Source organism: Mus pahari, chromosome 1, assembly GCF_900095145.1.
Source record: "Mus pahari chromosome 1, PAHARI_EIJ_v1.1, whole genome shotgun sequence".
NCBI classification, from domain to species: Eukaryota; Metazoa; Chordata; class Mammalia; order Rodentia; family Muridae; genus Mus; species Mus pahari.
Window position 1 is genome coordinate 99,384,238 of NC_034590.1, and position 60,362 is coordinate 99,444,599.

General features: G+C 44.5%; 1 long non-coding RNA gene across 1 annotated transcript; it reads left to right on the forward strand.

Moving 5' to 3' along the window:
- Nucleotides 1-37,285: 37,285 nt before the first annotated feature.
- Nucleotides 37,286-53,113, forward strand: LOC110313575. The gene is made up of 4 exons (XR_002380120.1): nt 37,286-37,403; nt 41,780-42,160; nt 44,026-44,086; nt 53,009-53,113. It is a non-coding gene; the product is annotated as an uncharacterized LOC110313575 (long non-coding RNA).
- Nucleotides 53,114-60,362: the final 7,249 nt, after the last annotated feature.

Consider the following 60,362-nt stretch of genomic DNA (forward strand, 5'->3'; position numbering starts at 1 on the left):
AATTACCCAAGGAACTGAATGGGTCTGCAACCCTATGGGTGAAACAACAATATGAACTAATCAGTAACCCCAGAGCTTGTGTCTCTAGCTGCATATATAGCAGAAGATGGCCTAGTCAGCCATCGTTGAGAAGAGATGCCCCTTGGTCTTGCAAACTTTATATGCCCCATACAGGGGAACGCCAGGGCCAAGAAGTGGGAATGGGTGGGCAGGGGAGCAGGGTGGGGAGAGGGTATAGGGGACATTCAGGATAGCATTTGAAATGTAAATAAAGAAAATATCTAATAAAATAAGTTTTTTAAAAAAGGTAGGTTAAACAACAACAACAAAAGTATACTTGTTATTAGATCTTCCTGGGAATATTATTAGAAAAAAATGTAGGGAGGGAGGGGGAGCCAGAAAACTCATGGTAAGAATGGACAATGTCTACAGTAATAACTTTGTGCAGATCCTCTCTTGTAGACGCTAAAATTAGTAGAAGAGAAACAGAATTTGCTTAGTATCACGTTATCTCCCTAAACATCTACGGACTACAAGAGAAAGAATAGTACCTCCACAGCAGAGAAAACCGGCAGACATTTTAGCCATGAGGTCAAGGTCGAGTTCATGCATAACAGGCACCAGCAACCCAGAGAGGTACACAGTTTCTGTAGTATTCTTGGTAAACGTGTGTCACCCCACTGCACCATAAGAAGCTATCAGAAGAGCCTGAAGACTGTCTCGAAAACAGGCTGACGGGTGATTTTCAAAATTATCAAGATCGCCAGGTATGATGGTGCACACTTCTAACCCCAGCTCTCTGGAGGTAGAAGCAAGAGGAAGTCAACTCTGAAAGGAAGGGGAGGGGGAGGGGGGAAGAAGAGAGGGGGGAAGAGAGGAGAAAGGGGGGAAGAGGGGGGAGAAGAGGGGGAGGGAAGGAAAGGGGAAGGGAGAGGAGGGACTATTACAATTTGACAAACATTCAGGGAAAATAACTAAGGGCAATGTTTACTCCTTCTATGGAAAACTAGCAGAACTGGATATGAATTTACATTTTCCCAATGAACACTTACTGTCCTCTTCTGATCATTATACAGTATGTATATAATTTGCTAACTTTAGGAGACAGTAGATGAGGGATATGTCAAAATTCTGTACAATTTAGCAACATTTCAGAAAATCTAAAATCAGTTTTAAGAAATTAAAATACCCCTGGAGCCGTTGTGACACTTGTCTGGGCTCTTCAAAGCCCGAGTTAGCTTGCCTGAGAGACAGCAGGGTAATTCTCCATGCTGGCTCTTGTTCCAATGAGTGTCCCTTTAGGGAGTGGGATCCATGAGCCCCCCAGACCACATCCTGACCTTGCCAGTTTTCTGACAATCCAGCTATTAGGAACTGCTGTGCCTTCTGGCCAGCACATCTATTGCAAACAGTGTATGAGCTTAGTGCTTCCTTGGAGACAATGTCAGCACTGTCTCACACTGAATGCTGAAAGTGAGAGCCAAATAATTCCAGAGATCTTCAATAACAAACCACATCTCCTTCATTTCGATCACATTGATCCCAATTCATTTCACAGAGAGCTTCAAGGGAAAAGAAGGCAGAACTAGGCTACACAAGGTCTGTCTCCAGTCCTGCCTCCTACTGTGTCTACCCAGCAAGCCCAATGCCATCAACTCTCATCCTTTGAGGATGGAGAGCAAGTGTTATCACTTTGCATTCTCTTATCTCTTTGAGGGTTGATTTTTTTTTCCACAAAGCACACACACACCTGAGTCCACAGTGTACTTCCCAAGGGTATAAAGTGGTAACCACTCACATAGCCAATGATTTAATGACAATTGCACACAGCTGCATTAGAATTAGTGCCAAGTGTCACTGCCTAGAAACTAAGCAACCTCACAGTCTCTGACTTGTATTCTGGAAATAAGAGATGTATTTCTCTTCAAGAGATACATGACTTTGCTGTTACTGGGAACTGGATGGATGGAAGAGTGTCCTTCCTGAATTTGGGCCTATCTCCTATTGTGTGTGGGTGTGTGTGTGTGCATGAATGTGGGTGTGTGCGCATGGATGTGCTCTTATGAGGGCATCATGTGAAGGCCAGAGGACAACCCCAGCTGCTATTCACCTCGGGTGCCATCCACTTATTGTTTTTAAAGACAGGTTCTTTCTCTGGCCTGAAAGTTACCAAGCAGGCTAGCCTGGTCAGCCAGAAACACCCAGAGATTTGCCTGTCTCCAAGCACCCAGCACTGGGGTTACAAGAGTGTGTGCCACCATACTTGGCTTATTTTCCATGTATTCTGAAAGTTGAATTCCACCCCTTATGCTTGCAAACACTTTCCCATCTGTGCCATCTCCCTGGTCCCCTAACTCCTATCTCAACCAACCAGCTCCTTCATCCTAGCTTGAGAGGTTGGCTTCAAGAGGAGTTTGAGATGTGGTCCCTGGCTGGAAAGAGCTTAGAGTCTGGTATAAGCTGGGACTGCCATCTTTAAGTAGTTAACTCTGAAACAGAAATTTACTATGCAACATCCCAAGTAACTGAAATCCACAGGAAAGAGGGCAAGAGTCAGAAAAACTCCAGGTGCCAGTGGGTTCTTCCATCCATGTGTAAGCTCATTCACCATGCCACATACTGCTCAAAGCAACCCTGTATGAACCAGACCAAAAAATAAAATAAAATAAAATAAAAACCAGCACATAAGTGTACTTCAAATTGTTAGAGATAAATTCAGAAAAAATTAATTGAAAAATATCTAAAGTGGAAGGATGTGTTTAGCTGATCTACAAATTTAACCACATACCCACCTAGGCAAATTCAAGGCCACTACAACTTATGCTCAGGGTTACACAACTCTTAAGGTCCCAAATTTCAACCCATTTAAGATTCTATACCTGGGAAGAAGTATTATTTAACCCTATACGTGAATAAGACTTGTAGCTAAGAAGATCCAGTTAAGGGGTCTGAAAAGATGGTTTAGTGGTTAAGAGCACTGGCTGCTCTTCTAGAGGACCCAGGTTCAATTCCCAGAACCCACATGGTGATTAGCAACCATCTGTAAATCTAGTCCAAGAGGGTCTGATACCGTCTTCTGGTCTCTCTTAGTAACCAGGCGTGCATGCAGACAAAATACACACACACACACACACACACACACACGTAAATCAAAACATTTTGTAAAGATCCAATCAGGCTTCCATATTTTTGATTTGGTTAAAAATCTCAGGGCTCAAAGACTAACCTCATTTTCTTCCACTACTTTTAGAAAGAAGAAATTATGCTAAAAAGGAAAACCTGGCATTTTACATGGATCATGGTCCCCTTTGTCTCTTCCTTGACAAGTGTAGACTTATTGTCCCAGCTGTCAACTATTAACTGAACACCAGCTATGGTTCTCGTAATCTCAGCACCTAGGCCAGAGCTCAGTGAATCACAGATGTTTAATAATGTTAAACTAAGTGGTTGCATGGGGCTTTAGGCTTGCCCACATTTAACATGATATGAGATATGAAAATGTGGCGAGGGTGTCCTTTGTAGCTCCTCTATGTTTATGGAGCTATCTACTAATGAGACAAAGAGCTTTTAAAATAGAAAGTTTATCCTGGAGGCAAAAAACCCTGTGTCACTCTTCTTCATGGAAGTAACACAGTCATGCATCTAGCTGCCAAGAGACCTGCCGAGACTGTTCACTGCAAAACGGCACAAGGACACCCACTGACATCCTCACCACAGTTCATGCTATGGATCACCTTCCTTAACATAGAGCATTAAAGCAAGCCTGACGTAGAAGATGTCACACAGCCTTGGTGGCTGATAACATGTCTCCATCACTGAAAGTTCCTCTTGCTAGCCCCTGGGCACTACACCTTTTTCATCAGGGGACCCATCTGTGAAGTCCAGCTACTGTATCCTCAAGAGTATGATAATGTGATGATTAACATGGATTGTCAACTTGACAGTGTCTAGTCATTGAAGAGACATTTGGGCATTGCCTGTGAAGGATTAGCTAGAATAGGTTAACTGAGGCAAGAACGATGATATATGAAATATCACTCATGAAATGTGAGTGATACAATGCCTTGAGCGGAGGGCCTGAAATGAATAAAAAGGATGGCCAGCATTTTTTCACCTTATTTTCTGACAGTGGATGTCATGTGACCAGCTGTCTCAAGTCCCTGACACCATGATGGACTGTCCCTCCCAACTGGGAGCCTAGGTGAACCTCTCCTTACTAAAGTTGTTCTTGCAGGTGCTTTGGCACAGCAACAAAGTGAGTAGCTAATGCACATAATAATTAGTAAACTTAGCCAAATGTAATGAGCCCCGCCTACACAAAATAGCCAAGTCTTTACCGACCACATCGCCCACAGCTGCCTCCCCGGGGTGTCTCCTCTGAGAATACTGTGCTTGTAGAGCCATGTTGGCTCATGCCCCAATGCTAAGAGCCGCACGTGAGTCTTCTCCAGGTTTTTAGCACATCTAACGCCTCCCTTTCTTCCTGTCTCTGTCACCACCCTACTCCACACTGTCATGGCACCCAGCATGAACTACGCTTGAGAGCCCCTCCCCGCTCCCCACACTTGGGGAACACAGGGAACACAATTTGGGTTGGTAATGTATAAGAAAGCACTTGCTGAGAACTTCAGAGGAACAGTCGTGCTCCCAAGAAAAAGTAGGCATTACTTCAGCCAATTTTGTTACTTCTGGATGTCGCACCTGCAGTCATGACAGCCATCAGGTTTCCATGAAACAAGTTATCCTGAGAACTAAGTCAACACTGTAAGTCAAGCAAAGCAAGGACAAAGAGAGGTAGGGTCCTCAGGATATTAGCATGGAATTAATTGCACTTCGGGCCTTCTTATACCTAGACCTCTTGCAAGGTGAAATACTAAATGGACTTATTGTTCAGATAAGATTTGCTTAGGGAGTCCAGGTCTACATAGCCCAGTGCATCCCGGCTGCTTCTGTCTCAGAAGTGTCCCTCGCTTCAACTTCTGGCTCTCTTCAAATGGTTCTTCATGCACTTAGGCAGCAAAGTGAGCCCTTCGTGGGAAGAAAGCTCAGGATGCCATTGCCCTCATAAACTCAGCAGCTTCCCTTTCCACTTGAAAAGCTGATGCTCCTAAGCATGACATAATCCCAGTGCGGTGGTCAGAGAACACTGTGTAACAAATCGTTCCCAAATCTTAGCAGTTTAAAACACCAATCCTGTGTTATCTCACAGTTCCCGGGAGCCAGGCACTCTGCCTTTGACTTGGGCTCACCCTTGACGTTGAAATCAGAATGCTGTCTGGGATTTGACTGGAGATGCCAGGTCTGTTTCTAACATCAAATTCTGAAATGTTGCTGAGTGAGAGGTCTTAGCTGTGTAGACTTTTTCACAGGATTGCATAGTTTCTTTACCACATGGCCGCTGGCTCCTACCAGAGCAAATGATCCAAAGAAGAGAACATCAGTGTCCCTCCACTCCGAACTATCTAACCTCAAATACACGTACCATCGCTTCCAGCACACCCTACTTATTCAGTACAGGAAAGGGAAACAGGATTCACCTTTTGAGGGGTGATCATCAACGTAGAGTATCTATGCATAGCCATGCATAGCCATGCACATTTACAACCCCAGGGCCTTGGTGGGTGAAGACAGTGGGATTGATGGGGCTTGCTGGCTGCCAGCCTACCTCCAGGTTCAGCGAGAGACCCTGTCTCATGGGAATATGATGAAGACTCATAGGGCAGGACCCTTGGAATCTTCCTCTGGAGTCTGAGCATGGATGCATATGGATGGGTACACACACTTGTACACATGCACATATACACACATATGCTACATACATACTCATATGCATATACGCATAAAATGGACACATCCACACACATAAAAATAATTTTTAAAGAATTTAAAAATAATCAAGATTGAGCACAGCACAGGTTTTACACATCCTGTTCTGTGCCTACTTTCTGAGAGCCCTATCCTTTTGTTTTTCTTGGGTAAACGATGGCCAGCCCACTGGTCCCCTTGAGTCCAAGTCCTTGCACCTTTGAGACTCCTCTGTTCATGATGCTCTCTCTAATTCCTTGACTGTCTGGAATATTTTCAACTTCTAGCTCTCCAACCTTCATCTCCTTGGCGATGGCCACCAGAATCACCAGTCTCAGTCAGATTCCTTCTCTCCACTACTTTCTGTAGGTTTCACACCATTTACGCCTACTTGGGAGACGCTATAGAAGAAATGGTGGTTTTGCTTATCCCCAGATTTGTATCCCCAGAGTCTAGGGAGGAGTTTAACACAGGTTGACACTAACAAACTCTTGTAGAGTGAATGAATGAAAAATGAATGAGAATTGGCATTCTGAGCACACATGAAGAGGTGCCAATTATACAGAGCAATGAACCCACAACACAGCACCTCCAGGAAGGACTTCCTTGGCCCATGGTGAATGGAAGTGGGAGCAGGGGAGAGAAGAGAGGGCTGGAGACTCCTCAGCCTCTGCCTCTGCAGCAGATAAACTGAGTGGGGCTGACAGAAGCTCAGAAGCAGATTCACCTCCCAGTGGGTGTTGGTCCCCCAGATATGGGGGCAGATTCACTTCCCAGTGGGTGTTGGTTCCCAGATATGGGGGCAGTAAGCTACTTGGGGATGTGTTCTTGGCATGCAGAGCTCTCACTCACTCGCTCACATCACCCTTCTCAGCTCAGCCCCATCTCCATGCATACACATGGGGACTCATGCATGACGCTGCACAATAAAGCAGGGTTGGAATGGAAATGGACAATTGGTGGTATTTGGCCACAGGACTATGAGGTCAAAAGTCAAAGGGCAGTGTTAGGAGGGCATGATGGGGTGGTAGATTCCTTGAGGGGACTGCCTTTCACTGGGCAATGCTGGCAAGAGAGAATCTAAAGACTTCTTTGAATAGTCAAGGGCTCCATTATCCTCTCCAGTGTCAGAGGAGCTGTGATTTCTCCTGGTTCCACAGTACAGCACCATGGAACAGATGCGGAGATTGGAAAGGGGCACAATGGATCAATAACTCTACCTCCTTCTGGAGTGGGAATCTCTCATCCCAGGAATTGAAACAAACGATTGGGTGACCTCTTCTCCTGTCCCATCCCCAAACATGTAATGGCAGAGGTCACTTCTCATTCCTGAGTGGCAGTGCCACTGGCCAGTGTGGGGCTCAGCAAAGGACTCAAGGTTGTGATGCATGGACAGACATGGATTTCTGAAAAGGTTGATTTCTAACCACAGAGGAATAGTACACGTGCTAAATCAAACTGAAGACACTGGCTCCCCGTGAGGTCTTAGCACAAATATTAATCACCAGCGTGGTAAACAGTCTGAGCCCAGGCTACTGTGCTGACAGACAGACCAGACATAGGAGAGTCAGGCAACAGTGAGGCTCAGGGAACAAATGGCTCCTGGCCCAGCTGTGCGCAGCACTGTTTTCTTAAAATAACTACTTCATGATAACTTATTCTTCAAGTGAAATGGACTTTGTAGGTCTGTAACACAACTAGACATGGAATTTTTAAAGTTAAGTGAATTACATGCTTCAAATAGAAAATACATACAGAGAAAAAGTTGGATGATTTAGAGATTTTTAATTTTTCACTTATGTTGTATGTGTGTGAATGTGTACACATATGCCTTGATGCTCAATGGCGGTGGCGGTCAAAGGATAACTTGCAGGAGTCAGTTCTGGTTTTCATCTTTCTCCATTTGGGTTCTAGGGACAGAACTCAGACTGTCTGGCTTGCAGCAAGCATCTTTCCAATAAGCCATCTTGACCCATTTCAGTACATAAGTGCTTGCTACACCTACTCTCAAGATGGAGTGAATAACCAGAATCTTATATATAAGTGTTTTAAATAAATTGGTGTGCCAGTTAGTTTTTGTTAACATAAACTGGAATCTAACATGAGCTAAGAAGAGGGAACCTCACCTGAGGGATTGCCTCTTTCAATTTGGCCTGTGGGCATGTCTGCGGGGCATTTGGTTGATTGATGAATGTGTGAAGGCCCAGCCCACTGTGGGTGGGGCCACTCCTGGGCAGTTGCTTCTGGGTTGTATACGCAGGCTGAGCAAGCTATGAGGAGCAAGCCCGCAAGCAGCACTCCTCTATGGCCTCTGCTTCAATTCCTGCCTCCAGGTTTCTGTCCTTTTTAAGTTCCTGCCTTGACTTTCCCCATTGACAGACAATGACCTGTAAGCTAAATAAAACCATTTCCTCCCTGAATTGTTTTAGGACAACGTGTTTTATCACAGGAAAAAGAAAAAGGACAAAACCCAACTAAGACGACGAGGATATAAGATAAATAACTATTGGTACCTTTGTTTCATATCTAGTGTTTTAAACAAGCTGAGAGGGGTTGAGGAGGGAGAGAGAGTATAATCACTTCATTTTCATAGCTATAGATAAGCACTCCTGGGGATGTTGTTTGGGGAACTCAAAATGTGTAAACACTTTAACTGTGGATGACCTAAGTTTCTGCAATGGTAAACGATGGAGGAAGAATAAGACCATGTCCTGTCACAGTCCATCATTGTGCTCAGTTATCTGCTTTCCTTCAGAAGTCTACACATATTAAAAGCATACACAAAATGTTTTCCATCTATATGTAAAATAGAGTTCCTGTTACGATTTGAATATGAAATGTTCGCCCAGGTTCATATGCTGAATGTTTGCCCTTCCCCCACAGCTGGCTGTGCTATGTGGGAAGATTCTGGAAACTTTAAGAGCTGGGACACAAGCAGAAGAAGTGGGTCATCACTGAGAGTGTGCCTCATAAAGTTCTGCCTGGTGCCTGGTCCTTTCCACACTCTGCTTGCTGTCCTCCAGGAGAGCAGCCTCCTCATCTGCATTCTTTCATTACCATGATGCTCTCTGCCTGAGCCCATGGAGCTGAGCCAACGTGGGCTAAGGCCTCTGAAACCCTGAACCAAAGTGTTCCCCATTATTTGGTCACAGAGATAGCAGGTAAACTGGTGCCAGAAAAACAGAATTGTTACTCTGATTAAATATGATTATGTGGTTCTTTAGGCTCTAGATCTAGTTTGTGGGAGGAATTCGGGTAAATTGAGAGATTAAGATTAGAAAAGCCCTAAAAAGTTATGATCAGAGCTTAGTGGGAAGTTCTGGTCAGTGCCGAAGACCAGAAGTGTCTCAGAAATGCAGACGGGGAAGGCTAGTATATCAAAGTTCCTGGTGGAAACATGGTCTTTTATCCAAAATTGGACTAGAGACCACCTGTGTTACATGCAGGACAATCAATTGTCTGCATTTTGTCTGCACCCAGAGATGAAGATGGAGTTGCTTTTAAAAGAGATGAACTGTGGAGCTGAAGAGCCGGCTCACCAGTTAATTGCATATATTGCTCTTCCAGAGGACTAGAGTTCAGTTGCCAGCACCCATATCAAGTGGCTCACAACTGCCTATTAACTCCAGAGGATCCAAAGCCCCCTCTGATCTCTTCAGGTATTTGAACATATATTTACATAGCCACACACAGACATACAACAAGGACATATAATTAAAAATAAATCTTAAAGAGAAATATTTTTAAACTATTAAACCTTTATGTGTATGAGTATTTATCTGAATGTACATCTGTACACCATGTATGTGCCTGATGCCCACAGAGGCTGGAAGAGGATGTGGAATCCCCTAAATGGCATTGGTTAAAAACCATAGTGTAGATTCTGGAAATTGAACCTGGATCCTTTGGAAGAGCACCCAGTACACTTAACTACAGTCTTCTCTTCAGCCCCAGTTGTGAACCTTAAAAGGCAGGTCATGGCAGGTCCTGGGTATACAAAGATGGTTGAGGGCTTCAACTGTGTGATTTTTTTTTTCAAAGAGTAGGTTGGTGCAAAATAGCACCCAGCTCTTTTCAGTCACCCACTTCCTGTTTTGTCACGTGACTTGTCACGTCGTACATTCCTACCATGTGATATCACCTGCCATTAATCAATCCAGAAAGTTCTCACCCCAGGAATCTGCAGGATTGTGGACATTCAGCTCTTGAACTGTGAGCCATGGAAAGCCTTTCTTCATAAAGTATCCTGCCTTGTGGACTTAGTTACAGCAACGAGATATAGACTAGGGTTGTCCCTGGGGTCGCAGCCACCCTCCAGAGCACTCTTGAAGAGTGCTCACTGATTGCAGTGACAGCACTTTCTCCACAGATCCCCTGGCTCACTTATTTACATTGCCACACAGTGGGGAAGGTGTGAGCCCCCACAGTCGGAGCTGGCTCAGGCATTTCTCATACTCCACTCCACGGTCGGAAGAGGTCTTGCCTTCTTGGAACCTCAGCTTCAGCTACATGGACGGGCCAGACAACAGGCATATCCGTCTCTCTGGGCATCTATCCTCACCTAGCAGAGATTGTTTCTGGTTCCATAAAGATGCCTTTCATACATACCTCTGAAGTCACGTATGTACCTGCCTAGAATTTCTGAACCACTTCACAGATCAAGGGTGGGGGATCTAGGGAGATTTGGGAGATGGGGAGGAGAGGACCAGACAAACACAGGGCTGTGTCAGTGGACTGAAAATCACTCTGCCCAGTCGCTGTCACTAAGCACACAGGAAGAATACATGATTGGCCCCTCAGCCCTATGCCTCTGAAAGAACTTGAAGTCTTTAAATTCATCCAAATCATAAAATAGAAAGCAGTCAATCAAACTACTGCGGGGGGGGGGGGGGCTCCACCAAGAAAAGCTTTTTATCAGGCCAGGTGACAACCCCGAGGCAAATGTACAGAGCCTGGGGACCTCTATGGATGTGGGGACCACAGACCTCAGCCCTAGACATTCTGCCTGTTGCTTATCACTCCACAGAGAGCTGGCCCATAAAAGACTGGGGTAAGAGGTGACAGGCGGGCCTGTTTATGGCTGCCTTCTCTCTAGGCTCCACCTGTTGTCTCCTGACTCACCTCAATTCCTTGAAGCTAAGAGCACCCCTTTATAACACATGACCCCTGTGACTGGGAGGGGCCCTCTAGCCCTCTCCTAATTGACAGCTTACCTGAACCTTCCCCCTATCCACTAGATGGAGGCCACCTGTCCCACAAGGCAGCTGGGCCTACTATTGCTTTGATCCCTCCCCCTCTTATAGGTAGACTTGTTTACCTTTAAAACAGTTATTAGATAGGAGAAGTTCCACACACAGCCGGGCCTTCAGCGTCACACCTCTATTCCAGAAAGTTCCTTATTGCAGCTAAACCCCTCACCGTAATCCCATAACCCCTTCACCTTAATCCCCCCCCCCCCCGGACCCAGTGCCTCTTAGTACCTGCCACCTGCCAAGGGACAGGATTCAGAGTCCTTCTGTTTGTCTTTTCACCCTGATTTAGCATATGGCCGTTGCCTTGTTATTAAATAACCAGAGTATGAGTTTATTTTGCTCTGGCTGGAGTGTATTACACACATAACAAAACAATAAAAGCGCCAGAGAGCACCTGTTCCCTGTTCTGCCCAATTGCGCTTGACTAGATAGCCCTCGTATTCTGAGAAGCGATGACCTCACTCGCGCAGCGGCATCTGGCTCCTGCCCTGCGCCTCCCTCCTCGGAGCCTGCATCTTATCTCCCATGCTAGCTTCACTTACCACCATCATGAAGTGTTCTGCATCTTTCTAGGGGTCCCCGAAGATTGTTCGCCCTTCGGTGCTCCTGAAAAGGCAGACAGAAATTTAAATTTCCACTTCTCAGACAACACAAGCACAGCTCACTCTAAATGCTGAAGGTTGGGACCTGGGCCTCCAGAGGAAGTAGCTGTTAAGCTGTTGGCCGAGAAACGCGTAGTTATCACCATGTTGCCCGCCTGGGGGCGCTGTATGGGGGCTGCTGGGTGTATACCAGACTTGAAGGCTGCTGGGACAGAGGACGGCATGGTCCCCACAGGAGCATTGAGAAAGAAGAGTAAGATGCAAGTCCTCCAATCTGTGGCAACTTCCCCTGGTCTGGATTTAAGTGTGAGGACTATATCCAGGTAGAGGATAGTCATTCCCAAGGCATCCTGGAACCAAGGATCAAAGATGATCCAAAATATATGGCTGATGACTACCCCTTTCCCCACTACCAAAGACAATCTGTCAGGCAGAAAGCGAACACGTTGGAACTCTATAGATGGCCCAGAGGCTCCAAACCCACTGGCATTACTTCAGAGAATTGACTTACTTCTGTGGATAGATGCATGGTTTCTGTCTTAAAGGAAGGGCAAATACATGCCATACAGTTTGGAGAACAAGTCACTGGTAAAGTACTTTTAAGCATCTGCCCAGCTCTTACCACCTGCCCTGGCAGGTATGACCAGCTACGGTCTGGGAACTCCTCCACGTCATCCTGATGAGATGGAAAGTGAGCTCTGAGCTGCTTCACCTCAACGTGCTCTAAAGTGGAGGTAGAAAGACCTGAAAGAAGTCAGCAGGGCTTGCTCTGGGCCCCTACTGGTGCAAGAGAGACCAAGTCATTCAGTCTGGAAGGGGGAGCCTGTTGGAAAATTTCTTATTTGTCCCAGTGAGCACAGTTGTACCAAGAGGTTGCCATGGTGATTGTTCCTTCTCATGCAGTGTGGCTGGGGATCAGGAGTAGGCCTACTGACAAAGTGGTGAGCATCACTGGAGAGAACAATCCAGGACCCTACATGCAGGGGCTGTGCCTGGGAGAAGATCCTGTCTCGCATTATCCGGGGACACAGCAAACTCTCAAGGAGACCCCATCTCTAAACAGCTCGGATCAGGGGTGCCAAGCAGCATGCTCGCTCCTGCTATGCCATGGTGACTTCCTCCCAGGGGATTGCTGGGAAGCAGGTGAGCGTGTGCACGAAGCTGGTGCTCAGCCTTTCACATGGTGGCTGTAGAACATCCCTGCTCTGAGATGCTTTCCAGTCTGTTTGCATCAGAGAGGTCCAGTACCTCAAGCATCTCATGCAAGAATCCATCCCTGTCCATCACCATGCTCATTTCAAGCACAGGGTTCTGCACAAGTTTCACATGGGATTCCATGTTCACTTGACCCAGTGTGAAGGTCCATGGACAAGGGGTAAATTTGTGCCCAGTCTTCATGCCAACTGCCATGATCTTCTTACACCATGGTATGGGAAATCCACAGAAACTCAAATGGCAGAATTCAACAGTACAGAAAGCAATGGGCAAAATAAACACTGTTCTGCCCTCTCCCCTCCCAGCAAAGGGCATCTGAGGGTTTAAATGTGTGCATTTTTTCCTCTCAAGGGCCACTTGGAAATCCTCCTCTAAAAGGCCAAAGACTAAATACGATCAGCTTAAGTGTTATACCGCCTCTGTTTCATTAACCAACTCTGTCACCAAGCAGACATAGAAATATACAAACAAATGTAGCTACACTCCAATAAAACTTTCTTGGCATAAATTGACAGTGGACAATGGTCCAGACTCGCCAGTTGCATTTACCAGACAGTGCTATGGTACAATCCACTTACTCCACGCCCCACATTGCCTGCTCTTCTTTCTAAGTTCAGTGGGCACACGATGTCCTTCTTATATCCCTAGGTGGTGGGGCTTTGATGTGTTTTCCCTTCCTGATGGGACAGGGTCATTCACTGGGCCTCACAGTTGTGTGATCTGTCTAAGGAAGGCCTCCAGTACTGGTACTTCTAGGCAAGCCAGGCCCTGAGACCCTCAGGCACATTTGAACATTGCCCCTCTCTGTGGGATGTGGCCTGGATATCTTTAGATGGCCTCTCTCCGTCTTTCCTTCATCATCTTTTCTCCTTCGATAATGAAAATGTCATAGTTTTGTTCAATGCCCTTTGAAGGTAAAACTCCGTGGAATGCCTGGCCAGCAGCAGGGACGATGGCTTCACCCTCCCTTTCGTCAGAGGACAGCTTGTGGGAGTCAGTTCTCTCCTTCCACCATAAAGGATCCAGGGTTGGAACGCGGATCATCAGACTTGGCAGCAAGTGCCTTGACCTGTTGAGCCATCACACTAGCCTCAAGATTTAATATGGTTGAGGGTCACAGACCTAAATGTAGATCCCAGGACTTTAAAAATCAGAGCTCTAATAAGTAAAGATATGATCAGCAAATTTGGGATGGGAAGAAATCTAGAATACCTACTTTCCCTCCCATTCAAGAAGACCAAAGAGTTTCTTTCTCAAGAACTCAGTGACTCAGCTGGGCAGTGGTGGCGCACGCCTTTAACCCAGCATTTGGGAGGCAGAGGCAGGCGGATTTCTGAGTTCGAGGCCAGCCCGGTCTACAGAGTGAGTTCCAGGACAGCCAGAGCTACACAGAGAAACCCTGTCTCGAAAATCCAGGCTCAAAATGTGAAGGAAAATGGGGGGAAAGGGGGCTAGTTGAGGGCTGTCTAGAGCTATGGAGTGCCTGCCTGCCTGTGTTTTAGGTTGGAGAGAGGTTCCACGGATAGAGTATGCGAGCCTGAGGACCCATGATTAACACCCGTCGTGCACACATATACACTAACAAGCACGCACACATATAATTTTTTTTCTTTTAAAGAAAAAGAGATGGTATCTTCTCCACACAGGGAAAATGGTAGGAAATGTGCTGAGCCTTTCTTTCGCACAGCCTTTCTTTCGCACAGTGGCTGGCCCCGCGATTTGGATCTGAGGTTTGCTTCTTAATCGAAAGGCCCTGGGCCTACAGGAGTGGGTTGTATAAATCATAGGAAGTCTCAAGAAGTCAACCAAGGGATTCAGGGCGAGAGGCATCCCGAGAAGGAAATCTGATCTTCATCTGCTTTATTAAGTTAACATTTTTCTACCGGCACTCGCCGTCTCCCCTCTAAAACCCCTGCACACGTGCGAAGGGTAAGAAGTGAATCTATCCTTGGCAAACCTAGAGTGGGTGGGCCGGGAGTCTGCTCCTTGCTTGAATATCACTTTCAAGACAAAGTATAATAACCCCTGAGTTAAATCCTCCTCACGGGCAATAAATTATAAATAAGTTGAAGTTCGCAGCCAGAGAATTTGACACAGCCCTGATACAGGCTGGAAAAAGGGGGGTGGGGGGGAAGGAATCACATCTCCAGTTACATTCTGCAAGCTTAGCCAGACCAGGATGTTTTACTCAATACTTCAGTTGGTTGAATGGCAAAACAAGCTTAGAGATGCTCTGGGGCCAAAGGGAACAGTTCATGACAGCCTGGAGAGCATGTGGCCACTCAAGGCTGTCCTCCTGTCCCAAAGAAAGCTAACACATTGGGGGGTTTGTTTTTGCTGGAGTTTTGGTGTGTGGGGAAGGTGTTGTTAGATTTTTGAAACAGGGTTCCATGTGACTCAGGCTAGTCTTGAACTTGCTATATGGCTAAGATTGATCTTGAACTCCTAAACCTCCTGCTATTATAGGTGCACACCACCACGCCTTCCCTGTTTTTGCTTTTGTGTGTGTGTGTGTGTGTGTGTGTGAACTCTTTGCACCATTCTTGCTGAGCATCCTTTGTGTGTGTTTTTATGGGGGCAGGGAGAGGATATACACTTGTGTGGGGCTCACATGCACATCTGTGTGGATGCACACAGAGCAAAGGCCAGAGGCCAGCCTCAGCTCTTATACCTCAGGTATCATCCATATTTTTTTCCTTTGAGACAGATTCTCTCACGACGCTGGAACTTGCCAAGTAGATTTAACTGAGTTTTGGATGTGGCACCCAACCCCTAAGTAGTGGAGAAATTAGCTGAGAAGACACTTGGACAAATCCCCCTGCCTCCTTCCTTTGCTGGGCTCCTCTGTGCTACTTCGCTGGCTTGAGGTGAAAATTAGTGATTGTCTGGAAAAGGCCAGTGTGAGCACAAGTACCATGTGTGAACAGAGCTGATGTGTATGTGCACAAGTGCATCAGCAGCAGCATCCCTGGAGTACTCCAGGCTGCAGACTGTCTGACTGATGGAGATGCCAGGTCATTCCCTGACTCAGTCCTAGGTGGGCCTGTACAAGCAAGGCTAAGAGTTCCATGGAAGAATAGTAATCCATTTCTTTTCTGGTTTCAAGAAAGGTCTGGGAACACGGTGGCAAACAATGAAATAAGAATATACAAAGTTATCACTGGAGTCCTAACTTAGTTTTTTTTGTTGTTATTTTGTTTTTTTGTTTTTTTTTTTAATTGAATCCAGGGCATCCACATTCTAGACAGTAAATAAAGTTTATTGAAATCTGTCTGTGTCCCCTGGTTTCCACACTATCTATGGCCACTGAGGTTTTGCAAGGCAAGTGCTGGTTTAAGTACTCCCACAGGCAAATTAACCCCATGGTATGAAAGGCCTGAATACTATCTGTACATTTACTAAAACCTTTGCCAGTCTCTACCCCTGGGCAGTCACATAGTTCCCAAAGTAGCTTTTTTTATATATTGTCTTACAAACTAACATGGAAATTGGATTTACCCTTATAAGACACCTTAGTGGAATGTTGGAGGAAATGAAACCTGCATACAGTGGAGTAGTAGACAGCTACTAAAAGTTACACTTGTGAGTGGTTTTATTAGCATGTACAAAGACAATATTTTGTTAAGTAAACATGGCTTAATTTAAAACACATCACCAGTTAATTTCAACTAAGCATTTATTGGTAAAGTAAGAATACCAGATAGTGCAGGGTGTGGTGGCTCACACCTTTAATCTCAGAAAGCAGAGGCAGGTGGAACTCCGAGGCTGGCCTGGTCTACAAAGTAAGTTCGAGGACAGCCAGGGCTACACAGAGAAACCCTGTCTCCATCCCCCTCCCCCACCAAATATTAGATAGAAATAATTACAGCAAGACTAGCTTTGACAAGTAGGAATTTGGATATTGTTTTTATTATGCTTGGGAGGTGGTTAAACCATTTTTAAAACAAATATGACTTTTATGAATAAGTATTAAAGTTCATGAGTTCATCAACCATTTATTACAAGGATGTTGCGCACCCCCTCGACCAGCAAGGAAGACACAACCACCAGTTCTTCTCTCAGCAGTTTATTCAGGAACCTTGAACAATCTTCTCCCTCTTCATCTCACCCGAACTCTGGGCTCACCTCACCAGGTGCGCGGCCTCAGCCAACCAGAAGAGCGGGAACAAATCACCACCAAATATGGACCTGTTTACCACAAGCTTCATAGCTGACAGGTGCCATCGACAGGTGCCATCGTTAAGGTGTGGCTTCGGGTAGCCCAGGGGAGGGGCCGTGGCTCCCTACATATCCCCCTTTTTTCTTTTATTGTAAGCAAGCGACATGGGCGAAGGTAGAGGTCTAATTCCCCATATGCAAACATAGGGGCCTTACACAAAGCCTTCCTCCGGGCTCACCACCCAGGGAGGCCTTGGCCAGCTCCCAGTGTCATTTTTCTGGGTGAAGGACACTTGGACACTTAACTCTCAAGCAATTAGACATGCCTTCCAGAGGATACCAAACAGGTCACTAGCTGTCCCCTGTGCAGTGCTTAGCCTCGCATCCCATGGCAAGATGGAAAAATGGCAAGGTCATTTCTTTATGGCAGCAAGCCAAATCTGAGGTGATTGTCCCACCTCCACGGCAGCAAAGGCCTGCACCACCATGGCAGAAGTGTGGGCCTGCGCACACTGCAACCGACACATACACCATGCACACAACATGCATACAGTACACAGCAAAAATTCCCCAGAAGACNATCCCTCCCCAATCCTTGAGGAAGCTGAAGGTCCTCTGGATCATCTTCAACCACTGCTGAGCAATGGCAACCTCCACACAGATGTTCCTGTTGCACGGGACAAATTAGCTGCACAAGAAAAATTCTGAAACTGCACAGAGGTTACACTTAGCATTATGATTTGAATATATGGAAGGCAGTATTTTGGAAGCACCATTTACACCTGACACAAAGACTAATTGCTGCAGAATATCTACAGTAAGAATCCAGTTTCAGCTGAGAGTTAACAAGGGAGTTGAGTGTTAACAAGGGAGTTGAGCCAGCTGCTTTGATTTAAGTGGTAATGAGGGCAGCTAGCCCAAACATGGGTCAGGGGCTCCACTGTCAGATGACCCATCCGAACTTCCCTCCTCACTCTCCCATTCTCCAGCCTCTCCTCTCCTCCGCTGGCTTCTCGCCCACACCCTTCTGCCTCTGCTGCATGAGCCTTTACGACACCATGAACATAATTTTAGACGTCTCACGGGAGCTACAGTAGTTGGCCTTGGACGATTGGGAAAGCAATCTTTTTTAAAATACCCAGCCTGGCCACAGGAAAACTTTTCTAACTTGGCAGCATACCCTCCACTCCTGTCTGCCAGGNAAGATTTAATTAAATTCAAAATTACTAACAGCTGCACCAACATTCTTAAAGCAATCTCCTCCTGTTCTCTTCACTTTTAATTTTGTCCCTGTGCTGGGAACCTAACTTTGAACCTTAACCTCGCTTAACTTTGTCTCTGTTCCAAGAACCTTCTTTGTCCCTCTACAGGGCACAATATTTTTCCTTACCAAGAACCTTTTAAATTCGACCCTGCTCCAGGATCCTTAAAGGCCTTACTTTCACTTTTGCTTAGCGCCTGCTTCCTGGCGACCTTGCTTTAGCCTCTATGCTTCCCCGAGGTCTTTTCCCAACCTCCTGGGGTTGTAAGTCCCACTTACCGCAGACTTACCCTGCCGGCCTTTCCCTAAACTCCTGGGGTTGTAAGCCCTACTTACCACAGACTTACCCTGCCAGCAGACCCTGACTGCTGAAAGTTCTGAACTTTTCGGTGGGGGAGTAGGTTTCCCATACGGGCCACCATTTGTTGCGTCGTCTCTCGACCAGCAAGGAAGATGCAACCACCAGTTCTTCTCTCAGCAGTTTATTCAGGAACCTTGAACAATCTTCTCCCTCTTCATCTCCCCCGAACTCTGGGCTACAAGCCCTTTTATACTCTCTATCCACTCCAATTGCAGCAGGCCATGTCACCTCACCAGGTGTGCAGCCTCAGCCAACCAGAAGAGCGGGAACAAATCACCACCAAATATGGACCTGTTTACCACAAGCTTCATAGCCGACAGGTGCCATCGACAGGTGCCATCGTTAAGGTGCGGCTTCAGGTAGCCCAGGGGAGGGGCCGTGGCTCCCTACACAAGGAGATAAAGGGTTCCTGGAATGAAAGGATTTTTGCCAAAGGTGTGAAGTAATAAAGGAGGAAAGAAAGGAAGAAGGAGGAGGAGGGAGAGGAAGAGGAAGAGGGAGGGAGGGAGGAAGGAAGGGGGAAAGAGGAGAGAGGAAGGGTGAAGGAAGGGAACAGGGAAGAGTGGAGTAGTTTATGAAAATTTTAGATAATTTAGAAATAGTTCCTTAGAAAGTTTTAAGGCAGACATTTTCTATGCATGTGACACTGTATCCAGTGTGGTCTCTGAGATAATTGCCAGAGCTCTTTAGGTTAAGTGTGTCCTCAGACTAGGGTGGCCACGGTGTCTTGAGAAGGGTGAAGAAACTGACACCTACCCAATATTTTTTGGCGAGAGGAAGGGTACCAGGCATCCTTCATCCATTGAGAAGTACTGACTGTCCACTCACTGGGGCTTACACGATGGCCTGGGGAGGTGACTCAGTAAAGCTGCTCGATGTACAGAAGAACAACCTAATTTGGATCCCTAGTACCCATGGTGAGCGTCCATAAGCCTAGCGCCAGGGGCAGAGGGCAGACAGGTAGATCCCTGGGCCTTGCTGGCCCTCCAGTCAAGCCAATCAATGGCTTCTAGGTCCAGTTAGACCCTGTCTCAAAAACTTAGGTGGAGAACAACTGAAGAAGATACCCAACATAGACCTCCAACCTCCAGACCCCCCTGCATGCATATCTGCATGTGTAAACATACACCCACCCCCACACATACACACAGAGGCAGGTACACACAGGCACACACACAGAGGCAGGCACAGACACACAGGCACACACACATATACCTACACACAGAGAGGCAGGCAGGCACACATACACAGAGGCAGGCACACATACAAAGGCAGGTACACACACACACACACACACACACACACACACACACACACACACGCTAGTATCTCATTCTGACTCCACCACAAGTTTTGTCCTCTGTGTTTGTAACTGTGCAGAGCTGCCTTGCAGCAAGTGCAAGGCTCTGACAGACCAGACCAGACCCTGAAGGCTGCAGAAGCTACAGTTAAACAGAACTTTCCACAGACTGTATCACTTCTTACACTTCTGCCTATACAGAGCTCTCCACCTAAGATGCAGAGAAGAAAGGGTGGTGGTTAAAGTGTCCAAAACCACCTCGAATGCTGAGGGAGAAAGAACAGGATGGAAAAATCGAAGTGCCTCAGGGAGCCTGCCAATATTCTTCACCCTGCCGTGAGCTCTGACCATGCAGGCTATGTCACCCAGACCTTTCAGGGAAATTCCACACACTTAGAATCTCAGCCCTTTGGGCCCAGTGAAATTGAGGACTGTGGCTTGGTGACTGCAGGGAGAGAGCTGGACCCACCAAGGCACCATCATCTATCACCAGGCTCCCATAGCCATGGAAGAGAGACTTTGAACTCTGAAAAGAACAAGCCAGAATGAGAGCCACAAGGAAGATGTGTTAGGAGTAAGATGTGGAGTGGTCCTTCCTGAGGAGGGAAGACCCAGTGTAGGCTAACCCTCTTATCAACAAGCCAGGAAACCTCCTGGCCTTGATTGACAGAGTAGCAAGGAACTCAACTTTAGTGAGTCTGAGTTGGCCACTGAAACAAACAAAACACTTGATCAAAATAAATATAGGCTGGGCGTGGTGGCGCACCCCTTTAATTCCAGCACTCGGGAGGCAGAGGCAGGCGGATTTCTGAGTTCAAGGCCAGCCTGGTCTACAGAGTGAGTTCCAGGATAGCCAGGGCTATACAGAGAAACCCTGTCTCAATAAAGAAAGAAAGAAAGAAAGAAAGAAAGAAAGAAAGAAAGAAAGAAAGAAAGAAAGAAAGAAAGAAAGAAAGAAAGAAAAATAGACTTGCATCAGGCCTCAAGCATCTATTGCAAGGAAGTATGCCAGTCAGAGCCTGGGACTTGGAGGCTGCACCACAAGAGAAAAGGCAAAGGTGCACTCAGGTAAGCGCCCTCTCTTTTGGAGCAGCAATGCCAGCTCCCCTCAGAGAGGTTCTGTCAGCACCCTAGCTTGAATGGACATGAAGTCTCTTCTCTAGGTTGGATCTGCACAGCAGCACATGCTGTTACTCTTAGAGAGTTTGCCCTGAGAAAATAAAAATAAAGACACTCTTAATCCTGTTTTCATATAAGATGGAAAAAGCAATCTCTATGTAAAAGAGTAATATCATTTTGACTTGGACCAGAAGGGGGCGATTGAACTTGCACCTCCTCCTTCCCCCAAGTCATCTAAATGGGTCACTGTGAAGGCTAGAATGGTAAGGTAGGAATGAAAGGTGACGTTAGAGCACTTACCTGGCACATGTAAAGTCCTGGGCTCCATCCTTAGCATGAGAGACAGAGACAGAGAGAGACAGAAAAAGAAACTGAGAGAGAGACAGACAGACAGCCACAGACAGAAAGACAAAGAGGGACAGAGACAGACAGAAACAGAGAGGGATGAAGAGAAAAAATAAACAGAGCAGAGAAAGAAAGAAAAACAGACAAGAAGACAAAGAAATGCATACACATGCACACACATACACACTTCCTAGCTTACAATTTTTAAAAATTATAATATGTCTATCAGGGAATGGTGTAACTATTTGTTTAACTCCCTGCCTTCCCCATATGCCTATATACGTGCATACATTTATTCATATATGTGTTGCTCCAGGGACTATGGTGAACCAAACAACAAAATATCAAATCATGTCTAAGAGAATGGGGTCAAGATGCTCCCATATTCCCATGGTACCCAGTTTTACAGTAAATGGTTTGTTTATTTAATCTGTGTGTATGGCCTGCATGAGTTTGTGTGCACTGCAAGTGTGTAGTGTCTACAGAGGCTAGATGAGAGTGTTGGATCACCTAGAACTGGAGTAACGAACACTTGTGGGCCACTATGTGGGTGCTGGGGACCAAACTAGGGTCCTCTTCAGGAGCATAGGATCTCATAGCTTCCTATCTCTTCAGACCTATAATGATTTTTTTTTATTAGTAGGAATTTTCTCTAAAGTAGTAAAAGGATGGTAAAATTAGTACATAGGGAGCACAGCGGCTCCCTATCCCTGTCAAGAACTATATCCTCTAAATAATTGTACCCAGTAGACTTTCGTACAACTGCCAGCATTATGGGTTTGCTGACGCCAACACTATCTCGGGCCCTTGAGTTGTGTGATAGGATATGAAGGCCTGTTGACTACAATGTCACTAGGTAACAGGAATTTTCTGACTTCATGGTAAACTTACAAGACAACTGTCCTATGTGTGGTTTATCATCGACCAACATATTGATCTGTGCCATATGACTGCTAAGTCTCATAAAATGTAAAATACAAGTAATGGGGAATTTTTATATGAAAAGAAGGGCGGAAATGAGAGGGAGGGAGAGGGGGCAACTAAAGAACCAATGGCTACACAGTTTGTGGAAAGATAACATGATTTCTAAACGCTGACGTGGAGAGAGGTGAGTGTCTATGAGCTGGTCAGATGCACTGGGTCTCCGAGTGGCTAAGGTTTAATCACATACTTTGCTGGTCCCTTTAGAAGATGTGGGTATGAAATTAATAGCAGATGTTCTGGGGAAAGAGATGCCACCTTTACTTATTCTCCCAGTCACTCCATGGCCACATGAGAAGGAAAATGTCATCCATTTGCCTAAGTTGGCTGGAGACTCAATGGATGCTTGCTAATACAATATTCTGCTCAACAGAAAGTTGCACGTATGTCAATGGTTCTGCTTTGAAACAACTGCAACACAGCAGCATGCATTTTGTGCCAGGACAATAACATTATTTTTTCTTTAGTGGCACATTCAGTGACTCAAGATCACAGTCATAAACATTGTCCTCTATACCATGAGCATAAGCAATTCCCAAATAATGAATAGTTCCATTAGCAAATAATACAGGCATCTAGAGGATTCTTATCACAAAATAAGAATTGTCCAAAACCTCCCAGTACCCACGAAGCTTTGTATTCTGTTATCAATATCTATGGTCCAGGGACACGGGCCTTCTATTAGTCCCTCTCATCCAGCCATGGTTTTATGCTTTTGGAGTCTTCTGTGGTTCTGCAACCCACACACTCTTTCAAATCTCCATGAATTGGCTTTGTCCTCTCACTCCTACTATGGTATCATAAGCTTAAGAGGGGGGTCTCTGACAGCCTGAGCTGTGACATCATCTCTGAGAGACCACCTCTCCCTCTCATGCAATGCAAAGAAAGCCCTTAGTGCATGGGTATTAGATGAGGGATCTACTCATTCCTAAGACAGAGCCTGACCAGTCCAGGGAGGAAATTGAAGACCGCACACTTTCCTTTGAATTCTTTACTTCTGTTATCATAGCTTACAAGGCTGTCACCTTTAATTCAGCTGCCACAAACCACAGGCTCATACTGAGTCCACAGAGACCCCAAACCCTCATCCTGTATTTGTAAGTTTTTGTTATCTGAACCTAAAAGCAGAGTCATATCTGTGCCTTTGAAGGCAAGAGGTACTCAGCTCCTAGACCTACATTAAGCAGTTTCACTGAGGCTGTCTCCAGAGTACAGACCAACATAAGTTGCCAGGGCCAGAACCTCAAATACAGGATTGACTGCTCATTGCTATTGAGGGGAGTAAATGGATGCCTACGAGTAGTTGGTGAACCAGTGAGTGCATCCCATTGTATCTTACTAAACTTGGTCTGTGTTCATGATTCTTATATCCCATCATTAATGATAGCAGGAAGCCCTCCAAACCCCACTGCACTCTGGAGAAGATAAAGTATATCCTTGAGCCACACCCACTCACCGCCACCTTTTGTATAGCCTGTGACTTCGAAATAAGTTTTACATTTTTAAGTGGTTGGGGAAGAAAAATCCAAGAGAGAATAATATTTTGTGATCAGTTACGTTGATATGGTGTTTATCTTTTCACCTCTAAAAGTTGAACAGATTACCTGAATACAGCCACTCTCGTTCGTTATGTACTGTCTGGGACTGCTTCAGAACTGTCACAACAGAGCTGGCATGGTTACTAGGTAGCCCTTTATAGAGTAGCTCTGGACATCCCTACTCCTCAAGGGGCATTCATGTTCTCTAAGCATTAGTCACAACAATGAATGATATCATAGCCCTCAGTGGAGCACAGGCCAAGGACACCAACATGGCCTCCAGAGCAACACAGGACGTGGACACCAATACAAACTTAGTTTTCTTTAAGGGGCTGGTCACTGGGAGTTTGATATGGACAACATAAATTGAACTGGTTTTTTTGTCTTATGATCTTGGGGTGGGGAGAGGAGCCACAAAAGGAGGGGTGGACCTGGATGGACTGGGAAGTGAGTGCGATTGGGGTACATGATGTAAAAATACTCCAATGATAAAAATGTTATGCTGGGAGAAAAATGTTGAATAGCCCAAAGACAAGAATTACCTCCAAACCAGATAAACCACCTCATGCAAAGTCTGGCGGCCTCCGTCCAACAGGGGGCGCTACTCCCTAACCCCAGCTCTCCTGTACACTCCTGCCAGTCGCCATCGGCCCTACCTCTATACTCAGCTTCTTTTTCTTTACTGTGCTTCCAAAGCTTCTTGAGAAGCTGTCTGAACCCAAGGGTAGTGGGCGGGGTGTGTTATGTAAATCTCCTTTGTGTCCTGTGCTTGGCAGACTAGCAAAGAGGGCCATGAGACATCCCCTCTCAGATAGGTAAGGTGTGTAAGAACCCATAACCACACTCTGGAGCACTACTTAATCCCAACAGTCAGTTCAACTGAATAATGAGATTTCCTACATTGAGCCCGATCGTGTACTAGTCCAGACATGTCCATCTTGGAGGCCCACGGGTCTTGCTACAAATGTGGCCCAGAACATTTGCAGATGACAATGTCACGTACAACATGAAAAGGTTGGACCCTCCCGTCTAGACCTTGCAGAAGGCGGTTTAAAGTCTGGAGTCCTCTGGTCTCTGCCTACTTCTGGCTCTGCTTATTGCTTTCCCTTCAAAGGCAGCGTGCCTCCTTGCTGGAGCCCTAACCTATTAGAAGAACTATTTTGAGGCTACACAACTTGACAAATTAACATCAGTCTTACATAAAAACCCCCTTTGGATTCCAAGGACAGTGGGAGAACCCTCTCTCCTGAACTACACAGAGGAAAGGGATTAATATTCTGAATCAATTATCTTTCATTTCTCTCATGTAACATATCATTTGGTTTCCATAAAGTTCTGGGCCATTGCCTTCTGGAAAATTTCGTGGAGCCAGCGAGCAAAGAGAGGAAATGATTAAAAAGAATTTTCTCTCAATGCCACAAATTCACTGAAACCCCTTCAAGGCTCTAGGCAATAGAGCCTTGGTCTTCTCTCTGCCTATTTTTCCATTCATCCTCTTGACAGCTGCTGAGCACCCAAGAAGCAGTTGGAGTGAGATGCAGAAATAGGCTGGCAGGTAAGAGCTCAAAGCCTTACGAAATATCCCAGAATGTCCACTTGCACTACAGATGGACTCTCTTGAGAATGAACCACGGAATTCTAAAGTAAAACTTGCTTAGACAGACCACAAAACCAAACCAAGAGAAAAAAAAAGAGAGAGAGAGAAAAAAAAATAATCCATCAGGAATGAGGGGACTGAGCCAGCCACCATTCCCAACTACAAATATAGTGACTATGTTTGAACTGTTAAGAACAGGGGTCAGTGAGACCCCTTCATCCATGAAGCCCTCCTGGGCCGCCCCCCTCCACATACATGGGAAACCACACTGAGAACTTCCTAGAAGAATTCTTTCTTAGTCACTCACTGCTTTGACTGGTGAGAGATCTTAGCTGGAGATGCTGTGGGGAATGTTTTAGATTCCTTACAAGTCTCTCAGAGCACCTAAACACATATGGTTAATGAATACTACTTATCCAAAGAAGGAAGGCATTCTCCCCCTTTGATAAGTCTGAAAGGGGCATCTGTTAAAGGCAAATGTCTTCAAAACAAGATAGGCATACCTCCTAAGTGTCTGCTCTTGACAGTTTTTAAATCCTATCTGCTTAAAATAGAGCCCTCAGATTCATGAATGCAGGAATGATCGACAGCTGTCAGCCTGCTGGGTCACTGAGATATTTATACTGCAAACAGAAAGATAATGCTGACACTGGCTAGTGGAGCCCCTATCAGCCTATACCTTCACCAGAGACTATGCCACAGAGTACTTGCTTATGGTAAAACCATGGAGCAGATGGCTTCTTCCTGAAGCCAGCAATTAATGATGTTCCCAGATGCTGAGGGCCTTTCAGCCACACAAGAGTTAAGGACCATTTAATGTTGTTCACTACTTCACAGAGGCCAGAAGATGGCATCAGATCTCTGAGAACTGGAGTTACAGACAGTTGTGAGCTGCCATGTAGGTGCTGGGACTAGAACCCGAGTCCTCTGCAAGACCAGCCTATCTCTCCAGTTTTTATTCTTAAGATGGTTTTACATGAAGGCAGCAGAAGGAATCTGAACAAACAGGAACACTATGAAGGTAGTCGTAGGTTGTCCTAGTCTTATGAAAAATGACTTTATATCTCATAACTTATGAGTCTGCCTTTGGCTTTTTGGAGAATGAAGCATGTGTTTGTTAAATTTTAAAGATGGCTGAAGCTTCCAATTCATTAGAAGCATCTGCTGGAAACGTTGACATATGAAACTACTTATTTAAAGGCATCCGAGAAATGTCATAGCAACCAAGATGATAAGTCACATTACAAAGGAAAGGGAAGTCCCCAGAAGAGTCAAATTATCTCCAACTCTTTCATTTGGGGATGTTTGCCATTTGGGGGCATGGGGCAAGAAACACAGGAACAGTAAAGGAGGGGACTGTTAAGAGGCAGAAGAGCCAGGAGAGTTAGGAAATCTCTCAGCTGGGGAGACAGAGCTTGAGATTCAGAGCTGTTAAGGCAGCCAGGGAGCCTGGTGTGGTGTTGCACATCTATAATCCCAGCACTCAGGAGGCCAAGAGGAAAAGATTTCAAAATCAAGGCCAGCCTGTGCTACATAATGAGATCCCGTGTCCCAAAAAAACAAGGTTTAAAAAGCAAGATCTCAGAGAGAAGCAAGGTACAGATGAGAGGGCCCATGCCCAAACAATCTTCCCTAGAATTATTTTCTGGTTAAGTTGTACAGAAACAAAGCTAAGAAGCCACCAGAGAGGGGCAAGGGTGAGAGAATTTTTCCTATAATCTCATATAATCTCAAAGTTATGAGAAGAGGGGAACCAAGTCCTTATCCTACCAAAGAATAGGACTTGAGAAAACAATCTATGTGCTCACTGGGGGGCCGTTAAAGGGATGACATCATAGGAATGAGGGAAAAGAAAGGAAAAGAAAAGAAAAGGAGAAGGAAAGGAGATGAGGCTGCTTTCCTGACTACACGGAAGTATTCCATCCTTCTGCTGCTTTCCAAGTGATGGGATGTCTTCCTCAAGGCAGAGTTACTTAGCATACAGTGAAATGTAACTGTAATACACAATAAAAACAGAATTATCTCTGTCCTGGATGCTAGGCAAATTCTTTAAAATTACTATAATATATTCACAAAAAAAGAAGAGAGCTGGAGTATATTTTTTCAAAAGTAGAAATTATAAGAAAAAAAATCATGAATGGTAAAAACTCAATAGATAACTTTAACAGAAGAGTAGACATAGATGGAAGGGGAGTTAGAATACGAGAAGCCACAGGAGAAAAGAGGCAAGGCTGAATAAAGCAGAAAGGGGATGTAAACTAGTGAAATGCAGGGAGAACTGGAGGGTTTTAGGTCTGAAGTATGGGTATCTCCAAAAGGGAGGAAAAATGAAGGAAATCAAAGTTAATATTTAAACAGACAATTAGCCAAGAATTCTCAAAAAAACACAAAAAATTATATTCAAACCAAGGTTCAAGAAATGCTATGAATCAAAGATTAGTAGAATAAAAAAATAACATCAGGGTACATGACAGTAAAATCATTATAACAAAAGTCAAAGAGAAAATTTTTTTAAAAAAAATAGTAGAATGAAAAATGGTGCAGGAGGTGAGAAGTGGGGAGGAAAGCAAGTCAAAAAGTCAACTGACTTCCGACAGACAGACAGCTGACATCCTAGAATAAATAAAGGAAAACCAGAAAAATGGAATAGAATCTTCACTGCGGAGAAAGAAATGGTCACACTCAAATTTTGTATGCAGCAAAATATCCTACGAAAATCAAGCTTAAATAAGTAATAACATTTAAAGTATTAAACCAGGTGTTGGGCTGCATGTCTACAATCCTAGCACTTGAGAGGGAAAGGTAGGAGGTCAGAGGTCCAAGGTCATCCTCATGTATATGGTGAGTCTGAAGCTATCCTAAAACACACAATATGACCCCATCAAATACTTTAACATAAAATTTAGAATACACTAGAATTCTACATAAAAATATGTTACTAAGAGAAATTATAGAAGAGTTTAGTCACAAGAGGCATAAGTACCTTCACAAATTGGGAGACTTATCAGATTTAGCGACACATCCTTGAATCCCAAAACTTGGGATCTAGAGACTGGGTATCATTCTGGGCTACACAGCAAGATGCTTCAAAAACCAATCAGTCCATTGATCAATCAAGAAATAATAAATGGGAGACATCGTCTCGAATATATAGACATGTATGTGTGTGTGTGTGTGCGTGTGTGTGTGTGCATGTGTTTCAAATGGTCTGTAAACAGTGTAAACATAAATAGATTCCAGTAACTATTTTCATAGTAGTAATATGATAATTGAATAAATGAATTAAAAAATCAATATAAATCAATTAATCAAGGCTTATTTTAAAGCTATGTACTTAATATAGAATGTGTTGCTCAAGGGACAGATGGCTGCCAGTAGAGAACAGAACAGGGCACTGTATCTGTGTATCAGACATGCATATATGTGATTACTTGACCTATGGCAGAAATGTTACTGAAGTACAATGGAAAAGGCTGTCATTTTCAACAAATTATATCAGCTGGACACTCACATGGGGAAATGGACTACATGCCTTATGAAAAATTAATTTCAAGTGGGCCTCAAAGCTAACATAAAAGATAAAACAGCAATGCTTCCTCACCGAGACAGAATATCTTATGGCTTAGGAGTAGTACACATTTCTTAGACAGGTCATTAAAACAAATCATAAATTAAAGATTGACAACTGGACTTCATCAGAATGAGTAGCTTCCCTGCATCAAAGCAAGATGCCCAGGAAAAAGGCAACACATGAGATGGGGAGATTTGTGATGTATATATTGATGATGCTTACTACCAGCGGCGGTTGGGTTTCTTCTTGTCAAATTGACACAATCTAGTGTCATTTGGGAAAAGAGAACCTCATGAGAAAGATGCCTCCATCAGATTGGCCTGTAAGCAAGCCTATGTGGCTCCCCCCCCCCTTTTAATGATTGACAATGAGGAGGAGAAGGGGTATCCTTCCCACTGCGGGTTGTTCCACCTCTAGGCAGGTGGTCCTGGGCTGAGAAAGCCACGGAGAGCAAACTGGTGCATAGCATTCCTCCATATCTGTGCTTGAGTTCTCGCCTCCAGATTTCTGCCTTGATAGCCTGCCCTGACCTTCCCTCAGTGGGGGACTATGACGTGGGCCCCAGGAATCTATAACAGAGAGACCCTGTCTCAAAAAATATATATAAATAAACAAAACAGGAATCAACTAGCACATTGCTGTTTGTAAAATGGATAGATCTAGAATCAGCCAGGAGACGAACGTCCAGGCAGGTCTGTGAGTTTCCAGGTATGGTTAGTTAAGGTGGAAAGACCCACATAAGCATGGTGGGTACATACCCAGTCAGTCTAGCATGAGCATCCATCTCCCTCTATCCCCTGACTATAGGTGTGATGTGCCAGCTGCCTCATGCTCCTGCAGCCATGAGTTCCTGCCATGGTGAACTATAACCATGACCTGTGAGACAACATAAACCTCGAATTCCTAACCCAGATTTTGTCAGGTTTTCTGAAAAAAGTAACTGGTACAGGACCTAGCAAAGACCTTCTGTTCAGAATCTCCCACAAAGCACCAAGAAACAGAGTCATAATCCAGCTTTCCAACTCAGCCAAAGGCATCGCAAACACTCGCAATGAACAAATAAGCACATGGACTGTTGCTAAACATTATAGATCATCATAGAAACATGAATTAAAATCACAGTGAGATCCAATATACATGATCCAGAATGGCTACAATGTAAAATAACAACCATGTTATATATATAATACATCCCCTGCTGGAGATGTGGGGCTCGAATGGCCAGGTGCAGGGCACTGTATCTATAAGGGATGTTATCCCACCACGTCTGTGAATTTAAGAATACAAACACACAATGACACAGCAGTTCTATTTTCAAACATACACAACAAAGAATTGTACTGTGTCCTCCCAAGTCACAAACAATACCAACAGAAGCACTATTTACAAATGCTTCGAAGTGCAAACAACACAATTGACTGTCAGAGCTGTAATAGAGACATCATGGTAATGTCATATCATAAAACAATATAAAGCAATAAAAACAAGCTACTACTTTGCACAACAACCCAGAAGACACTAACAGACACAGTGTTAACTCGAAAGAGAGGCATGAAATAGATCTCAATATAGGACTCCTTTACTACAGATTTTAAAAAAGAGAAAGAAGTTAACATTTTTATCCTAACAGTTCAGATGTCAGGCTTCATGCCTACCTCTGGGGAAACAAGTTTTACTTGGAGCATAGAAAAATAAAAAAAACATTGGAATGCTAAAAATGTTCTATATCTTAATCTAAGTTGTGATTAAACAAGGTGTGTATGTCTGTAAAATCGAATCAGGCTATAAACTTCATATTTGCACATTTTATGGGATGTAGCTTATACCTTAATTAAAGAGCTGTGGAAACTGAAATCAAAACCGAAGGCAAAACAGAGACAGTTCTAGAAAAACAGACTGTAAGAAAATTCATCAGAGCTGAAGAAAATATTGTAGGAAGTATTCTACTCCATCTTGGTCTTGGGCAGATGAGAATGGTCCTAATGGGAAAAAAGAAAGAAAGAAAGAAAGAAAAAAGACATGACTGCAGTAAGAAGGGGTGGGGATAACAGAGTGGACCCTGTTCAAATCCTAGAATTGTTTGAAGAAGGAAGAGTACTCATTTAAATTTGATCCTAGATGGTCTTCTAGTCCTGTTTGTAAGATATCTCATTACAAAGGTGATATATATAGAAAAAATATAAATATATGGAAAATTTTGGCCAACATGAAGGCACATGACTGTAGTCCTAGTATGCAGGAAGCAAGGTCAAGGCCAGCCTGGACTATACAGTGAGCTCAAGGCCAGCCTAGGTTACACAGTGAGCTCAAGGCCAGCCTGGGCTACACAGTGAGCTCAAGGCCAGCCTAGGATACACAGTGAGCTCAAGGCCAGCCTGGACTATACAATGAGCTCAAGGCAAGCCTGGGATACACAGTGAGCTCAAGGCCAGCCTGGACTATACAGTGAGCTCAAGGCCAGCCTAGGATACATAGCAAATCTTGTCTCAAATAAACAATAAAAACAAAATAAAACATCTAAAAAAGATCTGAGCTCTGAAACCTGTTTGGTCCCAAGTGTTTTTATATTTGTATTTATGTGTGTGAGTTTGCATATGCAGGACACTGCCCACAGAGGCCAGAACAGAGCACTGGATCTTCCAAAGGGAGCTAGTGTGACACATGGTTGTGAGTCATCAACTCAAAGTGGGTGACAAAACTCAAATTCCAGTCTTCTGTAAAAGCAGCAAGCTCTCTTAACCACTGAGCTGTCTCTCCAGTCACAAGCATTTTAGATAAGAAAAATAAAGCCTGATTATTCAGTTTCCATTCATGTAAATGTAAAATATGATATTAAATTTAATTTTTGGAAAGCTTTTTAAGCATCTCAAGAACCACTTAGAAATGTGAATCTCCATTTGCAATTTCATATTAAATAAAATCTAAATCTTGGTGTTTCTATCAAAGTTTGATGGCTTAATAGTTGCTTACATTAACTATCTCATTAGTAATAGTATGTTGATTATATGTTTTAGTGATTGTTTTTGATACATTTAAAAAGATATGATTTATAATAACTGTCTTCCAAAAGGAGGGTAAAGAATGTACAAGTGATATACATCTATGTTAATTGGCATGCATAGAAGACTGAAGCCCCTAAATGGAATATTACGCTAAATTAAAAGATACTGCTAAGCCGGGCAGTGGTGGCACACACCTTTAATTCCAGCAGTTGGGAGGCAGAGGCAGGCAGATTTCTGAGTTCGAAAACCCTGTCTCAAACAACAACAACAACAACAACAACAACAACAACAACAACAAAGATACTGCTATACTGCTACTTCATGAATGAATTTCATGATCAGGATAAAACTATATATCACATAGCATATATGATATAGATCCAAAGATAGAAGGTGCAAAAGGTAACGGAAAGTAGATGTTGAGGCAAGCGGAGTAGGCCAGTGAGATAGGTGAAGGACTTACTGTCAACCCTGATATCGTAAGTTCAGTACCAGAACGCACATGGTGAATGAAAGAATTGATTTCAGCAAGTTGCCATCTGACCTTTCCACATGCACACAATAAATAAATAAAACATGTTAAAATACCAATAAGTAGAACTAATCCAAGAGCTTACCTCAGGAGATCTGGGGTTTTGTTACTATTATATTCCCTTACTGGTCATCTTGGAGCATTTGAACTTCTAATGCACAAACTGTGTCTTTTTCAAAAAATATCTGTATTTGAAAAGAAAAAAAGAATCAGGAGACAAGCATAGTGGTCCACAGTTATAATCCTGGCATCTGGGAGATGAAGGGAAACAATTAGAGCTTGGGCTCACCCTTAGCTACATGGAAAGTTCTATACTAACCTGGGCTACATCAGACTACAGTTCTGAAAACAAATAACAGAGGCTGGAGAGATGGTGCAGTGGTAATGAACACGTGCTGCCTTTGCAGAGGACCAGAATTTGGTTCCCGGCATCCACACTGGGAGCTCACAACTGCCTGTAACTCCAGCTCCAGATTGGGTGGCCTCTTCTGGCTTCATCAAGCACATGCATGAACACACACACACACACACACACACATACACACACATGAGAAAGAGAGAGAGAGAGAGAGGCACATGAACTCATGCTTAGAATTTTTTAAAATTAATAAATAAATAATCATGAGGCAGCAAAGATCACATGAAAATAGATACTCCATTGTCAGGTATGAAGAATACTAGAGTCATTTTTATCCGACACCCACATATACATACCCATGATCAAAATGTCCACCCAAACCCAAGGTTAGTGTGATACATTAGCCTAGGACCATTAATTTGGGGGTCAGAGTGCCTGAGCCCAAATCTAGCACATTCACTTAGAGAATGTCATTGTGCCACCAGGCTGGCTTTCAGTTTCTTTGTGCCAAATGAGACTAATGCTGATATTTATCTACTATTAACTACTCGACCGCCATTTAATCTATATCTGGTGTCAGCAGCAACAGCTTTGTTCAGAACACCAACTGGCAATGTCCACTAACCATTTCCAAGTCATCAGAATAATTACTTGAGTTTAGAATGATGAATGTAAGAAACTGAATTACGACAGTTCTGAGTGAAGAACTCGTTTCTATTCAGAGGGGCTTTAATGTTCGTGTGGAGTCCATTCGGTGCTGACCACGAATTCAGAGTCTACACAGAGAGCTTATGGTGACTCATTAACCAGACTCTAACTGAATAGAGCACTGGCTGACTATGGTGCTGACTCTCAGGGAATTAAGGACAAAGAGAATACACTGTCTGATAAACCACTCAGGAATAAACAATACAGAGTATTCAAACTGTTCACATCAGGGCTGGCACGATGGCTCAGGAGATCAAGGCCCTTGAATATCTGATCTCTGGGACCATCATAGTAGAAAGAGAAAATCAACTTCCTTAAATTCCCTGAGACACACACACACACACACACACACACACACACATACGGTCACATGGACACACACACATGGACACAGACACGTGCACAGTCACACATTCATGAACACTCACAATAAATATAGTCTACAGTTAGTTAATTAGTTAATTGCTGACATTTAAGAGAACACAAGAAATTCCAGGTTGCTTGTGAAAGTACCAGAAATATGTGACTCCCTGGACCAGTGACTGCAAAGATGATAAGATAACCATACCAATTAATACTCAGTTCTAAAATAAATGACTGCTTTTTGCCATAAAACTTGCCTTCCAAAGTATTCTAAACCCATATATTCACTCTTCTTTTTTATTTTACTCTTCAATGACATTCAATGATGAGGCATATTTAGGGGTTCATTCTGAACTTCTGATGCATGCATATTACATCATATTTTTGATAAATGTATACATTGTGTCATAACCAAACTGGTGTATTTAGCATATCCATCAACCCCAAAATTAATCATTTCTTTGTAGTGAGAACAGGTTTTTAAATTCTGCTGTGAACGGTTTAAAATATATCTAATACAACTCAGCTAGGCATTGTTACTGTGAAGCACAATTGAGCATCAAATGAACTACCTTTATTGTACCTAAGTCTATGTTCTTGACCAAAACCTCCACACGCCATCTCCTGCCCTCCTTGCTTCTCTCCCCATCAGCCTTATCATGTTTCATGTATTACTGAAGTCATTCTATGCCTTCTTGTGTATTTTAATTATCCACTGCCAACAACTCTATATACTTCTTTTACTGTATTTCCTTTTTTTAATGACTAAATTCTTTTTGAGCTCCTCATCACAAGTCTTCAATATCAAAAGTAAGATATGGTTCATTAAGCATCGTTCACACCTGCTGTGTTTTAGAAGCCTTAACTACCCTGTCTCCTCTCATTATCGTCAACTGGTAAATTATTAAATTCCAGAAATGGCCTGATTTTCAGGGATTAAGTGAAAATCATCTGAAATCAAATGTTTTTCACATATGTGCTCTGGACCGTGTAAACTTCAGTGCATGTTTGGTGTGTGTAAAAGGTAATTGTCTTTCCCAACTCTGGAAATATCTTTGTGTGTTTTGTAAGCAAGCAAAAATCTCATGCTTTATAGCTATGAATTGTTGTATTTCACAAGTGTATATAGTTCTTTTACCCACTGTAGCTTTTGCCATAGTTTCTGTAAATTGATGTCCTCTGCCTTGCTCTTGGGTGTCATTAGGTTTTGTTAAGAAAGCAACTCAAGCTAAGAGAGGGAAACTAATTAATTATGCAGATATGAAAAGGCAGGCATCATTATCAATTCCTCTTTCTGGTCAAAAAGCGTAGGAGCTATAGGTTAAGACACAGAGCTGGGGAGTGGAGGAGGTACAGGATAGAACTAAAATGGCCCTACCCCAGAGCTTGAGCTCTTAACCAATCGGCTACACTAGGCAAACACACATCTATTACAAATCTTGACAGTAACAAAGACATCTGGATGGAAAGGATGAAGGCAAGACCATTGCTGTTGCTGTATCTCCTGGGTCATGAGGTAGAAAATCCACTCATATAGTTAATGACAGCCTTTCGTGTCCTAGAAGATGGACAAGCGCAGCTACGCTCAAAGGCATTTCTAGACGGAGGAAGAAGTGCGAAGACTCTGAATCAATTGTGACTTTAGCTAAAGGACCCACCGTGTCCCACGATCTGGTTAGGGAGGTAGGTCAAAGACATGGCTCACTCATGACCTAGAATGTCTTCTTAAGGAGGTTGTCTGAGGTCTTCCCTCCATGTCCAGCAATGACACACAGTAGGTACTCAGTCAAAGGTGAACGATCCTTAGGCTGTGCTGTGTCTAGACCTGTTGAAGGGTTCAGTCCTATTTGTGTGTGTGTGAGAGTGGACATTAGGCAAGAGGGTCAGGACTATTTAGAACCAGACACCCGGTTGGTTCCCACATCTTCACTGAGCCATTCTCATGCAAGCCAGGGTCAGACTGACAGCCTCTGCTCACATCCTCCACATCTGCTTTACTTACAGCTCAAAATGAGAATGCTCCATCACCTCACTAGAACCCGGTAGTCCCCAGTGGATTTCAACCATCCAGGCAAGCTAATTGGGTCAAGTCAGAAGTAAGGGTTTCTGTTAAATCAGCCACCCTGCCTTGTGACTGCCTGTGTGAGTTGGAATCCTCACGGTATCCTGAGCTTTAGAACAAGTACTTCCAGGATGCAGTTCCCTTCGTTAACCCAAGCTGGTCCACTACCCAGCTGACTTTTCAGTCCCAACCATGCCCAGATTGCCACACAGAGCACTCCTCAGCCTGCCGGATGTGATTTATGGTATGGACCCCTCCTGGGCTCATAAGTAACAATGGTGAACTCACCTGGGTGCCTGACTCTTCATGTACAGCTCTGCCTAAGTAAGCCTAAGTCAGCCTGTGACCAACTCCTATGATCTATCCTTGACCTTCAACATACAGGGCCCTCTCCATCCTGGAGCGTCAGTTACCGTTTTGCAATCTCATCATCCCTTTCTTGTTTGCTCTCCACTGACCCCACCCCTCAGCCCTACCCAGATCTGGACAAACAAGTCATCTAGGAACCTCAGCATCAGACATGATGAGACCACATCCAGAATGGCTCAAGTTTTTCTGTCCACCAACCTTGTGGTCCATCTCCCATTACCTTCTTACAGTATAGTGCTGATAATGAATCCCAAGGGGCTCCCTGAGAGGAACTCAGCACGTTCCATTTGGTACCCTATTCTCTCCATATTACAGGAATAGAGGGAGTTGAGAGTTTAAAGGGCGACTTGATTTATGGAACTTGTCTCTAAATTGGACTGTTAACTGTTGTCAATAGTAAAACCAAAGTTAAATAAACTACCCCCCAGCACGTGGAAGGTCTTCACCCTTTCCCTTTCCTGGACCCAGAGGGATTGTTGAAAGACTCTAGGAGTCTGGGCCTCCTAGGCATGCTAGGGAAGACCCAAGGTGGTGTGAGACTGGCTCTCTGTGACAGAAAATGTTCTTATCACAGGATATTTAGCACCAAAAGATCCTTTGGTAATTCGGGGTCTAGTGACCAAGGATGATGGAATTGGCCCAGTGTCAGGAAAGCAAGTCCTTCCAGAATACTCTGATTTATTCGATGCGGTGAAATACATCCTGGCGTCCTTGTAATTTTTTACATTCCAGCAACTCAGCTACTTGCAGAGCCTCTGTCAGCCCCCGACCTCCCTCATTTGCTTTCTCTTTTACTCACAGGGCTCAGCTGGTGACGGGTGTGTGGGGCAGTCTCTGTAGGTTATTTTAAACCAGTAGGGCAGGTAAAACCCTTTATTGAGCCTTTATTGTTCTCAGGAATGAGGTAAGTAAACTGGGTTCAGAAACAGACTTTAGCAGCAAAAAGAAAAAAAAAAATTTAGAGACATCTTTTAAAATGCAATTCTGACGTAATTGATTATTCGATTCCACAGAGTTGCTTTGTTGACTCTGCCATGCTCTTTGCCTCTGTCAGGAGAGGGCCAACAGAGGGGCGTTCTTTATTGATTTCCATAATTGATGTCAGAGAGTCCCGTTACATCCCTGGGTACTTAAACTTTTTAAAAAGCACTGCGCTCGTTCATTTCTTTGTGCTAGGAGACTAGCTATTCCCTCTTTACTACAGGGAAGAAATAGTCCGGGTCCCCTAAAAACCTTTAATGACCCAACAGCGCTAAAAGCACACCCTTCCCACTCTTTAATTATATCAGGCTGCTGTAGTAGTGAAGTTAGCTAAACTGCAACTCCAGGAGGAGCAACCTGGACCACAAGGCGGGTGGGTTTCAAGCATCTGGCTGGCTTCCCTGGTAATTTATGATGGATGGAAGTTTATTAACACAAAACAGCTGAATGGGAACCGGTGCTGCTTTTCATATTTAGCGAGTGTCCTAAACAGGAGAACAGCATCTGGCCCTTCCCCGAGTGATTACATAAGGATCTCCCCCCCCCAACCCCCGCTTTGGTAAACCTCAGATTTGCACTCGAAATTCATTTGGCTTCTTTAACGATTTACCTACAAGAGACTTTAACCTGCTAATAAGCCCCATGCTGGTGCAATTAGTAATTGATCCTAAAGCTCTTTCTAAAAGAAAGATATGAGAAGACAATTTCTAATTCAGTTCTTTCCCCAGTGTGTTTCTGTAAATGACAGAAACACAGAAATGGAACTAATTAAGTTATTAAAAATATATTTAAAAGGAAAATACTGAGCTGCTGGATATGAAAATATATTAACCAAGAATAGATGAGTTTTAATCAGAGGAAAGAGTTCCACAGATTGCTTGCAAGTGTTCTCTGTTTCTGTAATGGGACTCCCAGAACCTGGAACCTCCCGCTTGCGGGGTTCACTCTGTCACTAGCTTGATCCCAGCTCCCACCTTCTTTGGGTTTTTTGCTTCTTTGGTTTGGAGGTATTGGTTTCTTTTATGTGCTTGTTTTGGTTTTGTGGTATATGGGGGAATTGGGAGTCTGGGGAGGCAGTGTTTTTGTTTTTTCTTTTAGATTTTTTAGGCAAGAGTCTCCCTCGGTTGCTTAGGCTGACCCTGAGGTTATTCTGTAGCCCAGAGTCGCTTCGAATCTTGCTATTCTCCTGCCTCTGCTCCTGAGAAGTTGGAATTATAAACCAGCCCCATTAGACTTGCCTGGGAATATTGTAAGTATAGCAAACATGGACAAAATGAGCCACAGCCATTATAAAACACAGATCTACCTCGGTATTTAAGATTTTATTTTCAAGTTTTTCTTTCTCCCAAAAACTTGTCAGAGAGAAAGCAATTCTCATTTACCTAAACACTCGAGCTCAATTTCCTGTGCCTTATCACTTCACTTAAAATCTTTCTTGACAGTCGCCCACATGATCATGTGAAGCAGCAATGATTTTATCCATCCAGTGGGGAGAACAGAACAGGACAGCCGGTGTCTTTTTCTCACAGGAAAATTGAATCCCCACTGGTAGCCACACCTTAACACAAACTGGAGAAGCTAGCTGGGTAAGCTCACTGCCTGGCATGTGGAGAAATGGTCCCACTACTTTCACTCTTGCCAGCTCCTCAACAGCACAGAAAACCTGGATCTTTGTGAACTAGAAACGGCTATTAGAGTAATGAATTACACAGATAATCCAAGGTTTTAAAACTCCATTTGCCCCAAGTCTTTGTCTCTCCCAAGAAAGTCTAAATGGAAATACAGGGATATGATTTCAGTATTTGACTCTCTTTGTGAAGAACAGGCAGCACACAGGTCCCAACTATGCCCGGGCCTCTCTTATCTTGAATTTATTTTCTTAAGTGTGCTAACAAGAGTAGCAAGTGTCAACATCTGTCTCCACACAGTCACCGGCTTTATTTTTGCTAGGAAACATTTGCCTTCCAAACGCTAATGGGTTGGATTGGCTTTTATTTATTTTCTGTCGGCCTGTCACGTCCCACCACAGGAAGACAGACCGCTTTCTGAGCTTGGGACATGATGGGACTAGTTAGCTTATTTTGATTATGTGACTGTTAGTGATACAATCCAGGACAGCTCCCGGCAAAGGACTCAGAAGTAGGAGAAACTGTCCAGTGAAGGACAGCTCTGGTCCATAGCTCCCGGGTGGAAGGCAGCCACCTCCTTCAGGATTGAGACATCCTCTGTAGAACAGTAGAGAATGATGCGCCAATTTTCTCCACAGGAAGAAGCCCAGTAACTCCATGTCTGAGTAAATGGGAAATTTTTGCAAAATCCACTTTCAAGGCAACAGGCTAAAACGGTAACTTCATGCAACAATGCCACAGACTTAAAATTATAGAGAGAATTAAGATGTAGGCCAAGAATGGACCCTTCCTGCTGGTTCAACCCTTGACCAGAGTTGACCACAAACTCATAGGATAGTAGGCCCTGAGCTGAGGGGTGGTAACACATAGATTCGAGGAAGCCCCTGAAAGCCTTGTGAGTGGTGGGCTCTCAAACTGGGGATGGTAGTGCACGCCTGTAATATTGGCACTAGGGGTGATAGGAGGATTCCAGGTTTGAGGCTAGCCTCACATACATAGCAATCTGGAGGCCAGCCTTGGCTATGTGATCATGTCTCAAAAATAAAAACGAAAGACAGATTCTCAAGTTTTTGGAAATCAAGAACGACTGGTGAAGGCTCCAGGTGGCTCCCATACGTGCGTGGGCTACCAGACCACACACTGATCGATATGAGGCTCTGGAGATGAAAGATAAATGAACTTGTATTTGTTTATGTCTGTCTTCCTTCTCTAGACAGCAAGGCCAGAGGTTGGTAAGGTTTTTGTTTTTTTTTTTTTCTATAAAGAGAGCAAATATATTAAGCTTTGTGAGGCAAGAGGCCACATACTTTGCCATTGTAGCAAAGTATGGACCTCACTAGGCAAGTATACAAACTACCAACATGTTCAAGATGAGTGGGGGCTGAGTCTGGCCAGGGTCCACAGGTTGCAACTCTGCTCTTGGAGTAGGAACTTAGTCTTCTTTGCCTGGAGCCCCATGTCTGCACAGTGCTTGCCAGATGGTGTCTGGTTGAGAAATGGTGAAGGAGTGTTCCCAGTCCTTGCCTCAGGGATACACATTCTGGTGTAGTGGGGAGGAGGTGAAACAGCAAATGAGCATGATGTAAGAAAGAGGCCCATGTCCCGTGTGTATGAGGAACATGGGGGTAGAAGGAGTGTCAGGGTCAGGGTACCCGGCAGGACTCTCAGTTAACTTTGAATTTGGGGTACACGGCGACTTCAGTACTGGAAACATATACTGGGGAGACAGCTCAGTGGGTAAAGCACTTTTGGGATGAGCATGAGGACCTGAGTTCAGATTCCTAGCACTCACAGAGAAAGCTGTGCATGAAGGAGTGCCTGTAATCTGAGCACCAGGAAGCAGAGAAGGATGGATTCCAAAGGCTCGCCTAAGAGAGTCCTGCAGCTCCAGACACAACCCGGAGCCTCAGAAGCAACAAACAAGTAGAAAAAAATAATAGAGGACGCTGCTCAGTGCAAGCCCCTGGGTTCAGTGGCCACATGCATGGGCGTGTGCACAGTGCAAGCCCCTGGGTTCAGTGGCCACATGCATGGGCGTGTGCACCTGCACACATGCCGAGTACACGCACACACTGCCCCTCACACAAAATACACGTGGTCCATCTGAAACTCACACTTAACTACTTACCGTCTGAGCAGGAAATTCGGGGAAGTTCCCAGGACTATGAGCTTCGAGAGGAGAGAGCAGGTACCTCCCAATAAAAGAAGCCAAAGAATTGGAAGGGTGGGACAAAAATGAGTGCCACAAAACCGAAACCCCAAGAGTTAGGGGTCACTTCTCATTTGGGCCCAGGTGTGGCTGTGGGGGATGGGTGGGCTCACAGCCAGGCTGGAGATAGGGGTACAGCTTTGACCCTGAAAGAAAGGGTCAGACTCAGTCCTGTAGATAATAGTGAAGGAGACAAGGTCCCTAAGCAGAGAACTGACCACTGCCAGCGGCTAGAGGCTCATGATCAGCAGTACACAAACTCTCCCATGGGATTCACAGCACATTAAACTCTGGCCTGATTTTCACTTTCCCAGGCTCTGTGGGTTGGATTTTCTTCATTATGAAGTTGCTTTCACACAATACAGTTCAAGCGTATTCATATGTACACATGTATACTGCACATATATTTACATGCATATGCACACACATTAATATATACATATTAATCCATGTCTTTTGTAGGGCTCTCCTATCAAATCTATTCCGTAAGAAACTGGAAACGGGTCTCTAAAGCTTAGAAGAGAGATGGACAGATAGAAGAGCCGTTGCCTGGAAGGCAGCCACAGACATCATGTGATTGGGAGGGCATATAGAAGGGAGAAAGGTAGCCAAGAGAGGAACTGGAAAGGACCCCAGACTGGATGGGATGACCAGAGGGGATAGATGAAATAGATCAAGACAGACTTGACAAGGCAACTAAAGGAGAGAGGACAATTTTGCTCTGGGATTTAACCAAAGAGGAAGCATGGAGAAAGAGTCGCAAGAAGACCAAACAAGGGCATTGAACTTGCCAGTGTAGTCACTGATGCCTGCCATCCAGCCTCTGTCTGCATACGGATGAAGGTGAGAGACTCAGCAGTGTAGACTCAGGTCCGGTCTATTTAATTCATTTGATTATTGCCACGAGCGAGGACATTGTTCGTTATCTGAGTTAGGGTTTCTATTGCTGTGAGGAGACATCATGACCATGATAACTCTTATTAAGGAAAAACATCTAATTGGGACTGGCTTACATTTCCAGAGGGTTAACCCACTGACATCATGGCAGGAAACATGACTGGATGCAGATAGACACGGAGCTGGAAAGATAGGTGAGAGTTCTATGTCTACAGCCATGGTTGTCAGGAAGCAAGAATGACACTGGCCTGGCTTGATCTTCTGAGATTTCCAAGCCCAATGACATACTTCCTCCAACAAGGCCATATCTAATAGTGCCACTCCCTATGGGCCTGTGGGGTCCCATTTTCATTCAAACCACCACACTCATGAAGTCAACAAACATTCTGTGAGCATGTATTCTGTACCAGGTACATCCTATATTATGGCTCAGTAAGTCTCAGAGGAGATAAAGCATGAAACATTGGAGATTAATTCTGATGGAGGGAGCTTGTAGTTGTTTGGTTGAAAATGGCCCTCAGACTCACAGGTAGTGACACTTGTAGTGGTCTTGTGGTAGTAGGTGTGGCCTTGTTGGAAGGAGTGTCACTGGGGATACGCTTGGAGGTTTTAAACGCAGAAGCCAGGCTCAGTATCTCTTTCTTTCTGCTGCCTGTGTTGATCTTCATGTAAGACTCTCAGTTTGTTCCTTTTCATTGTATATCTGCATAACACTGGCCACTAATAACTACTAGTTGACACTAGGCTGTTTTGAAATCTCCCCTGCTAAAGCTGTTAATCCAAAATTCTCCAATGCAGCCTCAGGCAGACTTTCCGGACAAGGGCAAAAAGCAGTCACATTCTTCCCCAAAATATCACCAGAACTGTCTCTAAACCTCTTGAGCCAGCCCCCTCCCACCCCAGTTCAAATCACCCCCAGCGCCACTGCCCTCCACATTCCTACTAGTATGGACCATTAAACCCCAGCTTAAGGTATTCAAATGCTTTCCTAATCCAAAATCTACATTCCTCCAAACAAAAGCACAGTCAAATCTACCACCTCAATATCCAAGTCCCTGGTACAGTTCCCACTGCTGTAACGAAATACCATGACTATGGCAGTTCTTATCACAGAAAGCATTTCATTGGGACTTGCTTAAATCAGAGGGTTAGTCCTTTATTGTCATAGCAGGAAAAATGACAAGGCACAGGCATTCATGGTGCTAGAGAAGTAGCTGAGAGTTCTACATCTGGATCCATAGGCATCTGGAAGAGAGAGTGATACTAGGTCAGGCTTGAGCATCTGAAACCTTAAATCCTACCCCAGGTGATGCAGTTCCTCCAACAAGGCCACATCTACTTCTGCAAGGCCACACCTCCTAACAGTGCCACTCCCTATGAACTTATGGGGGCCATTTTTATTCAAACTTCCACAGAGTTGAAGCTACTATAAGCTTAGATAGATGGATCTAGATGGAAGCTGGCCTATTGGTGAGACAAACTGTTTCTGTGGCCGAATGAGGTAGCCAATGATGGTAAGTGCTAACTCTTGGTAGTTCTGGGAAGCAGCCAGTCTGCAGCTGAAGAACATCTGAATAAGTAATTCCTCTTAGTGACAAGCAGTTTAGTAACTCGCAAGCACTCAAATAATTTATAGTCTGCTCACATCACTGCCACACAGAGCCCCGGTAGCACAAGCTTTGTGGAAAATGTAATCTGATTTATAACTAATATATCAATCCGCTAGCAACAAATTGTGCTTCTGTGCTACTGAAGCATTTGGGTTTCTCTGCAGATTAAGTATTTTCTCTGCATCATTATTTATTTTACAGTTTTCGCTGGCATTTGAGTCAAGTTTCAGAAAGCTGGCATGGTAAAATCCTCATGTACCTGGTAAGCAGAGATGAATCTCAGTTTCTTACATGGCAAAGGGACATAACAGTATCTGTCTCAAAGAATTAGTGAAATCAGATTAAGTAATAGGGCAAATCGGACACAACCACAGCCTGAGGTGGCTCACTAAGACAAGCAGCCTCAGTCTAGTATCTCGGTGTTGGAAGAACTTTTGAGAAGTTCCAAAGACAGTGAGATCTGAGCAGTGAAAAGAAAAAAAAAATGAGATGGAAAAGGAGAGGTAGCCTATTGCCAAAAGGTGTGTCAGGGGGATGGCAGTGGAAGAGACCTTCAGTTATATACCGGAGCTCCAGCAGAATCGGCCATCTTCCTTAATCCCTAGAAGCCACCTGGAGCATGGCTGGACCGTGGAAATCTAGATGTCGAACATCTTTCTTGGGGTCACACTCAAGATCACAGCTAGCTTCCTCATGGAGACTGCTGAGCACTGCAGAAGAATGTAGGTCCACCTGCCTCCTGCTGTAGCCAACGCTCTCCTCTGGGTGGGCTAGAAGAGGCCATGGCATCCATGTGCTATAGATGGGGAGAGTTCCCTCCAAACAAGCATGGTGGGGAGGGGTTCTAGCCATATCCCTATGAGCCATGAGGCAGCCATAGCCAAGAGTCAAGATATCTATGGCACTACAGAGTCAAGCTAATTCCCCAAAGACGAGTGCACTCTGTCCTGATCAAAACATTAGGAAGATTTTTTTTTTTTTAAATTATACAATAGTCTTCATTGTTTTAAAGGGAGAAAGCTAAGTTTCTATTGGGCAGGATTTGGGGGCACTCCAGTACAATGTTTGCTTTTCTAATTATCCTAAACGTGTCAGGCATATAAAATGTCCAAAGGTGGAGGGCGGGGAGGGTAGGGGGAAAGATTGGGGGTAGGTGGGAAAGTGGGAAGAAGAGGAGGAAGAGGGAAGACTTCTCATCTAGTTACAAATGAAACAAAGCCATGAAAACAGTTTGTAGCAGTTTGGTAAAGACCCACAGATAATAGGCATGCAGGAGACAAGCATTCAGGAAAATAGAACAGAAAATGGCTGGTGCCCATTCAACAGCGAGGCAGTGCTGGGTAAGTGCCATCGCTTTGACCATAACAACCCCTGGGTGGTTCTGGATGGCTTGGAGCAGAGTTGTCCCACTTGGAAGCATCCCACGTGGAAAGGCATGTGTACAGGACAGAGAGCTACCAGTAAGAAGCTGGGAACATGGTCAACACTAAACCGTTGATCTGGTTTTAGTCACAATAGTCGTGTTGGCTTCTTCATTAAGATTTCTACTTAGGGACGGAAGCAAGGCTCAAAACAAGCAAAGGAGTTGCTGTAGCTGCTTAGGAATCTCAGAGACAGAGAGCAAGTCTCTATCATTGATACATGAAAACCTAGATATTCCTTACTCAGTGAGCAAATGAACTAAAGAAGAAATACATGAGTGAGATGCAGAGCCCTGATGACCTGTGTGCTCAGGAACCCAGGTAGATGTGGCCACACGAAGAGATGGAGTTGCTTCTCAGTTTGCCTCTAAGAGTCCAGTGCGTAGTGAGGAGACAGAAAAGCAGGTCACAGCCTCCTTCATAAACTGAGAGGTTGTCTCATTCCACACGGGGGATGGCAGAAGACAACAGAGACAGGAGAACAGGCAATGGGAAGAACCAGCCCGCTGGTGTCCTCTGAGAGCAGGGGGCACAAGAGGTTGCAGGTGACCCTGGATAGAGGTAATCCTGGGATATGAAGAACAGGAAGCAGGATTCAGAGGACTTCTGTGAGTCCATCAAGATGTTGTGGTTTGAGAAGCTAAAACAAACTCTTCCTCCCACTTAGAGGGTTGAGGCCTGAGCAAGAACAACATAAACAGCAAAACTCAACATCTAAACAGCAATTGACAAAGGGCTGTGTCCAGTACACATGCTCCCAGGATGCAGAAAGCTCCCAGATGTCACTTGGATCAGAAAGACCTCACGCATGAGATCTCTACCTGGAAATCTCTGGTCTTAGCCAGAAGCATAGACTGAATTGTTGCAAAGTCTCCTTCTGTATCCCTGGGCATGTCATTTGGAAAGGCTGACCAATCGCTTCTCGGCCTTTTGACTTAAGATCAAGTGTGGAAAGGCTGACCAGAAGGTTCAGTGCTAAAGCCAGAAATGGCATTGGAAAAGTTGCCCAACTTGGGGGGGGGGGGGTTGTTGACAAGCTAAGGAGAATGTTAGTGTCACAGAAGTGAAAAGCTTTGAAGAAGCATGAGGGACAGAAATAGCCAGATGGAAGACAGGACTAGGGAAAGTAGACACCAATAACCCCCAAGTCCAGCTGCCCATTAGAATACCCAGGATACCTGTTCAGAACGCAAGACCTCACTTGTCTCTAGTAGGGCGGGGGAATACTCTTGCAAAGATAACATGAGACCACGGTCTGGTGTTGGGTAAATGCTGGGGATGCCTTCTTCCAGTGGAATGGAAGGACAGGGATGAGGGTGGCTTGAAAGTTGGACAATGAACTCTTGCTGCAGCGAGGGTCAGCACAACTCCAATGCCTCCCCATCTTAGTTCTCTGAGATTCGAAGCTGTAAGCAGGGGGGGAGATCTGTGGCGATAGAAATACTTTATAGTTTTTTTGTTCCTTCTTCCAAATCTCGTATACCTTATGTGATTATGGCACATTTTGATCTGTATTAGCCACAGTGTGAATGTTCACAGGCCAGCTGAGACTGTTCCAGACCATCCCGGTGCCCAGCTAGAAAGACCTTCCATTACTAAAGGAAACCCCATCTGATCTCCCCCCCCCCCAGCACTGAAGTGGCTTCCCACTTCTTCAGTTGAACACCACAGTGAAGTATTAATAGATGGTTCTCATTTCCAAGATAGAAAACTGTCCTTAAACATTATGATTGCTTATGAAGCAATATGAGTCTGCTTGCTAGAGACACCCCTGGATGTGCTAAGAAAGAACAGAGCTTCCATCATTTCCCCACATGCTCGGGATCCCCGAGACTTAATGGGCAGGTTGCTCAGCTTGCATCTCTGAATGTGAAAGTTAAGTGCATGAATTATCCATGCTTACCTTAAGTGTGTACCATAATTTGCTTTCTATTGTTGTGTAAGACACCATGGTGAAAAGCACCTTAAGGGGTAAATGGTTTATTTCAGCTTACAGGTACAGCCCATCATGAAAGGAAGTCAGGCCGGGAGCCTCGACTCAAGAACTAAAGCAGGCCATGGAAGAATGCTACATAGTAGCTTGCTCCCCGTGGCTTGCTCAGCCTGCTTTCTGTTTTAGCCCAGGCTCATCTGCCCAGGGATGGCAACACCACAGTGGGCTGGGCCCTCCCACATCAATCACTGGTCAAGAAAATGTCCCCACAGACCTGTCTGATAGAACTCTATCACCTTTAATAAGTTACTGGATTTCTAGCACTTGTGTCTCGCCATCTGCAAAGAAAAACTTTATCTATAGGATGAAATTTAAAGATAGCAGTTCTTCCTAACCTGGCTACTTCCCAGATAATTGAGATGGACACCTATTAGTTTTTTTTCAATAAGCTTTAAGCACAGTAACTGGGCAGATATTCCAAACTTCTGTGCTATCTAGTTACTTCCCAGCCACATGCCCTGAGTAACTTGCATTTAGTTTCTCCCTGGCTTGCCCTGATGTAGCTGTCTGTCCTTCATGGAGAACTCCCTTGGCAACTCCACCTCATGCCTGACCTCATGGACTCCTTCCTCCTCCTCTTCCTCTTCCTCCTCCTTCCCCCTCCCCCCTCCTCCCCCTCTTCCTCCTCTCTCCTCCACCTCCCTCATGGCCTGTCTTCTCCTGAACCTCACCTACCTGTTGGCACACTCCTTTCTCGCTCTGCTCCTCAGATGATCAGAAGTCCAGGTTTTCTATCTTCTTTACCCAACCATTGACTGTTCAGCCTTTTATTCAGCAATCAGAGATAACTGGGAAACATTCTTTACACCACAACGATCATGGCAATGCCTGTGTCCAGACTGTAACTAGATCTCTCTCAGGGCACAGAAATCAGCATCTGAATACACAGAGCACAAGGCACTCCTCCTACACACATTCATTCTCCATTCTGAGAATGGAATACGTAGTCACATGAAAGAAAGAAGGCAGATCCAGGGAGCACTGAATTTGCCTTCTTGTCTTTGTGGTGCTGAGCCATTGGCAGTGGGCGGATGTTTGCTGCTGAGCCCTTCAGGGCTGGCTCCCTAGAGGAGTATGAAGGGAGTGGGGATGCACAACCCATCCTTCCCTACCACTCTACAGCAGTTTCTGAAATGGTCCTGGTGGAAATCTCTGTGCCACTCACTCTGGACCTGTCATTAAAAGGTAGAAAAAGGGGCTAGCTGTGTGGCTCAGTGGGTAAAGCACTTGCTGAGCAAGTCTGACATCCTGAGTTTGATCCCTGGGACCCACGTAAATGTGGAAGGAGAGAACTGACGCCACAGAGTTGTCCTCTGATCTCCATATGTACACGACGGCATGCCCGCTTCACATCATGTACATAGGTATAGTAACTAGTTACAAATAAGGAGAAGGGGGCTGGGTCTGGTGATGCTTTGTGTCTGTAATCCTATCAGAGGCTAACACAGGTGTGTTACTGAATGTTCAAGACCAGCCTGGGCCATATTATGAGTGCTAGAATAACCTGGGCTACAGTGTGAAAAAAAAAAGTCTCCCAAACCAAACAATCAAACAAACAAACAAACAAACACCCCGAAGTGTCATTAGCTAAAGTGACCAGTGTGCTGGCATATTTCTTGTACCTTTTCCCTGCCTAGAGTAGCCTTGGGATCAGTGGGGAATCAGAGCAGGCGGGACTTCAGACACAGAAGAATGACTGCGTATCTGCACACGAGCAGTAGACAATATGGGGATTGTCTTAGAGAACCAGACAGTACAGAGATGGCTCTGCTGGGAAGCTGCTTGCCCTACAAGCATGAGAGCCCAAATGTGATCTTCAGAACACGAGTTTAAGAAGAAGCCAGGCATGGTAGTACACACACTTATGATCCCAGTGCCGAGGAAGTAGAGGTGAGTGGATCTCTGGAAATCACTGGCCAGCCGAGCTGCCCAGACAAAGCCAGAAAGAAATCCAAAGCCAGAGAGGATATAAACCTAAAGAGGTAGACGGGACCCTGAAGAATGACTCCCAAGGTTGTCATCTCTCTTAAACACTCTCTCTCTCTCCCTCTCTCTCTCTCTCTCTCTCTCTCTCTCTCTCTCTCTCTCTCTCTCACTCACACACACACACACACACACACACACACTCACAGAGAGAGAGAGAGAGAGAGAGAGAGAGAGAGAGAGAGAGGGGAAGGGGGCAGTTATGAGTGACACTCTTGCAGACAAAGAAAGTCGAAACCCACTCACGTGTCAGCCCAATTCCAAACAGTGTAGAGATTCTACGGACTTTGGGCAACATTCTAATCTGTTTGCCAGTCTTTGCTCTTCCAAGAAAGGTAAAAGCTTAAGGGATAATTCCTCACCCTAAACACACTTTTTTAACCACTAAGAAGAAAGTTAACCTGGGGCAAGCTTTATGAAACGCTTGACAAAGACAGGAAGAAAATCAGCCCAGGCCTGCATTAGCTTGCCTGGGCGGGTAAGGAGAAGTGGCAGCTGCCGCGTGCACTCAGGTGACTCTGGAGTCTGGGGTTTCCACCAGTTAGGTCCACACCTCTCCTACGGGGTGGGGTGGGGGGGGAGAGAAGCTTGCGTTTTGTGTTTCTGATGGCACAGCACCCTAAAAGCAGCGCCAAGAAGTGCAGCGCCAAACAAGAGAACATTTTGCTGGCTGTGATACTGGGTCTCCTCCCAGCTCTCTGGCCCCCTGTGGCCTCCAGAGAGGAACCTGGCACCTGCTGGCTACTGAACACCTCTGAAGCTCTGTGGCGCCCCACTGTTCTTTGCAGTGGGGTCTAGCCTGGGCTATGTGGATGTGCTCTAGTATCCCCGACCACCACCACCACCACTAAACTTCTCTGTACGGCCTCTGCTTGTGACAGTACAAATTGTCTCCAGACATTGCTGTGTCCCCTGGGAAACAGAACGATCCCTAGTTGAGAGAATCTTTAGTCCTGGGAGACCTTCCGCAGCCTGTTCTTCCTATTTCTGGGGTGAAGAGTTGTGGGGAATTTCTGAACCCCAAAACTTGTTATCCACAGCCTGAGTCTCCTTTAGCTTTTCCTTTTCTGTACCAACTAAAGGACAGTTCAGTTCAGAAAAAGCCATGAAGAGCTGGCAATGTTCTGGCAGTGGGGTTTCTGAGCCAGAACTGGCCTTCCTGGCTTCAAAGATCATGAAACCTCTCATTTGTACTCCACAAAGCAGCAATTTCTCACAAGGATACATTTTTTTTAAACTCTTTTTAAAGTCAAGTACAGCTTGGTAACCACAGAGTACAGAAAATACAGGCTTTCTGCAAGAAGCAATTATTCAAAACCTGAAGACAAAAAAAAAAAAAAAAAAAAGCATGTCAAATCACGTCAGTCTGAGTGCACAAGACAACTGGAGCTCTTCCCTCAGAAGTGACGCCGTGCTCTGGGTTTATTTGCTTCTTGCTGACTTTATTTCTTAGAGACTTTGCCCAAGCTGTCTCTAACTGCTGACCTTTTCAGGAAAAACAAGAAGGTATAGGTGGGGTATGTGGGGTTTTGCTTGAAATGTTCCATGACCATTGCAACCATAATTAGACCCTGCGATGGAATGTACTAGAATCTGCCTCCAGGATCACTTACAGGGTCTGGAGAAGCCACAGAAAAACTGAAGACTTCAGCACTGCTAAGATATTTCTGGGCTGGCACAGGAATACTCAGCTCGTGGAATACAGATCAGCAACCCTACACTCTAATTTCCACCCTTCACATGCGGCACGATTATCCACCCGTGCTGTAGAAGCATCAAGTCAAAACTCGAGGTTTGCTTGCCAGAAGGAAGCCAACCCTTCAATTCTGTGGTTAATGCCACCTAGGGATATAATTACACCAGCTAATATCATCTTTCTACTAAAAAGGAAGGAAATGAATCTTCATGGCCAACATTCATACAACTTAACCATTTTAGGTCAGCATCAGATGCCTAAGACATTTGTATTCTGAAGCCTAAAAGGGAAAAATTTGAGCCTTAGGGTGTATGTAGGACATCTTCTCTCACTTAGCTGATGTTCACTTCAGAAATGTTCTTGAAACACTGTATTCAAGTTATTAAAAAAAATATTTTTGCTCAAAATAAACCTTTTAAATTTATTACCATCACATATACAGCAGGTTCAGGGAGTAATCAAAAATTTGGTGAATTTTTGTTTCTCCTCATGAAGACTCAAGGAATTAACATTGTGTACTCAACTAGGCAGGCACAGAAGTCATTTTTTGCTTAAAAGACTGAATGGGATATTTATTGAGAAAGCTTTATGAATGGGATAATTGCTTTCCAATTCAAAAGCTAATCCCCAAAAGTAAGTTGGGCATTTAGAAGGAGATCTGTGCACGGATAGTGTCAAAGTAGAGATAGTTAAAGCCAGAAGAGGGAACCAGCAAGATGGCTCAGTGGGTAAAGGCACTTGCCACCAAGCCGGGGATGTGAATCTGGTACTTGGTGAACTATATTGTGGAGAGGAACTTACTCTGCTCGTTTTCCTCTGACTGCCGCACATGTGCACTATCTCTTCCAGCTTACACTTACAGGTGACAGCCCATCACTGAAGGAAGTCAAGGAAGAAATTCAAACAGAGCAGAACCTGAAGGCAGGAACTGATGCAGAAGGAATGGAGAAATAAAGCTTACTGACTTACTCGTGGCTTGCCCAGCCTGCTTTCTTATAGAACCCAGGACCACCAGCTCAGAAATGTTACCACCCACAATGGGGTGGACCCTCCCCAGCCCCTCAGCCCTCCCCCATCAATCACTGATTAAGAAAATGCTCTACAGCTGGATCTCATGGAGGCATTTTCTCAACCGAGGTTCTCTCTTTTCAGGTGGCTCTAGCTTGTGTCAAGTTGACATAAAACTAGCCAGCACACTATCCATACATAAATATTCATAGCTGTGTTCCTCACAAAGGAGCCTAGAAATGTCATGCAAGCCAAATGTCCATCAACTAATTAATGGAAAAATAGAATGGGCCATATGTACACAATGAAATATTATTTAGCAATAAACAGGAACAGAGATCTGTCCCACCATAAAGCTATAAAACAGTATTAAAATGATTTTTGCTTAACCCACACCTTTTTATTAGAACCATCATATACATGGCAGATTCAGGGAGAGTTCAAACACCTAGTGAACAATTGGTTCTCCACAGGGTAATTCAAAGAGTCAACATTAGGCTGTTGAACTCAAGGGAGGCATGCAAAGTACTGTCATTAGAGGGTTAAACACAAGAAGAATCCAGATATAGAGGTGCCATCTACTGCACAGAGGTCTGAGAAAAAAGTATTAGTAATTTTTCCAAGAGTGAGTAAGGAGTGGGGTGGAAGAGACAAAATCGGGGGGGGGGGTAAGGAGAGGGGTAGGTGGGCAAGACAGGGTAGGTGTGTGTAGACTGAACCAAAACTGCTCTATGCGTATATGGGGGTATCACAGTACGGCCTTCTGGTTTTACAGTTAATATGAGTTAACTTTTACCAACTGAAAACCCACAGTCAAAAAGATAACAATGTTTCTAAAATAGAATTATTCCTGTACTTCTTCCTATTTGAGTTCAGTACCAGGCCAAACTTGGAGTTTTTAAACTTACTTCTTAACACGCATTTCTTCCTTTGTGCCCCAAGGAGAACCACAGTATATTTACCAGAATCTGCTCAGCAACATAGAACTGTGTCCCATTAATGCCCCCAAATATTTCAACTCCAACTATTGCAACAAAAATACATAAGAGGATGCTTAAACATTTTCTGAAACGTTTGTTCCAGATTCTGTCCACTCTCACCTTGGGACTCTTCCTCCACATGGAGCCTTCTAATGGCTCTCAAGATTATCAAAGAACCAAAAATAAATCCAAATTGCCTTGTAAGTGTGAACTGGGTTTTTTTTCCATTCTTGGTTGAAAAATGGCTGCAGATACTGCACTCAGATTTTCCAAGCTATAAATCTCTCTTGAGCAAGGACTAGGCAAGGACATTTTTAGCCCCAGAGAATATTTTTGTCAGAAAGATGTGACTGAAAAAAAAAAAAAGTCAAGGCATCATGATGGCATCTGTGTGCTGTGTTGGCTGCAGAGGTCACCGCTGGAAACCAGGTCATCACTAAAGAATCAAAAACCAAATAAGTAAATAAAAGGAAAATGATCCTTAGAAAAGTTGACTCGATTCAATCAAATTCAACAAAAATAGCACACATTAAGAATGAGAAAAATGCTCCTGATCTTCTTGATTCAGGGATCCTGTCTTTTAAAAAAAAAAAAAAAAGATTTATTTATTTATTATATGTAAGTACACTGTAGCTGTCTTCAGACACTCCAGAAGAGGATGCCAGATCTCATTACGGATGGTTGTGAGCCACCATGTGGTTGTTGAGATTTGAACTCAGGACCTTTGGAAGAGAAGTCGGGTGCTCTTACCTGCTAAGCCATCTCACCATCCCAGGGATCCTGTCTTTAGACAGTCATTCTAAAGAAAAGCAAGCCAGAGCAACATGGTGTAAAATGTGGAAAAAGCTCAAGAATCAAGACTAGGAATTGGTTCATTAAATTACTATACATCCTTTTAATGGGATTTCTATCTCCATAAAGACATGGAAGGCACTTGTGAGGTAATAAATCATGAGTTATTATATAACAGGGAGAGGATTAAAATGTAGACTATTTAATTATGCAAGCGAGTGTATCTGCACAGATTGAACTAGAAGGAACTGTGTAAAAGAATAGATTCTGTGTAGTAGGGTGGGCTACATGTATCATTTGCTTCTTGGAGTCTGGGCTAGCTTGTCACATTTCATTACTAGTCAGGAGAGCGCTCTGCTAGCTTTCTTCTCTTTATGCCGTTCAGGACTCTGGACCACAAAATAACAATGCCTGTATTCAGAGTAGGTTTGCCTCCGTTATCACTGAAAACCCTCAGAGAACAATCTCACGGACATACCTAGGTGTGTGTCTCCTAGGTGTTCATAAATGTAGTTGACAGTGAAGATGACCTATTAAACACACATCCTTAGTTTTCCATGTTTGTAAAATGCAAAAATGTTATCCATCATATAATCTAGAAAAAATTTAGACACCATACAAATTTTATGAGCGACAATTCCATTAAACAAGTTGTGCTGTCACTACCGACTACACTTATGCTATTGATGACAGAGAAATGGCCCTCAGAGAATTCTCCCGTCAAAAAGGAAGGAAAGGAAAGGCCAAGCTAGAGTTGAGGCCAGAACGTGATTCTCTACAACCTTAGCCAGGAGAAAAACGTTTAAACAACAGGACTGATGAGAGAAGCTCCTGAATTCTGTGCATGTACCCTAGACATTGCTATTAACTATCCATCCCATCTTCTGGGAAGAAATTGCAGATAGATCAAAGTTCCCTCCATGGTCTACTGGCCTGTCCTGGCAAGTCTCCCGTCACTAAGGTGGATAATCCCCAGAATTCTTCACTCCTGAGAGTGACTGAGAGGAAGGCAGTCACCCTGGCCAGGCAAAGTGAGGCACAGTTTATAGCAGTTAATTTCACTGGTCAACCTGGCTGGGCCATGCTACCCACTCATTTGGTCAAACATCATAGATGTTTCTAAGGAGATATATTTTTCATGAGAGCAATACTTTCATCAATAGACTTCTAATGAAAATTATTCTCCACAGTGTTGATGGGCTTCATCCAAAAAAAGTCAAGGCACCAATAATAAGAAGAATGACCCCTGGAAGATAAGAATTCTGCCAGCAGATGGCCTTATGCTGAAAGTGAAACATCATCTTCTGCCTGGGCCTCCTGCCAAGGTCCAGCTGGCCTGTCCTCCTTCAAGTTTGGCCTTGCCAGCTACCAATTCCTTTACAATCCATTAATTGTCAGCCAATCTCCTGTCAGTCTGTCTCTCCTGTCAGTGTGTGTGTGTGTATCTGTGTGTGTGTGTGTGTGTGTCCTTCTCTGTAATGTAACAAATGCATATCACATGTATATGTATGTAGCACATAAATGCTCTTTAAACACACACACACACACACACACACACCCTTCACATTCTCTTTTTGTTTCTCTGGAGAACCCCTCCAAGACAAAGACCTGCATCCACAGATGGATGTGTACTGTCACCAGGCGTAGAAGAGGTGTTGTCAGAGGGCATCTGTCAAATGAGGAAGGGAGGAAGGGGCTGCTGTTGGGTCCTAGAGTGGAGCTCTCTCAGGTCAGTTGTTCACGTTCCTCTAGAAAATCCATGTAAATTAAATCATCTGCAAACTCTTCAACATTACTAACTCACAGAGCTCCTGTCTCTGGGCCTGCATGGGTAATATTTTTAAAAATACAAGCAACGAGCCAGTCAGCTAAGACCCCAGGACAGAGAAAGCTGACACAAACAGATTTCTGTGAGTTTGAGACAACCTAGGCTGTACAGTGAGTTCTAGACCACCTGGGCTACAGAGTGAGGGTCCTGAGATCTTGTCTCAAAAACCCTGGAAGGGAAGAGACACTGAAGATAAGCAAAGTTTGTGATGTACATAAATTAAAATTTCATAACAAGGTCCATTCATCTATACAATGAATATATGCTGGGAAAACACACCAAAATATAAATTAAAGAAATCAGGCCCCAAAAAAGCTAAAGGAGAAACTACAGTTGTTATTTCATCCCCACACCTGCTCACCAACATCTGGTGTTGCTAAGCACACATCCGAGCCCACTACTGATGCTACCCTTGGGGTCTCCAGTGAGATCTCAGTCTTCACTGTGAAAAAAAGCTCAAGGATTTGCCATGAAGTTCCATTGCTCACAGGACTATCCTGTTCCCAACCTCCACCTTCTTTCCCTGCGAGCATTCACAGGCAAAAAGCAATTGTGCCCACTGTTTTTGCTAACTTAACACAGTAGAAAGAAGACCACTGTATCCTGTTAGTCTAAGGTGTGTTAACAGATTCTCATTTTCCAAGGCACATATCGAGTCAGGCATGAGGCCGATGCTTGTCTGTGATCTTAGCCCATTGCAGACCGAGGCAGGGAGATCATTGCAAATTCAAGTCCATTCTGGGCTACATATGGAGACCCTGTCTCAGATAAATAAGCAGAAAAGACCATTTATCTGCCCATGTTTTAGTTACTATTTTATTACTATAGCCCTCTTTTTGAAAGAATTTAAATCCTTTAATTTAGTCAGAATATAGTGCTTTTAAATTTTCCTACGGAGTGCTTTTGTTTTTATGGGATTACAAAAGATCTGATTTAAAAACTACCACTTACAGAACCATTTTTAAATCAGTAAAAATGTACTAGAAGTATACTGGCTGACTCTTTAAACACATTTTTTCTTTCTGAAGTGGGTAATCTTTTACTTGTGTGATTAAATACCTGATTGTTTTAGTGTCCTAATACCAACCATCTTTACAACAGGCACAAACACATTGGTCCCCAAAAGGGGAGCCCACAGGAGGAGACCTAAAGTCCCACTTGAAGCTCGGGTGTGAGTGCCTTCACAGGCAGAAAATTAAAATCTCTGCTTCTTTTCTCCATTCTCTTTATTTCCCCTTCAGTGATACTCTCCTGAGGTTCAGTCTTAGGAAACAGGGTCAAGAGTCATCCTGCTCTGAGCCACTTGCTCCTGCCTAGATCAGAGTGAGAGCTGGTCTCATTTACAATTGTGACACATTTGTGCTCTGAGGAAGCCAGTCTGGAGAGGGGCAGCAGTAGACATGGTGCTGATGCATCAACTCCCCGGAAAGACAAAGCCCTGAACCACAGAGCACAAAGCACCAAGCACCAAGCACCCACTTCCATCCCCACAGTCATTCTTACAACACTTCCTTCTCAAGTAGCCTACACTACCTCTCAGGACAGCAGCCCGCTCCCTCCACCTGCTATTGGATTTGCTTTGCTCTGTTTGGAGGTCAGAGCCTCAAATATAGAAGGCAAGCATTCTGCCATCAAGTTGTATCTTCAGTGTGTGTGTGTGTGTGTGTGTGTGTGTGTGTGCACACGCGCGCGCCTGTGTGTGTTCACATACACATATGCACATAGAGACCAAAAGTCAGCCTCAGCTGTCATTCCTCAAGCTCCATCCAATTTGTTTTTAGGATACAGGGTCTCTCACCAGTCTGGAGCTTGCCAAGTAGGTGAGGCTGGCTAGCCAGCAAATCCCAGGGAGTGGTCTCTCCCCTCTCCGCAGTTGCTGGTATAGCCCTCTTGCGCCACTCTGCCTGGTTCTTTGCATGAATTCTGGGACTGCAACTTATGTCCTCGTGTTTGTGTGAAAAGTACTTTACCAAATGAGCCACCCCTACCCCACCCCCAAGTCCTGGCCCTCACCCCTTAGGGAAATTTTACTTTGAGGCACAGTCTCACCAGGCTGCCCAGGCTGGCTCAGACATAGCGAAACTCCAGAGTTATCATCACAGGTAGCTGTGATTGCAGACATATACCATGACAGACATATACCATGACAGACATATACCATGACAGACATATACCATGACAGGCTCAAGGATCTTAATCCTGAGCTACCTTCAGGCTCTCATGGATCTTAAGTCTGTCCAGTTGCAGTCAGATGGGAGAGCGCTCACGTACCAGAATTCCTAAGCCCCACCCTGGACTAGTTAAAAGTCTAATAAACTGGGTGGAGCCTCCATTCATTGTCCTGAAACAGGTGATGTGAATGCTCAGACTCCCTGGACAGACAGACTTCCTAAAGAGAGTTTTGAGAAACTGTTGAAGCAACTCTGTGCTGATAACTTCCCTTCAAAAGACTCTAAAGAGGCCTTATGCCTCAGTCACCCGAGAGGCCCTGGACTCTTTGGCTTTATACAAAGAATGCCCACTTCTCAAAAATGACAAGCCTTCTAAGGCTCCCCAGAGAGTCATGTGCCCAAGAGTTGAATCTATGTCCTGTTGTGGTTTTCCCCCCTTGGAAACACATGTGTCCTTTTGTTCCATGGTCTCACTTGGCACCGAGTCCCCAGTTCGCGTGCCCATCAGATTAGCTCAAATTCCATGCTTTCTCTGCTCTGACAAGCTAATGCAGAGACCTACAATTACCTGAGGGCTGGTTTGAGCCCTAAATGGAACTAATGTCTGCCCTGACCAAATGCCTCAAGACCCACTCCTTTTCTCCCCCTCCTGCAAATCGCTGCTTTTATAGGCTGTCTTCCAGAAGCAAAGCCCCAATCCAAGGTAGAACTGTAAGCCTACTAGATTCTGTTCACAACTATTGTTGAATCTTTGCCACGTGCGCTACATTTCGAAAGCCTAGCAAAATGGACAGTGTTATTCTTACAATGACAGACAGAACTGCTACCTCAGTATAGCCTCACTCCGTATGTACTAGAAGTGAGAAGAAAGTACTAGTACCTTTGCCTCCCATAGGTAGGTTTCATGTGTCCCGACTTAGGAAACCCTTGCCTGTTGGTATCTGCATCTTGAAGCACTGAGCCTCCGTAAGGAGAAGGAAACCTACTTGGCACTCATGGTGAAAATGCCAGAAATATTAGGAAATTGCAACCCCGGTTCTCGAATGATGACATGGTGCACAAATTTGTTCAGGCTGGTTAAAGTCTTTGCAAATGTAGGAAAGACAAAAAGAGAAATGGTTAATAAGGCCCAGTTCTTGCTTATGGGCCCCATGGGGAAAAAAATAGCATAATCTTGGTATCAAATTACCTCCCATATCCATCAGCAATGCGTTGCTCTATGTCAGTCCTGAGAGGGACAATCAGATAAAGCCCTACCAAGTGCCTGTGGAATTCGCTGCTCCTGGCGTCAGTACTGAAAGGGTAAGAGAGAGCCAAGCAGAGGTAACTGTGCTGGGGAGGGGGGGGTGCTCACCTACGTGACTTCAGGAGAGTTGAGTGTCCCCTCCAGCACAGGCCACATTCCCCAGCTTCTGTCAGGAATCTCAGGAAAGGCCGACGGTGGGGAGACATGGAAGTTTCTCTGTCTTATGGCCTCAGTGGGGCGATCCACCCCTTCCCTTCCTCAGTAGTCAAAGTAGACTTCCATTTCCCTGGGTTCAATTTGGCTCTTGAACTTTACATTCTGGCTGCCTGCCCAAATGCTAGAGTACATAAAATATCAAAGATCTCTTTGGTTCTGAGGAGACAGGCTTCTCCGTGCTGCTTTGAAAGCATCCATTCCCCTCTCACTGTAGAGTTGCCATGTACAGAAAGCGGTAGCTCCCAATCCACAGGGACCAATGGACCACTTTGTCAGCAAACATGCTCTCTGTTACATGGTCATAGTGCTTTCACCTCACATATAGGACTGTTCTTCAAACATGGGCAAAGAGTGCTCCTAATGACAACAGACAAACCCAGGTAAAAGCCTGTCTGAATTTAAAGCAACTTCTAAATACGCATGGATAGTCTGCGAAACTGTGGGACGCTCCAGGTAGATCCACTGTATTTGGAATCACTGAGCTAGGAGGCCATCAGAGTTCATTATTATACTCAAAGTCATCTTCAAGATCCCCTGAATATTATTGTGAAAGTTTGAGAAACAAGATTCAAGATGCTGCAACTTCATTGTTCCCATTCCACAGAAGTAGTTCAACATAAGAGAGCAACGATGGTGGCTTCTAGAACCGCATCCAGAGACAGTGGCAGCTGGCCCAGAGGTGGGTAGATGTTCAGGGCAGAAGCTCAGGTCTCCTAGCAGCTCAGCTCTTCTAGCAGCCTTCCCATCTGTAGCACTCACTGTTTGGATCAAATCCAGCTAAGAAGATTGGCTTTGGAATTGGGCTGTGCCCACATAAATTAGAGTGCTCACTCTCTGTCTCTCTGTCTCTCTCTCTCTTTGTCTCTCTCTCTGTCTCTCTCTCTCTTCTCTGTCTCTCTCCCTGTCTCTCTCTCCCAGATGTATAGTCTTACTGAACTTACTCTCTCTTAGCCTCAAGACACTCATACAATAAACAGGTCCCTACTGAGTTCCTGTTTTGCAATAGGCCTACTAATCACTGGCTGCTCTTAAAATTCCAGTCCATCTGTTGATCAGACCACTGTGTATTTCTTCAGAGGATATTTTGGAAACATTTACTCCAAGTCAGGTACTGATCAGAACAGCTTCCAGAACCTTCTACACTTCAGTTTCTCTTTTCTCTCTCTCTCTCTCTCTCTCTCTCTCTCTCTCTCTCTCTCTCTCT